Source organism: Pinus tabuliformis, chromosome 8 (assembly GCF_031772625.1).
Source record: "Pinus tabuliformis cultivar Carrire ecotype Pingquan chromosome 8, CPIR1, whole genome shotgun sequence".
Classification (NCBI taxonomy): Eukaryota; Viridiplantae; Streptophyta; class Pinopsida; order Pinales; family Pinaceae; genus Pinus; species Pinus tabuliformis.
The window spans coordinates 643989831-644061919 of record NC_142294.1 but is presented as its reverse complement, the minus strand read 5'-3'; positions in this window follow the sequence as shown (position 1 = coordinate 644061919).

Genomic DNA, 72089 nt, shown 5'->3' with positions numbered 1-72089 from the left:
CGCAGCCTAGATTATAAAAACTAAATCCAGGGTCTTCATTTCTACTTCTCGAAACAGTACGATTCTATCCATGCGAATAAATGTGTTGATGTCGAACATGGTAGAAACCACTTGATTATCAGTCAATGATGTAAACTGTTAACAAGTGTGAGAGAAACCACCAGTGATGTCAATGGCTCTCAAAGTACCCAGTACAATCCTTGAGATGTGAATAAATGTGTTGATGTCGAACATGTCACAGAATCCTTTGATCGAAAGTCAATGATGTAAACTGCCATCAAAGGCGAGAAACCTGCCATTGAGGCATGCAGATCTCAAGGTACTGACGATTCCTAGATCGTCTTTCTAGATAATGAGCTGATGTTGATAGAAAGCGATTCGTCGTAGGCAAGCCCACAACACGAAATCATAGATCAAGTTGAAGAAATTCAGTTGCAAGGACTAACTCAGGGATGGTCAAGATGGATGACAGATATTTTGCAGATGAATGGCTTATTGGTAGTGACCTCTTGAACACATAATGACACGACCGATGGCTTCGTGACAATTGACCCAAAGTTGATATCCAGAAACCGGCTGAAGATTTTCAATGTGGTTTGATCTACTGTTAGGCAAAGGATTTCAATGAAAGTGTCGTGTTCAAGAGTAGTTACAAAGTATGACAAACAGGCTCATTTTTCTCTCTTTTCCCCCACCATTTCTGGCAAGTACCTCTTTATTTTTGACAAGCTTGAGGAGGATAACATTTTCTTGATTATAAGCTCATCCTTTGGATGAGTCCAACTTAGTTTAAATTCGAACCCTAAGAAGTAGTGGTTCATTCCTGTTTGTAATTGAAGAGGTCCTTTACTGTGAAATTTTAACGAGTCCAGTATAGGAGAAACTCGGCGTTTTTCAATTTTAGAGAGTCTGAAAAAACTTAAGAAGACTCCAGGGTTGACCTTTTTCGTAAATTTTTGTCTCCCAAGCCCGAAAAAGTATAAAATAATACTTGAGAGAACCGCTTGATATTTTACGACCAAGGAGTACTTTTCGTTATTAGTGCCCTTGACCTGAAAAAGTAAAAAAGCGATCAATGACACGTCATTTTATAACCAATATCGAATTTGAAACGACAAAAATCCGGTAATCTTTTCATGTTTTTACGGTCGGAAAAGAGTTGTAAGTGGACTGTCTTTTAATTCTGTTTTAACGAGTTTAAAAGAAACACTCGGTAATCTTTTCATGTTTTAGGAGTCAGAAAGAGCTCAAAGATGACTCTACATGTTTTTTCGTTGAAAATGATAGATTTCGCTTGAATAATCCTTTATTCTGCACAAAAACACAAACATTACTCATACCTATTTGAAATGGATAAAAATGTCGCAAAATGCCTTTTCAAAGTGAAACATAAACATGTTAGCTACCTATACCAATAGGTTTCATATTTCATGATTGGCACTGAAAAGGTCCAAATATGCTCTGCTTTGATGATTCAAAGATCACATATTTCCAAGAGAATACAATCTGTGCTTATAGCTTGGTATGGACTTAATTTTGATGGATGGTCCAACAGTCTAATCTGGATCATACCATGTTTTGAATTTTCAGTTGTAGAATAGAGAAAGAAGTCTGTCCAAACTGTTTAAACTTGGCAGACAAGTAGTTTAGGTAGAGAAGAAAAGGCTCCCAACAGCTTAATCTGGGACCTTGGAAGAAATAAGGGTAGAAGTAGATAGGAAAAACAAAAGAAAAAGCCAAAGAAAAGAAAAGGCAAGTAAGGGTCTGCAAGTCAAAGTGCACCCTGCAAGAAGAAATAAAAAATGCTAGGCAAATAGATGGGTAGGCAGTTGGGGTTGCAGAAAGGTCATTTCTTATAAGTTGCATGTGTGCTAACTTTGTTTACCAAAGCAAAATCAATGAATTAAGAAGGTGTTATTCTTCATCAAGTTGCAGCAAGCAAGAAGCATGTCTGACCTCCCTTCTTCCCCTTTTTTCCATTTCATTACTAACACTCCCTCATCAGTGGAGATTCATGGAAGAAATTATGGTTTCATGGTGGTCCTTATTCTTTTAGAAGCCACGTTTCTTGTCTAAAATTCTTTTCATTTTGATCTACTCCCTTGACTAAGTAAGTTTCAAATAAACTTAGTGATTTCCCCCTCATTCACATTTTCCCCCATATTAACTCTAACTCTACTATGTAATTCCCCTATGTTACCCTTCCCCTACTATTATTAACACCATGGTGTATAAACCCTAAATTTTGTATAAATATCCCTCCCCTTGGCATTATAGCCAATAAATCCTCTGTCAAGGATCAAATTGGCATCTGGTCACTTTGATGAACCTAAACCTCACCCCTCTCCCTTCTTTGAAGTCATTCCACCCATTTAGCCTTTGTTTGTAAAGAAAAAACATTATAAAACCCCCCTCCTACCCATAAACCCCTTTCAAATTGTGAAATAACCCAAAAACCCACCTTTTGCCGCTTATCCAAAGTTTCAGCGCATATGTTTGATTTTTCAAAATACATTAAAAAAAAAAAAAAAAAACCTTACAAAAACCCATATCCTAATGTTTTCCATCGGGCGCAGCTTCCAAAACAAATAATAAACTAATCCCGCCCCCCATTCATATTGTTCGATCACATCACCCTTCCATCAACCGTCGGATCTGACCCATGTGATCCGACGGCCCTCGTTGATATCGGAGCGGCCCGGACGTCTGACAGATACCTTCCGATATCTGTCAGAAGGTGACGTCAGGCGCCCACCACGCGCCTTCCCCACAATGCATCGGAGGTACGCCTGACACATTCCGCCTCCGTAGCTATAGCGGTGCGATATAAAACCGCCAACCGTTTCCGGTTTCTGTCAATCCGCTCATCCAACGTCATCCCCACGTCATTGCCACCCCGCCATCGCGTCAACCGTTTTTTCCGCCCCCATGCCAATGTGTCTGCCACCGCATCATCCCCGTGGTCCAATAGCAGCTCGCCACCTCACCCGATGACGTCATGCTGATTTCATCCGACTCTGACCCCACCCGATGACGTCATGCTGACGTCATCCCAAAAACGCGCCAATATTGCCAAAGATCCATTTTTAGGCCAAAATCCCGTGTTTTTTCCACTTTTGGTAAAAAACACTGCTGTTATTTCTGCATGCTGCTCACGTCCAAACCAGCACCAGCCTGCTAAAGTCGATTCCGAGACCGCCAGAGCCTCCATTGCACCTGCATTTGTAACTCTTGCCGACGAATTCACCAGGTATTCTTCAAAATCATCCTATAAACCTGGTTTTATCCATAATTCTGCAAATAAATTGTTAACAGACTTTAAAACTCTGTTTTCACCGTTAAACGCACTATGACCTGCACTTTTATCCAGCCAGTGAAGCCATTAAACTCGTGCAGGGCCGCATTTGACAAATTGAGTTGAAATTCGCGGCTATTTCGCGCAGTCGTGAACTAGGTACCTTAACTGACCAAATTCACCACAGAAAACACTTTGCTCAGTCCTGCTACTGTTTTGTCAGTCCTTTAAGCAGTATTTCAATTGCTGCAACTGTCTCACTCACCCTCTGTTCCATATAATTCACATTTCTCCTTCAAAGAAAACTCTTTGTGTTGCTCTCCATAGCAACTCTATCCATAAATCCTAGGAGAAGTCATGGATCCACCAGTGGCTCCAATAGCATTAAACATTGCTCCATTAAAGACCCCTCAGAGACAATTGGAATGGCAGTCTCTGGTAGACATGGACTATCAGATTCCAGAGGAAATGCTGATGGGTACTAAGTTCCACATTCACCTGCTTAATGAACTGAAGGCTAAGCATGAGGCTGGGACATATGTGCTGGGGATATGGGGCTCATGCCTCCCTATTTTCAAACTCCCTCAAGTCAACCAATTCCCTGATTTGAACCATCTGTGTGCTGAAAATTATGACCCCAATCAGAGGGTAGTTCTTGACCCTTCAGGATCAGCTGTGTTTTATGTCACCCCAGAAGCTATCAAGGATATGCTCTGCTTCAGGACTGAGAAGAAACTGGTCCCTCTATCACTTGTAGACCTGATAAATCGAGGGGCCAGAATGACAGATGATCAGGTTACCAAACTAAACTAGCTATACATTGGCTCTGACTCTGTGAAGTATCCTCCCATCAATCAGGTATACCTCATCCAACTGGGCAGAGATCTGGCTGACATGATTATTCCCTTTTTGGGCTACAACTCCATTGAGTTTGTTGATCAAACTATGCTGGTAATCATGCTCATGTTTTCTCCTGGCAAGTCTCCTATCTGCTATGACTATGCCACCTATATGGCAGACAAAATACATGAGCAACTAATGAACCTGGCAAGAGAAAGAGTGTTCAGGTATACCTCCTACATTTACCACTTCATCTTATATCATCAACATCAGAAATTCTCTTTCCCAATCAAAAGAGAGGATGCCCAAGGCAATCCAAGATCAGTAGTATATTGGTCATCTGTTTTCCACTATAGAGGTGAAACTCCATACACCTATTGTGAGTTCATAGATCAGTTCATTCACACAGCTATGTCAATGATGATGGGCTCACCTCCTCCAAGACGCACAGATGAAATGCAAAGGATCCTGCAGCTATCCAAATCATACAGCATCGGGGACTAGTACTTTTACCAGCACCAGACCGTCATCAGGATGTATGGGTGTGAAATGCCTCCCTACAGACTACCCAGATATGTGCCTATGAGGCTATTTGCCCTAGAATACTTCAGGCAGTTTGGCAACGTTGATGTGCTTCACTTTTCAGGCAAAGGCAAGAAGGCACAGTTGAAAGTCAGAAACCAACAGGGCCACTTTGTCTATAACCAAAGGGAGGAAGTTTGGAAAGAAGCAGACAAGATGCTTGAGTCCCTTGGCCTTCAAACTAGTTTCCTCTGGAAAGCTTATGACCCCAACCACTTCATCACTTTGATAAGGCTCAGATATAGGCTCTCTGGCTATGATCATCTAAAAATCCCTCACATTGAAAAACATGCTAACCAAGCAAAATGGAGGAGAGGAACCCTAGAAGAGCCAGTTACACAAGAAGAGTTGAATCAAAGAGCAGTGAGGAATCTTAAAAAGATGGCTGACCTTGAACTTTGTTCACAGGTGTTTCACTGCCAAGCACACAAGTGGGAGAAGTTGCATCCTCCTCGACTGCAAACCAGCAAGCACCCAAAGCCACTGAAGATATATCTGGCAAGGGAAAGGAAAAAGAAATGGATACTGAATGGCCACAACATGAGAAGGTGCAACAATAGCAGCAACAGGTACAACAACAACAACAACATGAATTGCAGCAAGAAGAAGGGCAGCATAATAAATAGCAGCCCCTACAGCAAGAAGGGGCAGTTGAAGCCAAAATTTCCACAGAACAGCAGGCACAAAATACAGTGCCTACTAGGCAAGAAACATCAGTTGATGCATCAATCCTCCAAACTCCACAAAAGGAGGATACTAGCAGAAAAAGGGACATAGAGACTCCCTTGACCACATCAAAAAGTCAAGGTGAGAAAAGATAGAGAATGAACCCTTTCTCTGATGAGGAAATGCCAACAGGGCAGTCTCTGGGAATGGGCCCATCTAGCAGGGAAGTATCTGCAAGTTCCTTCCACGGGGAACAAAACTGAACTGTGGGAGGAGAAGTCAGCTCCTCTAGCCAGCAGAGGGACGGTGAACTCAGCATCAAACAGCAGTTCATAGACATAAAGAAAAGGAGTGAGCCCATAAAAATACAACTGTATAATCATTTGCTAAAGATGGCTCCCACCAACCAGCAAAGACTGATGTCTGCTTTTGATGTCAGTGAAGGAAAGATGATCATGAGTCATTTCTTACCAGCTGTAGCACAACCCCAAACTCATGCAAATTATATAAGGACCAATCTTGAGGTCCTTGCCAAAGACATCCACCCAATGGATAAAATTGAGTTGCACAAACAAATAGGTGAGATGGTCTATGCCTCCTTGGCAGACAAAACCTTGGACAACTACAGGCTGGAAAATAGCCTTAATAATACAGCTGCCCAACTTGAGTTGGAAAGGGCATCATCACAGGCTAAGGACAATAGAATTAGGTCCTTAGAAGATATAATTATTGAAATTGGGCATGATCCCAAAGATATCAAGGGCATCCAGGAGATATTGAAGTTAAGGGATGGATACATGGTTGCTTTGAAGAAAAAGATTAAAATGACAGCCACAATCCACCCTCAAACAGATGAGGTTGCCCAACAGAGGCATGATAAAGAAGCCACAGATTTGCTGGTGTCTCTCTACAAACAGCTCATCCAGGCACAAGAAAAGCTGGGAGAATCAGAGGTTGCACAGGCAGCATTACAGGCAGCTTTGAGACAAAGAGAAGAAGGACAGACCTCCCAGCCTCCTCCTGAAGTGATAAATCTTGAGGAAACTGCTCCACCTACTGTTCCTCCTCCTCAACAGCCAGAACAAGCAGCAACATCCACCTCAGCAGCACCACCAGCAACAGAGCAGGCCCCAAGCCTGGACATGCAAAAGCTAAGGAATGAGATCCAGGCCCTGGAAGCTCAAATGACAGAACTGAATGAGACCAGGGATAAATTAGCCAAAGTAAATGACAGATATGATAAATCCAAGCAGTCTGTGGCAGAAAAGGGTAGGGAGATAAAAGCCCTCAAAGATAAAATCAAAGAGCTAGAAAATGAGCTCAAATTAGATAAGGTGGTGGCTGAGCTTAAAATAGTGTTGTGGGCTAACATTTGTCAATCTATCAATGAGCAATGGCAATATATTGAAACCATCCATGAGCAATTGGACCTCATTCCGAAAGCACACACTGAAATTCAGAGAGCAAGAGCTGCTCTAAGCAATATGCCTGAGATAGCTACCAGGATGATCAATGTGCTTAACAATAGGACAAGCATTTAGTTGGCTGCCATGGGAATTCCAAACAGAACTGAGCACATTCAGTTGATCAAAAGGGTTCTCACACTCAGAAACTTAGTGCAAACATTGGAAAGAAGAACCCAGGATATGCAGACTGAGGTGAACAGGTTTCTGGAAAAGTTTCAGGTGTTAGAAAACAGAGTGCTCCCTAGCTTACTGAACAACGCAGGGAGATTGTTTACACATGACTAGTATGCCAAAAGGGTCAACACATTTGCCACTAGTCAGATCAATGAGAAGCCTAGCACCTCAGAGGAAACAGGGCTAGCCACAAGACAGACTCTCTATAACAGAGTAGAGAATTTATTTTTTATAATGAATGAAATCAAACACCTGTTTGAGGCCCCTCCCAATTTTTATAAGTATACAGAGGCAGAGGAGACTATAGATGCAATCCTCAGTCATCAATTACCTACACATGACTGGTGGACCAAAGCAATACAAACAATTTTGTAAACAGTGAGCCATTCACCAAATTTTGTTTATAAAAATACGAATTGTTATGCAAATCACAGTTTAATAAAATCAGCATACAAAGGAAAGATGAAAGGCTGAGCCAACTCAGCAGGGCTATTCGGTCACCACAGCAGAAAGCACAGTCACAGGTGGTAGGGCCGAGAAAATACAGCGCAGCAAACGTAAAGGCACATTTTCCAGCATTAAAGCAAAGCGTTCCGACCGACTCAGTGACCTCCAAAGGCCAAAATATCTTCTGACAAGCATAAAGATGCATTTACTATGTATTAAATGATGTAATAACTTTCTGATCTAAATATCTTGAAAATTTGGTGAAGATATTCAATTCTGAGATAACTTAGCAGTCATATATTTTGTAATACGTTTTGTATATATTTGCCCCTCGCATAAGATTGAGGGGTTGTTGTTGATTTCTCCTGGAGAAGTTCTTATGTTGTATCTTTTCAGAAGGTTAATAAAGAAAGTGATGGAATTTCTCAGATTTCTGAAGTGTTAAATGCGTTTTGGTGTCTGTTGAAAACTGTTGGATTCCTGTGTATTACAAAATACAATAAGTCTCTGTAACTCTCTTTGTTATGTATTTTTGATTTGTTAAAATCCATATATGTTTCTAATTTCGAAGTGTTTGACAACAAAGAAAAAGAATAACTTTCAGGACTTATTCAAGGAATACCCTGAGTTCAATCTGTGTTGTTAATGAATGTTTTCTTCAGCTGTAATTTTGATAAGTGTAATTCTTAATTGCTGCACTTTCAGAATACATCTTTCACAGTGACCTTTGTCTCAGGAATTCAAGTTTGCTCCTGTGCAACGTGTTTCACTTTCACATCACCAGCTTAATAGAGAATTCTTAATTGCTTTCTGTTGGCTGACCATGCTTCACCATTTAAGTTAAATTTGTTTGTCTGAGATACACAATAGGCCCTGCAGTTTGAACACCACCACTCCTGCGTTTCAAAGCATTTCACAACTCCAGACTCCATTGCCCAATGATATACTATTCTCTGAACACTACACCTTAAGCCCTGAAAGAAGTCCTTCAACCAAAACATAAACCAAAAACCTGAGCATAATACCTGGCCTAAAAACGCCAACATAACAGAGACAAATCATAAAGAGAGAGCCCTCTCTGATTACAGTTTGGATAGAAACTGTGATCCAAAGATTGGTTAGTGGTTACCCCGGCCTTATTCCCTTGGGAGTCATAGGGAACAACCTGGGTGTTAACATAATTGGCGACTCCGCTGGGGAATCTTGTTATTTTCCAATTTCTATACATCTCTCAAGCTGCAAATCAAGCCTGAAATCAGTCAGGAGGCCTTCAAAACTGTTTCTGTATTACATAAACAGCTTTTAGGGAAGAGCTTTTTCAGTGAGTCTTCATTGCAGCTTTGGAATATATATAGCCATTCCAAAATCTTTATCCAGTCCTTGCAGATATAAAAACTTCCTATAAAATCCTAAAAAACAGTTAGAAGCTGGCTCCCAAGAAAAATCCACGGCATACTAGGGAAAATCCTGACCCTAATCCACCCATCATTGTTGATAATCCAAATACCATCCCTAGAAACATTAAGAGGCAGCAAAGGCAGGAGCAGCCTGCTGATTTAACCTCAGATTCAGATCATCCCAGCCTTATCTCTACCCCATGCAAGGTCCTTTTCCGGTCTACCCCTAGTTCCCCTAGTTCACCATCCCCTAGTTCACCATCCACATCTCAAAGTCCTCCTCTCACATCTTCATCCACTGCGCATATCCCCTTGACCAACACTCTAGGTTCACCCCTACTTATCACCCCAGTGATACCCACTGTTCCTATTATCCCAGCTGCCCCTGTTAATCCTCTAAACCCTGTAAATATGGCTAACATGTATGCACCCTTGCAAATACCAGCTAATGCTGCAGGTCTACCCCAAGATTACCAAACCAAAATCTCATATTTTGACTCCAATGGCCCTCTGACAGCTGTCCAGCATGCTAAGAGGATGCAAGACCATTTTGAGACTTATGAAATAGATGATGACAGTGTCAGAATGAGGATGTTTGTTCAAAGCCTAACTGGGGATGTAAGAACTTGTTTTAGATCCCTGAATGCCAACTCCATCACAACTCCTGATGAACTTTATCAAGCCTTTACTAGCAGATGGGAGAAGAAGAAGGATCCTCTACACATACTTGGGGAATATGATACTATCAAAAGAGGTCCCCAAGAGACTGTTTTGGAGTATTGTGCAAGATTTAACAATGTATATAACACAATCCCACAAAATTTAAGGCCCCCTCCTGATTTAGCTTTGTATAAATTTCCTGATGGTTTTGACCCTGACATGGCCTATCAGTTAAAAGAAAGAGATCCTCAGTCCCTTGCAGAGGCCCAAAGGGTTGTTGTTACAGTGGAAGCCAACCTAATTGCCAAAAGAAATAGGGCAAGGCTGGAAAAGAGGATTGTTTTCAAAGAGGAACCCTCTGCCTTTGATCAAAAGCTGGATGCAATACTCACTGGAATGAAGAGATTAGGTGACAGAGTGGAATCGGTTGAGAGAAAATCATCATGGGAAGCACCACAAAACAACCCTCCTAGGAATCCAAATTTTAGGAGAACTCAAAACCCAAATGTTGGCAAGGCCAGTGCTGATCAAGACATAAGACCCCCTTTCCAAGAAAATTATGCAGAAACTTCCACATCAACAGAGCCCAACGAAGATCCTGAGATTAATTTAATGGGTCTAGATGGTGAAAGTCAAGTTTTCTTAACACAAAAAGATCATGAGGATGATGAAATCAAACTGTTCCAAACTAAATCAGGTGAATCCTTTGACTTTAAACAAGGCTATGACACTGCTGTCTATGAAGTCCATAAACAATACAAGCTAAGGAGCAGAACTGTAAATGTAAATCAACCTGATAAGATAAAGGATAATCAGCAGCCTAAAAGAGCCATAGTCACAGAAACTAATGACAAAACAAATTCACCTGCAGAAGAAATGATCATTGAAGAGATCACTGAACCACTATCCTTAAAACAGCAGCATGTGGCCACTTCACCTTCTCAACCTAATTTAAATTTCACTCCCCAAGAGATGAGTAAAAGAGGCAAGTCCCAAAGTCAAGATAAAAATCAAGAAGAAGATTTAATGAACAAGGAAAGGACTGCTATCCATAACCCCAAGACCCAATCTGAAAAACCTTTTGACCTAGAAACTGAAATTGGCAAACTAAAGATAGCAATTCCCCTCTCAGAACTAGCCAAGCATGACATATATAAACTACAGATCAAAAAGTCCCTTCAACTCACTAGCAACAAAGATGACGTCAATGTGCTGGATGACACCCCAGAATTGCTGTTTGGCCCGGAAGTAGATGGAAAAATGGTAGCCACAAGGGTATTACCTTTTTATGTCAGCTTACACATTCATGATAAAATACTACACAATTCAATTTTTGACTCAGGTGCCTCTCACAATCTCATGCCAAAAGCAGTCATGGAGAGATTGAATCTAGACATAACAAGACCATACAAGGATCTATTTTCCTATGACTCCAGCCAAGTCAAGTGTCTAGGTCTCATAAAAGATTTATGTGTGTCTCTGGTTCAATACCCAAACAAGACAATCCTAATGGATGTGGTAGTTGCTGATATTCCACCTAAGTATGGGATGCTGTTATCAAGATCTTGGGGAGCTAAACTCCAAGGTTCCCTGCAATTAGACATGTCATATGCCACCATCTCTGTTTTTGGGCAACCAAAAAGACTGTACAGAGAAACACTCATGAAATACATGGTCAGCAGTGAAGAAAAGCCTCAAAACTTTCCCATATATGCTGTCCATTCAGACATAGACTCATACATTCTCTTCAATGATAGCACAACTCCCTCAAAAGGTGAGGTTGAAACCAAGATACTCATACAGGAGGAAGACTCTAGTGAAACGACAGTCAATCAAACACTAGATACTGTTGCTGTTCTAAATATCAAGTATACCCAATCAAATGATGAAACTGTCCTAGAAGACAAACCAGATGAAAAACCACAACTTCAACTTACTTTGCCAGCCCATGAACAGATCATTAGATCTCCTTCCCAACAGGATATTCTATGGTTCCTTGAATTTGATGGCTCATTCAACAAGTTAGGGGCAGGAGCTGGAGTTTGGGTACACAATAAAGAAAATAGTCATGTAGAAGGCAGAGCCTATAGACTGAACTTCAGATGTACTAATAACATGGCAGAATATGAAGCTCTTTTACTAGGCCTCAAGTTAGTAAAGTTCTTAAAATATGCCAGGGTTTCAATCATGGGCGATTCAGATTTAGTTATTCAACAAGTGAAGGGAAACTTTGTCACCAATGACAAAAGACTACGGACTTATAGGTCTGCTGTTGCTGAAGTACTAAACTTTTTCTGTGAATTCCAAATCACTAAAATTCCTAGAACCCACAATCTACATGCTCATAGTTTAGCCACATTTGCAAGTACATGCAAGCTGCCTTTTGAGCCCCATCATTGTTTTACAGCTGAGGTAAAACACAGACCCTCCATTCCAAACAATGTTAATGATTGGCAAGTATTTGAGGATGACAAGCAAATAAACCATTTTTTAACTCTGCAGCAAGAATTTGCAGGATTAAATATTGACACTGATACAACAAGTCAATCACAAATACTTGATACATCAAGTCAATCACAAATACTTGCAAGAGCAAGTCCATCACAAATACAGTTTCAACAGATTACTCACCCAATATCACCTAGAACAGCAAAACAAATGCTAAATCCAACTATTTTCAACAAAGACAACATTCAGTAGATTCAATCAATCAATTGTGAGGAAGTGGCCAATGCTGAAACTGACATCATAGAGCTGAAAGACAATTTTCTACCAACAGGCCTAACTCCACTAGAGGACATCTTTGATTCAAATGATATTCCCAGAAAACAAAAAATGCAGCCATTGAAGAATGCAACATAGGTACAATTGACAAACCCAAAATAATTAAATTGTCTGCATCTTTACCTCCTGATCAAAAGCCTAAATACATTGACCTCTTTAAAGAGTTCCAGGATGTTTTTGCATGGAGTTATGAGGACCTAAAGTCCTATGAAACCTCTGTTATCCAGCATACAATCCCTCTCAAGCGTGATCAAAAACCCTTTAAACAAAAATTGAGGAGAATCAATCCTATGCTTCTCCCAGCAATGGAACAAGAGGTACATAAAATGTTCAAGGCTGGCATCATAGCACCAATTAGATTCTCTGAATGGATCTCCAACTTAGTCCCTACAAGAAAGAAAACCGGGGAAATAAGGTTGTGTGTGGATTTAAGAAATCTGAACCAAGTATCCCTCAAAGACAACTATCCATTACCCAAGATGGATCACATTCTCCAAAGAGTGGTAGGGGCCTCAAGGATCTCATTACTGGATGGATTTTCAGGCTTCAATCAAATCCTGGTGCACCCTGATGATCAAGACAAAACAGCATTCACTACCCCATGGGGAACTTTCAAATATGTAAAGATGCCTTTTGGATTAAAAAATGCAGGGGCAACTTTTCAAAGAGCCATGGATATTGCTTTTTCCAAGGAGATTCATGACTTTTTAGTCATTTACCTAGATGACCTTACACCTTTCTCAAAATCAGACCAAGAACATATAAAACATTTGAGACAGATCTTCCTAAAATGCAGAAAATATGGAATTTCCTTGAATCCCAAGAAATCCCTGTTTGGTTTAGAGGAAGGTAAGTTATTGGGCCACATCATTTCTAAAGATGGCATTAGAATTGACCCAGATAGGATACAGGCTATCCTACAAATGCCCCACCCAAGAAATGTCAAAGAGTTGCAAGGATTCTTGGGAAAAATCAATTTCTTAAGAAGGTTTATCCCAAACTTAGCAGAACTAATCAGATTATTAAATAACATGCTAAAGAAAGATTCAAAAGTCAAATGGACTGTTGAAGCCAATCAAGCCTTTGAAGGTATAAAAATGGCCCTTACCCAAACCCCAGTGTTGACCAATCCTCAGTTTGACAGAGAATTTATCATTTTCTCTTTTGCCTCCCAGCATACTATTGCTGCGGTTTTGTTGCAAAAAGATGACCAAGGAAATGAGAAGCCAATTGCTTTCTTTAGCAAAGCTCTTAGAGATGCACCTTTAAAGTATCAAATCATGGAAAAGCAAGCTTATGCTTTGGTCAAAGCCATTAAAGACTTTAGGATTTAGATCCTTTATTTACATGTTATAGCTTATGTACCAAGTCCTATTGTCAAAGACATTCTCACCCAAGAAAATTTAGAGGGCAGAAGAGGAAAGTGGATTGCAAACATCTTGGAATTTGATATTGAGATAAAACCTACAAAACTAATAAAAGGGCAAGGTTTGGCCAAACTAATGACAGAAGCAAATTTCCAAGCCTTAGACATCAACCAGCTGGACAGTGAACAGGAGCTAGCGACTCCAAAGATTAATGCAGCCTTTGAACAATCCCCTTGGTACTCTGATATATGTTATGTATTGCAAAACCTATGTGCTCCCCCAGGATTGTCCAGAACTAAATGTAGATTCCTAAAAATGAAAGCTTCTAAATTCTGTGTTATGGATGGAAATTTATTGTGGAAAAACCATGAAGGAATATTGCTAAATTGCCTAATTGAGAATGAAACTGACAATATCATAAAGGAATTTCATGCAGGTGACTGTGGTGGACACTTGTACTGGAAGTCCACTGTGGATAAAATACTAAGAGCTGGGTACTACTGGCCCACCATGTTCTCTGATGTCAAGAAATTCACGACCTCATGTCATAAATGTCAAGTGTTTGAGGGAAAGAGACAGTTGTTGCCACTTCCCTTAAGGCCTATTGCAACAGAGAGACCTTTTCAACAATGGGGCTTGGATTTTATTGGGGAAATTCATCCCTCATCTTCAGGCCAACATAGATGGATCTTAACAGCCACGGACTACTTCACTAAGTGGATTGAAGCTGTTCCATGCAGAAAAGCAAATGATTCCACTATCATTCAGTTCTTGGAGAACAACATATTGGCTAGATTTGGCTGTCCTGACAAAATTATAATAGACAATGCTGCGGCTTTCAGATCCAAGAAGATGGTGAACTTTTGCCATAAATTTCACATCACCTTGGGCCATTCTACTGCATACTATCCCCAAGGAAATGGCCTTATTGAGTCATCAAATAAAAGTCTGGTAAACATCATAAAGAAAGTGCTAGAAGAGAACAAAAAGAACTGGCATAAGAAGCTTGTGAACGCCCTATGGGCAGATAGACTAACAACCAAAAGATCAATTGGGACCAGCCCATATGAGTTGGTTTATGGATTAGAGGCCAAATTTCCTTCATCACTAGGAGTGCCCGTTATGAAACTTCTTCAAGAAAGCCAAGCTGAACCAAATGATATGCAAAGAAGAATCAATCAAATCATATGTTTACAGCAAACTAGAGACCAAGTTTTCAGCAGAGTTCAAGTTCTACAAGAAAAATTAAAGAAGGCTTTTGATAGAAGAACTAAGGCAGAAGATTTCAGCATTGGAGACAAAGTCCTCAAGTGGGATGCAAGAAGAGAGGATAAAGGAAAACATGGAAAATTTGATTCCCTTTGGAGAGGACCATATGTTGTCCAAGCAGTGCAAGGAAACAATACTTATTTCCTTAAAAGTCTAAATGAAACTGACTTGGATGAAGGTCTTGTGAATGGCAGAATGCTGAAGCACTATTTTGACTACCATCCATAAGTACAACCTGAGTTTCCATTGTACATATCCAAATGTATATATTACTTTCTGTTAAAATGTAAGAATGCAGTTTCTCAAGTTTGATTAACTAACAACACAAGGTGAATAGAATCAGAGGTCTACCAAGAAGTGAAGCACACAATTTTGGCATTCCAAAGCAGCAAACTGCAAGATTGGCAAGAGCAATCAAGGAGCAAGGCAATCTGACCCGTTGTTCTTGGTCTTTCAAATGAAACACCATCCCCATGTGGAGCCACTGTTAGCTACCTATACCAATAGGTTTCATATTTCATGATTGGCACTGAAAAGGTCCAAATATGCTCTGCTTTGATGATTCAAAGATCACATATTTCCAAGAGAATACAATCTGTGCTTATAGCTTGGTATGGACTTAATTTTGATGGATGGTCCAACAGTCTAATCTGGATCATACCATGTTTTGAATTTTCAGTTGTAGAATAGAGAAAGAAGTCTGTCCAAACTGTTTAAACTTGGCAGACAAGTAGTTTAGGTAGAGAAGAAAAGGCTCCCAACAGCTTAATCTGGGACCTTGGAAGAAATAAGGGTAGAAGTAGATAGGAAAAACAAAAAAAAAAGACAAAGAAAAGAAAAGGCAAGTAAGGGTCTGCAAGTCCAAGTGCACCCTCCAAGAAGAAATAAAAAATGCTAGGAAAATAGATGGGTAGGCAGTTGGGGTTGCACAAAGGTCATTTCTTATAAGTTTCATGTGTGCTAACTATGTTTACCAAAGAAAAATCAATGAATCAAGAAGGTGTTATTCTTCATCAAGTTGCAGCAAGAAAGAAGCATGTCTGACCTCCCTTCTTCCCCTTTTTTCCATTTCATTACTAACACTCCCTCATCAGTGGAGATTCATGGAAGAAATTATGGTTTCATGGTGGTCCTTAATCTTTTAGAAGCCACATTTCTTGTCTAAAATTCTTTTCATTTTGATCTACTCCCTTGACTAAGTAAGTTTCAAATAAACTTAGTGATTTCCCCCTCATTCACATTTTCCCCCATATTAACTCTAACTCTACTATGTAATTCCCCTATGTTACCATTCCCCTACTATTATTAACACCATGGTGTATAAACCCTAAATTTTGTATAAATATCCCTCCCCTTGGCATTATAGCCAATAAATCCTCTGTCAGGGATCAAATTGGCATCTGGTCACTTTGATGAACCTAAACCTCACCCCTCTCCCTTCTTTGAAGTCATTCCACCCATTTAGCCTTTGTTTGTAAAGAAAAAACCTTATAAAACCCCCCTCCTACCCATAAACCCCTTTCAAATTGTGAAATAACCCAAAAACCCACCTTTTGCCGCTTATCCAAAGTTTCGACGCATATGTTTGATTTTTCAAAATACATTAAAAAAAAAAAAAAAACGTTACAAAAACCCATAACCTAATGTTTTCCGCCGGGCGCAACTTCCATAACAAATAATAAACTAATCCTGCCCCCCATCCGTATTGTTCGATCACATCACCCTTCTGTAAACCGTCGGATCTGACCCATGTGATCCGACGACCCTCGTTGATATCGGAGTGGCCCCGACGTCCAACAGATACCTTCCGATATTTGTCAGAAGGTGACGTCAGGCGCCCGCCACGCGCCTTCCCCACAATGCATCGGAGGTACGCCTGACACATTCCGCCTCCGTAGCTATAGCGGTGCGATATAAAACCGCCAACCGTTTCCGGTTTCTGTCAATCCGCTCATCCAACATCATCCCCACGTCATTGCCACCCCGCCATCGCGTCAACCTTTTTGTCCGCCCCCGTGCCAATGTGTCTGCCACCGCATCATCCCCGTGGACCAATAGCAGCTCGCCACCTCACCCGATGACGTCATGCTGACGTCATCCAACTCCGACCCCACCCGATGACGTCATGCTGACGTCATCCCAAAAACGCGCCAATATTGCCAAAGATCCATTTTTAGGCCAAAATCCCATGTTTTTTCCACTTTTGGTAAAAAACACTGCTGTTATTTCTGCATGCTGCTCACGTCCAAACCAGCACCAGCCTGCTAAAGTCGATTCCGAGACCGCCAGAGCCTCCATTGCACCTGCATTTGTAACTCTTGCCGATGAATTCACCAGGTATTCTTCAAAATCATCCTATAAACCTGGTTTTATCCATAATCCTATAAATAAACTGTTAACAGACTTTAAAACTCTGTTTTCACCGTTAAACGCACTATGACCTGCACTTTTATCTAGCCAGTGAAGCCATTAAACTCCTGCAGGGCCGCATTTGACAAATTGAGTTGAAATTCGCAGCTAGTTCGCGCAATCATGAACTAGGTACCTTAACTGACCAAATTCACCACAAAAAACACTTTGCTCAGTCCTGCTACTGTTTTGTCAGTCCTTTAAGCAGTATTTCAATTGCTGCAACTGTCTCACTCACCCTCTGTTCCATATAATTCACATTTCTCCTTCAAAGAAAACTCTTTGGGTTGCTCTGCATAGCAACTCTATCCATAAATCCTAGGAGAAGTCATGGATCCACCAATGGCTCCAATAGCATTAAACATTGCTCCATTAAATGCCCCTCAAAGACAATTGGAATGGCAGTCTCTGGTAGACATGGACTATCAGATTTCAGATGAAATGCTGATGGGTACTAAGTTCCACATTCACCTGCTTAATGAACTGAAGGCTAAGCATGAGGCTGGGATAGATGTGCTGGGGATATGGGGTTCATGCCTCCCTATTTTCAAACTCCCTCAAGTCAACCAATTCCCTGATTTGATCCATCTATGTGCTGAAAATTATGACCCCAATAAGAGGGCAGTTCTTGACCCTTCAGGATCAGCTGTGTTTTATGTCACCCCAAAAGCTATCAAGGATATGCTCTGCTTCAGGACTGAGAAGAAACTGGTCCCTCTATCACTTGTAGACCTGATAAATCGAGGGGCCAGAATGACAGATGCTCAGGTTACCAAACTAAACCAGCTATACATTGGCTCTGACTCTATGAAGTATCCTCCCATCAATCAGGTATACCTCAACCAACTGGGCAGAGATCTGGCTGACATGATTAGTCCCATTTTGGGCTACAACTCCATTGAGTTTGTTGATCAAACTGTGCTGGTAATCATGCTCATGTTTGCTCCTGGAAAGTCTCCTATCTGCTATGACTATGCCACCTATATAGCAGACAAAATACATGAGCAACTAATGAACCTGGCAAGAGAAAGAGTGTTCAGGTATACCTCCTACATTTACCACTTGATCTTATATCATCAACATCAGAAATTATCTTTTCCAATCAAAAGAGAGGATGCCCAAGGCAATCCAAGATCAGTAGTATATTGGTCATCTGTTTTCCACTGTAGAGGTGAAACTCCATACACCTATTGTGAGTTCATAGATCAGTTCATTCACCCAGCTATGTCAATGATGATGGGCTCACCTCCTCCGAGACTCATAGATGAAATGCAAAGGATCCTGCAGCTATCCAAATCATACAGCATCGGGGACTGGTACTTTTACCAGCACCACACCATCATCAGGATGTATGGGTGTGAACTGCCTCCCTACAGACTACCCAGATATGTGCCTATGAGGCTATTTGCCCTAGAATACTTCAGGCAGTTTGGCAACGTTGATGTGCTTCACTTTTCAGGCAAAGGCAAGAAGGCACAGTTGAAAGTTAGAAACCAACTGGGCCACTTTGTCTATAACCAAAGGGAGGAAGGTTGGAAAGAAGCAGACAGGATGCTTGAGTCCCTTGGCCTTCAAACTAGTTTCCTCTGGAAACCTTATGACCCCAACCACTTCATCACTTTGAGAAGGCTCAGAAATAGGCTCTCTGGCTATGATCATCTAAAAATCCCTCACATTGAAAAACATGCTAACTAAGCAAAATGGAGGAGAGGAACCCTAGAAGAGCCGGTTACACAAGAAGAGCTGAATCAAAGAGCAGTGAGGAATCTTAAAAAGATGGTTGACCTTGAACTTTGTTCACAGGTGTTTTCACTGCCAAGCACACAAGTGGGAGCAGTTGCATCCTCCTCGACTCCAAACCAGCAAGCACCCAAAGCCACTGAAGATATATCTGGCAAGGGCAAGAAAAAAGAAATGGATACTGAACGGCCACAGCATGCGAAGGTGCAACAACAGCAGCAACAGGTACAACAACAACAACAATAGGAATTGCAGCAAGAAGAAGGGCAGCATAATAAAGAGCAGCCCCTACAGCAAGAAGGGGCAGTTGAAGCCAAAATTTCCACAGAACAGCAAGCACAAAATACAGTGCCTACTAGGCAAGAAACATCAGTTGATGCATCAATCCTCCAAACTCCACAAAAGGAGGATACTAGCAGAAAAAGGGACAGAGAGACTCCCTTGACCACATCAGAAAGTCATGGTGAGAAAAGACAGAGAATGAACCCTTTCTCTGATGAGGAAATGCCAACAGGGCAGTCTCTGGGCATGGGCCCACCTAGCAGGGAAGTATCTGCAAGTTCCTTCCAAGGGGAACATAACAGAACTGTGGGAGGAGAAGTCAGCTCCTCTAGCCAGCAGAGGGAGGGTGAACTCAGCATCAAACAGCAGTTCATAGACATAAAGAAAAGGAGTGAGCCCATAAAAATACAGCTGTATAATCATTTGCTAAAGATGGCTCCCACCAACCAGCAAAGACTGATGTCTGCTTTTGATGTTAGTGAAGGAAAGATGATCATGAGTCATTTCTTACCAGCTGTAGCACAACCCCAAACTCATGCAGATTATATAAGGACCAATCTTGAGGTCCTTGCCAAAGACATCCACCCAATGGATAAAATTGAGTTGCACAAACAAACAGGTGAGATGGTCTATGCCTCCTTGGCAGACAAAACCTTGGACAACTACAGGCTGGAAAATAGCCTTAATAATACAACTGCCCAACTTGAGTTGGACAGGGCATCATCACAGGCTAAGGACAACAGAATTAGGTCCTTAGAAGATATAATTATTGAAATTGGGCATGATCCTAAAGATATCAAGGGCATCCAGGAGATATTGAAGTTAAGGGATGCAGACATGGCTGCTTTGAAGAAAAAGATTAAAATGCCAGCCACAATCCACCCTCAAACAGATGAGGTTGCCCAACAGAGGCATGATAAAGAAGCCACAGATTTGCTGGTGTCTCTCTACAAACAGCTCATCCAGGCACAAGAAAAGCTGGGAGAATCAGAGGCTGCACAGGTAGCATTACAGGCAGTTTTGAGACAAAGAGAAGAAGGACAGACCTCCCAGCCTCCTCCTGAAGTGATAAATCTTGAGGAAACTGCTCCACCTACTATTCCTCCTCCTCAACAGCCAGAACAAGCAGCAACATCCACCTCTGCAGCACCACCAGCAACAGAGCAGGCCCCAAGCCTGGACATGCAAAAGCTAAGGAATGAGATCCAGGCCCTGGAAGCTCAAATGACAAAAATGAATGAGAGCAGGGATAAATTAGCCAAAGTAAATGACAGATATGATAAATCCAAGCAGTCTATGGCAGAAAAGGGTAGGGAGATAAAAGCCCTCAAAGATAAAATCAAAGAGCTAGAAAATGAGCTCAAATTAGATAAGGTGGTGGCTGAGCTTAAAATAGTGTTGTGGGATAACATTGGTCAATCTATCAATGAGCAATGGCAATATATTGAAACCATCCATGAGCAGTTGGACCTCATTCCGAAAGCACACACTGAAATTCAGAGAGCAAGAGCTGCTCTAAGCAATATGCCTGAGATAGCTACCAGGATGATCAATGTGCTTAACAATAGGACAAGCACTCAGTTGGCTGCCATGGGAATTCCAAACAGAACTGAGCACATTCAGTTGATCAAAAGGGTTCTCACACTCAGAAACTTAGTGCAGAAATTGGAAAGAAGAACCCAGGATATGCAGACTGAGGTGAACAGGTTTCTGGAAAAGTTTCAGGTGGTAGAAAATAGAGGGCTCCCTAGCTTACTGAACAGCACATGGAGATTGTTTACACATGACCAGTATGCCAAAAGGGTCAACACATTTTCCACTAGTCAGATCAATGAGAAGCCCAGCACCTCAGAGGAAACAGGGCCAGCCACAAGACAGACTCTCTATAACAGAGTAGAGAATTTATTTTTTATAATGAATGAAATCAAACACCTGTTTGAGGCCCCTCCCAATTTTTATAAGTATACAGAGGCAGAGGAGACTATAGATGCAATCCTCAGGCATCAATTACCTACACATGACTGGTGGACCAAAGCAATACAAACAATTTTGTAAACAGTGAGCCATTCACCAAATTTTGTTTATACAAATACGAATTGTTATGCAAAGCACAGTTTAATAAAATCAGCATACAAAGGAAAGATGAAAGGCTGAGCCAATTCAGTAGGGCTATTCGGTCACCACAGCAGCAAGCACAGTCACAGGTGGCAGGGCCGAGAAAATACAGCATAGCAAACGTAAAGGCACATTTTCCAGCATTAAAGCAAAGCGTTCCGACCGACTCAGTGACCTCCAAAGACCAAAATATCTTCTGACAAGCATAAAGATGCATTTACTATGTATTAAATGATGTAATAACTTTCTGATCTAAATATCTTGAAAAGTTGGTGAATATATTCAATTCTGAGATAACTTAGCAGTCAGATATTTTGTAATACGTTTTGTATATATTTGCCCCTCGCATAAGCTTGAGGGGTTGTTGTTGATTTCTCCTGGAGAAGTTCTTATGCTGTATCCTTTTAGAAGTTTAATAAAGAAAGTGATGGAATTTCTTGGATTTCTGAAGTGTTGAATGCGTTTTGTTGTCTGTTGAAAACTGCTGGATTCCTGTGTATTACACAATACAATAAGTCTCTGTAACTCTCTTTGTTATGTATTTTTAATTTGTTAAAATCCATATATGTTTCTAATTTCGAAGTGTTTGACAACAAAGAAAAAGAATAACTTTCAGGACTTATTCAAGGAATACCCTGAGTTCAATCTGTGTTGTTAATGAATGTTTTCTTCAGTTGTAATTTTGATAAGTGTAATTCTTAATTGTTGCACTTTCAGAATACATCTTTCACATTGACCTTTGTCTCAGGAATTCAAGTTTGCTCCTGTGCAACGTGTTTCACTTTCACATCACCAGCTTAATAGAGAATTCTTAATTGCTTTCGGTTGGCTTACCATTCTTCACCATTTAAGTTAAAATTGTTTGTCTGAGATACACAATAGGTCCTGCAGTTTGAACACCACCAATCCTGCATTTCAAAGCATTTCACAACTCCAGACTCCATTGCCCAATGATATACTATTCTCTGAACACTACACCTTAAGCCCTGAAAGAAGTCCTTCAACCAAAACATAAACCAAAAACCTAAGCATAATACCTGGCCTAAAAACGCGAACATAATAGAGACAAATCATAAAGAGAGAGCCCTCTCTGATTACAGTTTGGCTAGAAACTGTGATCCAAAGATTGGTTAGTGGTTACCCCGGCCGTATTCCCTTGGCAGTCATAGGGAACAACCTGGGTGTTAACAAAACAAATTTTCAATTTATTTACTCAAAAAACTTATAAAAAGGGCCTTTGTCAATTCATTTTTACTGTTTGATTTTGGGTGAGAAAATAGTGCTTTTGCTCAGAAAACTTCCCGTGAAGATTGCGGAAAATCCAACTATCGGAATCGAACGTCGTCTTCTCCAGGTAATCCACATCATCCCACTCTTCATTTTTAACCGTTTAATTTTTTGTTTTAGTCATTTATTTCATTTTTTGGGAGGGTTTTTAGGCGCAAAACCCGCGCGCGTGGGCCCGCGGGTTTACCATTGCAGGGCTGCGGACCCCGACTTTTTCTCCATTGGGGAAAATATCGGGGTCTGCACCTTCCATGTAGACAATGTGTGGTCCCACGTACTGTGTCTAACCTGGAGGGTGCGGTCCCTGCCGCAAGGGTTTTTAACCCAAAAATTCTCAAAAATGGACCACACAAAATATTTTCTAGCATTTTAATTTGTCTTTATACTTGATGCAGAGAGTACATCATGCTAGATTGGCGTGAAAGAGAGCATGAGGACGTGGATGCTACCGTATGCAATCATCAGCCTTCACTTGATGCTTTGAGGGCGTGCAACTTGTATAAATTCTGGGCCATTCCTGGCATGAGGGCTCAGGTGGATTTCTTACAGTGGCTGGTTGACAGATGGAGCATACAGGACCAGTGCTTTTTCATCGGCGGCCACTAGTTCGAAATCGAGCTGGCGGACATATATTTCTTAACTGGCTTGCATAAGAGAGGCGAAGGCTTGACTCTGCACGGGACTAGGCCAGGTGGCCAGTCTGTCGATAGCCTCCGGCTAGAGTACTGCAACAGCCAGGCTAGAGACAAAGGGATAGACATAAAGACCATATCCCGTCCTGAGCTCATGGTGATTGCGTTCACTATCACCAGACTTTACGGAGTTGCCGCATTACATATTGCCACCGGATCCTAGATGCGTATGGCAGTTGATTGCTTTCGAGGCACCATCTTCAACTGGTGTGATGCCGTGTTGGCCAATGTGAAAGGCCAACTGACCAGGGCCAAGAACAGACGACTAAATACCTTTGGTTATGGGGCTTTGGTCGTGAGTTTTTGCCTGGAGAGGGTTCCTATGCTGATCCCACAACACCTCACTGTTGGAGCTGGCTTCCTCGAGAGCCCAAACTGATGCGATGGGTCGCAGTCATGGCCCGACACCCAGACGAGAGGACAGAGGTTGCTTGATTCAAACCTGAGTATTTCCAATGGCTGGAAAACCAGGTCTTTTCTATTCAGGACTTCCCTTACGCTGGGATAGATTTTCGTGGTGACCTAGACAGGGTTCTTCCACCAGGAGAGTAGTGGGACGAGTCATGTAAAATTCTTTTCAACATTTTTTTATTTTAATTTTTTGTTATTTTTTCATCGTCTCAAAACTGATAGTAAAAATTTCAAATGCAGATGTGGGTCCACAGCGACCAGCCGCTCTCCGGCCTTACGAGAGGAGGCAACCAGTTGCACCTGCGCTAGCCCCACAGGATGAATCAACAGAGGTTTTGGCCGAGTTGGAGGGTCATCTCGAGCGCTTGACAGGATATATTCCTGAGAACACTATAGACGACATTCCTCGTTGACTTCAGCGCTATGTGATTGGAGTCCCGGGACCTTTTAGGAGGTTCCTTTGCAAGGTGGCCCGTGTAGTGGTTTCTTATAGAGATCATCACCAGTGATAGGATGATCACCTATTGTGGGCACATGTGACATTTTCGTTTTTTGTACTTATCATTTTTGCCAATCATAAGGTGTTTTTCAACCTATGATCGAGGACAATGTATTTTTGACACACTCCTATATATATATATATATATATATATATATATATATATATATATATCACTATTAACGGCTTATCTTGTAAATCATGTTATGGAATGGTTTTAAATTTACATGTATGATTATTGCAAATGTCTATTTAACATTCGAGAAGCAATTGCATCTACTAATGTATTTAAAGATCCTGGAATATGCTGATATTCAATGTAATCAAATTCATGTTCTAAGAGACGCACTCTAAAAAATAATCTTAATAACGCTGGATTTCTAATGGCATACACTCTATTAAGCTGTAACACAACGAGTTCAAAATCTAACCTCACTATCAAACTCTGAATCCAAAATGAAATAGATTCAGGTAATAACTCAATCACTGCACTATACTCGACAATGTTGTTCGTTGTTTGACTGAGGCTTAACCCATGCATAGATACTAACTCGTCAGAGGGCGAATAGATAACCCAAGTTGCAGAAGAGATGTTTCGTGTATTACGACAAGCACCATCAGCGAAACCAATGTATGTTTGGAGAGGCACCGACATCTGCAATATCAAGATTAAAACCAAGATAAGCAGGAATAATGACGAAAAACACTCTCTAAGCTAAGCACACTATTTAAACTAAAACACACCAGCTAGAAAGAAAAAACTATCCTAACTAAAAATCTCGATACCCATTATTTCAAGCATAATACCTCTTCAAGTAAAGGCCATTTCGGTGTTTACCCAAAGAGTCCCTGTCAAATTCTACCAATTCATAAGCCCCTTTGGCTAGCTTTCGCTTGAAAACATAGGGACCATGCCACATAGGAACGAATTTTCCAGCGCCTAATTTATCATTATCTTGATCATAAACTAAGACTAGATCTCCTTCCGAAAAATTTCGAGGGGTCACATTTCGATCATACTGAGCTTTCATTCGTTTTGCGTGAGTCTCGATCGCCAATGCAGCATCACGTCTATTCTCATCTAATTGAGCCAAGTATAACAAACGCTTTTCCTCTTCGGAAGTGGCTGGATGTAACTTGATGGCCATTTGTAGTGACGAGATTTCGCATTCAATGGGTAACACAGCTTCCAAACCATAGACTAGTTGGAAAGAAGTGAACCCTGTTGATGTTTGTAGGTTTTAACCCTATACAGAAATTACCTGCATACAAATTCTTAAACAAAGAAAATAAACAATGCGAGAGCATAACCCATAAAACACATATGCACAGAGATTTTTTCCCTGGATCCCAAAACTGGGACTACCAGCTTGATTTTTCTTTATGTTCCTTTCAATGTTACAATACATATTTATAAATGCCGAAGCATCCAATACCATGGACCGAAAAACCATCGCGTCCAATACCATGTGCAAAAACCATGCACAAAACCATAGGTAGGTTCGCCCAACCTAATATAGGGTCCAAAAAAAAATTTTCCCGGGGCGCTTCCCCGGACCCCGTAGAGGGGGGATACTACGTGGGTTAGTCGTGGAAAGAATATAACACAACCCAACAATGTTTTTACTGAAGTTCGGTATGCCCAAAGCGCTGAAAATAGCATGTTGTGCCAATTCGACCGATGAATCCCAATGATTCATCGGATCATGATAACTAAAACTTTGTTGTTGGATTCAACCAGACTGTTCGCTTGTGGATAATAAGGGGTTGAACTATCGTGACGTAAACCAAGCTGGCCTGTAAGTTCGGTCATCATAAAGTTTCGAAAATGATGCCCATGATCAGTGATTATCACTTGTGGGACACCAAACCTAGCAATTATATGATTGAACACGAAAATTGCAGCTGTCTTGCCATCTGCCTCGAATGTAGGCATCGCCTCGGCCCACTTAGTAAAATAATCTATCGCAAGGATGATATACGCATGCCCCCTAGCCGAGTGAGGGTTACATGTAATAAAATCGATACCCCATTTGGCAAAAGGACCAACAGAAATTATAGGGTGGAGAGGAGCAGGTGGAGCATGCATCTTACGATAAAAAATTTGGCAATTGTGGCATTTTCGGACTGCCGTAATACAATATTTAAATAAAGACGGCCTGAAGTAGCCAGCGCGCAATATCTTTTGGGCTGTGGCAAACCCAGACATATGACCGCCACATGCTCTAGAGTGACAGTCATTTAGAACCCTTTCAGCTTCCTCGTGAGTTAAGCAACGTCGAATAATAGAATCCGCGCCACGACGATAAAGAGTATCTCCAATAATCCTGAATTGTTGGGATTGGAATCAAATTTTCTGACATTCTGTCCTTGAAATTTCTAGCCGAAAGGATTGGGTTTGGATATAAACGATGATATCCCCATACCACGGATCTAAAGTGCTGATTAGAAACAAGGATTCATCCGCAATGGTCTCATCCGCCATAGTTTCCATGTCAGCACGCGAGAAGTCACACATTAACTCCGCAAAAACTAAAGATTTCTTAGACTTAGATTTCTCAAATTCCAAGTTGAACTCCTATAGGATAACGATCCATTTAGAGTACTTGCCCCCTATCAATTGCTTGGTCAAAATGTAGATCATAGGGTTGCAATCCGAAATTACCGTAGTTTTACATAGTAAAATGTAGTGACGAAAACGCTGGACAGCTTGAACGGCTGCCAATGCCAATTTCTCCACATGTGAGTATTTTAGCTCAGTTGGATTTAAAGTTCGACTAAGGTAATATATCACATGTTCAGTTCCGATTTCATCTTCCTGAACTAATACCATTCCAATGGTGGAATGACAGGCGACAAGATACAAGAAGTAATCCTGGTTGTAGTTGGGAGGATGCAACAACGGTGCATGGGTCAACGCGTGTTTGAGTGCATCAAAAGATTTTTGAGCTATCTCATCCCAATAGAATGGTGTATTTTGCTTCAAAAACCGGGTAAAACCCTTTGTAACCTCGGCGTAGTTAGGAATGAATCGTCGTAAAAATTTTGCTTTCGCCTGCAAACTTTGGAGTTGGCGAAGACTCGAAGGAGGAGGCAATTTGATGATAGCTTCGACCTTCGAGGGATCAACGTGAATGCCGGTTTTTGAAACTACAAATCCCAGTAATCGAACCGTTTCTATACAGAAGACACATTTGTGTGGGTTCAACCGAATCCGATAATGCCTACACCTCATAAAAATTGCTCATAAATGGATGAGGTGATCAACTCGATGTAAGGAATGAGCGGGCAAGTCATCGAGATACGGCTGCACAATGTGTTTGATGTCCTGAAACGCATAAGGCATCGCCCTTTGAAAAGTTGCTCTGGCATTCTTAAGCCCAAAAGGTAATTTGCAATAAGCAAATGTCCCCCATGGACAAATGAAAGTCGTTTTTGGTTGATCGGCAGGTAGGATGTTGATTTGATTGTATCCGGAAAAACCGTCCATAAAGGAAAAAATTTCACTGCCGGCACAATCATCAATGATTTGATCAATATAGGGAGTTGGGTAATTGTGCTTTGGACAGGCTCGATTAATATCCCTATAGTCGATGCATATTCTTATTGTTCCCTACTTTTTGTTAACCGGAACAATATTCGACACCCAATTCCTTAACGGGATCGGATAAATGATACCTGCTTTCAATAATTTTTCAACTTCTGCTTTAATTGCAACAGCTTTTTGTGGGTGAATCTGACGCAAATGTTGCCAGATGGGTTTAGCGTCCGGGTAAGTCTTGATTTCATGAACAGCAATTGCGGGATCAATTCCTGGCATTTCCTCATAGGACCAGGCAAACACGTCATGGAATTCTTGAAATAGGGCCTTATATAATTGAATTTCGTCATCTGTACACGAGGCACCTATATGAATGTTCTCAACAATTCCGGGCTTAACCGAAATGTCAATAGGAATAGTTCGAGAGATGTTTCCCAAATTTAACTCTGAATCGGGATGTTTCATTGGATTCTGAGGTTCCTTGACATATTCAATTGTAAAAATTGATGAGAAATCATTTTCAAAATGATCATCCTCAGGTAAAAACGAAGATCTGTGATGGAGATCTTCCCATTGTAAATCATCTACACATAGGATTTCACGAATTTTCTCATCAGAGTGAACAAGTTCAGAAAACATGATTAAATCCGAGGTTGATGTGAAAAGTGATTCCTCACGGACCACATTCATTAAGTCATTTTTGGTTGAAGATGGGTCGGCAAACGACTGCACGGCTTCATAGGCAAGTTCATATGGACTCAAAGGCATGGCATTACCAAATGAGTCTATCTCAGATTCAGAAGGGACAATCCAAGGATCATCATAAATAATGGTGTCTGATGTAATCATATGAATAGTTTCAAATGAAGATGACGCGTTGATCGGAGGAAAAGGAAAAGTTCCCAGTAAACTGGCATCTTTAACTAATCCTACTCCAACATACTTATATGGGATAGTCGTTTTACCAACATGCTGAATACTCTCCGAAGAGGTTGGGTCGGATGAAAAGTAAGCTAGCTGGTCCATTGTTACGATCTTTCCATTGTATGGAAACTTTATTACTCGAAAGACCAATGAAACGACCGCTGTCATAGCGTAAGACCAACTTTGACCCAAGAGAAGGTTGTAATCTAGAGGGGCATCAACCACCTCCACATCTAGACTAACGGTTTTTCCTTCAACCCCTATAGGCAAATCCTGTAGAATGCCAAAAGGATGAAACCCACGGCCATCAAAGGCCTTTAGAATCGTCGGGGATTGATTTAGCGAAGGAGAACCAAGCGATCTCCAACACTGTATCGACATAATACACGTTGAGGCTCCCTCATCAATTACAGTCTGATGAATAGGCCTGTTTTTGACTATCACTGGAATCTGGAAAGCCATTTGATGAGGAAAATGTGGTGTACTATTTTCTAGATCGAAGATTATTAGGTTCGGGTCCTGAACATCAACAGCTCCTATAGCCGACAAAAGTAATTTACGTTGTGCTGGACATGATTGCAGCACTTCCAAAGCCGACATTGTTGAGGGTGAAACAGCTAAATCCTCAACAATGTTATAATTCTGAGCTGCTCTCGCATGTGGATTGAAAGCTGACTTCCGAAGTATACCCTTGGCGGGCGGTTTGATTACCAAGTCTGGATTAGGCTTCTCGATCTGTAGTGGATCGGAACTAGGAGCTGAGGTCGATGGATTAGAATGAGAAGATTCTGCTTCTTTACCATCAACAGGACTTTTACTACCATAATCTTGCGATCGAGTCGCAATCCTAACATGGGACATCATCAGTATGGGTTCTTCATTGGCATTCAAGGATGAACCTATCATCTTACTGTCTTGAGACGGAAAAGGATCCTTCAAAACAGCAGGAGTTTGGGAACCCTTGACAATCTTCGCAACCTCTGCACGATAAGGGCAGTCTCTTGTAAAATGTTCATCGTCAAAAATGAGACAAGGATAATGAGGTTTGCGATTTTCATCATTGGATTCCGCCTTTTCAGGTTTCTCCTTTGAACTTTTGTCCGTTTTATTCTTCTTCTTTCCTTTCTTCTTCCCATCGGATTTTGATTTGGCTGTAGATGACTCTACAACGTGAATATCGGCGGAAATGTCTACAGAAGAATCTCCTGTTGGGGAATCAGGCAAGGTTATGATAGGGGATGAATTCTTGGAAGAATTCTTCTTACTTTTAGTGTTAACCGTGCCAATCATACCATCGGCGGCATGAGATCCTGAAGGAGCTGCAGTGATTTGATTTTGCTTGGGAAGATCGGGGATTTTTTCGTGTAATGTACCCGACTGAGTATAGAACAATTCAAGGTACTGTGCTTGAGCAATGACTTGCTCCTCAGTAACAACTCCGACTTTAGCAACATCTTCAGTGATCTTTGGCAACAAATATTTTACAAACCACTCAGCCAAGATCTGATCCGGAATAAATACCTTCACTAAACGTCGTCGACGTCACCACTCATGAATATGATCTGAAATGTAAGTGGATATGGATTGTTTTAGCGAAGTTAACAATTCCATGCCATTGTCATATCGGACTGGCAACTGAAAATGAGTTAAAAACGAGGTAGCTAACTGACTAAAATTATAAAAAGTGCCTCGCGGTAACTCAATGTACCACTTGGCCGCGAGACTAATTAGAGTGCACTGGAAAATTCTAAGACGGATTGAATCATCTGTAATGGAGTTAGACGGACACCAGAGGTGATAAGTCATCACATGGTTCGACGGGTCCTCTCCTGATTTACCTTTGAACTTGAGAATGTCACTGGGCAACTTATTCAGCATTAGCGGCCAAAACGGAAGATAATTAATGGGATCGTTCGTTAGGCGCGACAACTCAAGTAAGTCCAAAGTTGTGATAAACGGTAACTGCTGATTAGGATCCCTAAAACTCTGGGTCATGATACCAGACCCAAGAGGAGGATATCCAGGATAAATAGGAATAGGAATGGAGTTCGGGATATTGTATCCTCCCAGAAAACCAGGATTAACCGGACCGTACTGGGGTTGTTGAGGTTGTTGCTAAGTGTACCCAGGGTACGGTTGATACTGATAAAATGGCGACTCCACTAGGGACTTAATTGTTTTCCTTATTTTTACCTTGACATGAGAAACTCTATTTTTGTTTCTGTTTTTGGCTGGTTGTTTCTGTTTTTTGGCTGGTTGTTTTCTGTTTTTGGTTGGTTGGCTGGTTTTTCATAGCTTTGGGAGAGGACCGCACCCTAGCCGTTTGACACAGTGCGTACCTACCCGCAGCTTGGTTTTTAGCATAGAGCGGGACCGCACCTGTGCCATCTGTGGGCCTGCAGACCCTGTCAAAATTTTAAAAACCCTAAGATTTCCTCTGTTAGTCAACTTAGTTTGTGTTTAGAAATTGTTATCCACTGCCCAGACTTTCATATAACTTGTCAGAAGCTTTCCTTGGATTGATTTCGTTAGTGTTAGGGTTTCAGGTGAAATTCCTAGGAGTTTTGCTTGTTGTGTTTGTTTTTTCATTGTGGTTGTGTAGTGGCTCTGAGCTTAGAAGCTGTACGGACTTCAGATCACCTTAGTGTCTACCAGCCTTCTTATGACTCTGACCATTGACAAAATCTCCCCTTGCTTGAGGAATCCACATTGAGTTTTCTCTTTACAAAACTTCGAAAAGCTTGTGTTTAAGAGTTTGGATTTTCATTTTCAAAAAGAAAATGAAATTGGTTGTTCTTGACTGATTTGTGATTCTGCATATATTAGTCCTTAGCTTGCATCTAGCTGAGTAAAACATCCTTAAAAAAGAATTTTAGTAGGCTTTTACTTCAAATAGGTTTTTATAGTTTGTAGATCTCAAAGTTAGTCGTTTGCATTAGTTTTGAGTGTTTTATTAAAAAATATAAAAATCTCTTTTGGAAAAAACTTTGTTTTTGTAGTGATTGAGTGCTTTGAAACGAAAAAGGGAAATTTTTGTGAAATAACTAGTTGTCTCGTTTTTTAGTGCTTTGGAAAGGAAAAGCTCTTCTTTTAATTTGTTTAATTGAGAAAGATTAGTGTTTACAAAGTATTTTCATTCTCAAACTCTTTCTTAGTTTAGAAGTTCATCGAAGAGAAAAATATTGTTTAGATCATCTTAGGTGCATTTTTAGTGATTTTGAGTCGATTCTTCATACCACGAGTTTCATCTCCACACCTTTGGACTTAAACAAAAACCACTAAAATTAATGCTTAAAGTAAAATTCACCTAGTAACATTTTTATTTCTAGGGCTCTGATACACCAACTTAGCTTAGGCTAGTGTCTTGGAGTAGGAGAGTAATTAACTCTACAAGACAGTAAAAACAAACAAGTAGCTGTATCTTGTGGTAGGGAGGAAATCCAATTGTTGCATTTATGCTCTGGGAAAGCTCCTCTTAAAGGAGAAGCACGAGATCGTGTCCGAACCAGTGTGGGAATCAATCCTTCCTCATTGGGAACGATGCCAGATATTCACGTATTAAAAACAGTAAACCTCGGATTAATCATTGTCGAGGAGCCTGGGGTCACTTGTTGGTAAACCTTGGATTATGTCAAGGAGCCTTCAAGGAGATTGAGCTTGATACTCTGCCCTTGCGTGCGTATCGGATCGTAGACTATTCCCCTAGGTATATTTGTCTCAGTTGGTAACCTTAGTGGCCATATTCTTTAGGACTCTTCCTGAGGTGACAGTGGTGGGAAGATCCCACTGTACCTGGAGCAAACATCGGCTAGACTCACTTGGATTTTCTGGGGGGTTCTCTTCACTCGAGACGGTTAAGTGGAGGAACTTGTGCCAGTCTATTCATTAAGCAGGTTACCGGGGTAACTGTTCCAACCGCCATTTTTGTATTGAACTCTACGATGTTGGATTTCATCACCAACTAATGTTTCAATCTGGAAAGTTATTGTTTGTCTGTGTTTGATCTCCTAGATTCTTTAAGTGTGTGATTCAAATTTGTTTGGTTCTTTAGAGACTTTAGGTTCTTTTCATTGAGATTTTACTTTGTTTGCGTGTGAAGTAGTTAAAAGTATTTAACTGTGGCTGAATTACCAAGACAGTCCCGTAGACTTCGGGGCCAGTCTCCTGATTTTGTAAACGTGGCTGAGTTACTAAGGAAGTCCCGTAGACTTCGGGGCCAACCTCCTGAGGAAGTACCGAGCCAGCTTGAAGGCTTGAAAGTCCTCGTAACTCCTAGAGATAGTAGAGTTGGGTCACCTGAGGAAGGAGAATCTTCTTTGATAGTACATCCTGATTTTCAACTGTTAGTAGCAGAGTATAATCCAAAGTTAGTGTCTGTCTCCGAAATCATTGGTAGCTTTTAATCTACTAGTGATATAGGTGAAGAACCCAAAATATCCGAGCCTGAAAGTGAATTTGCTGCTACTCCGACATCGGGGTTTGTTTCTCCAACTTCTAGTGGTCCTGGTTCACCCAGGGTAGAAAGAGTAATCACCCAAGATCTTCCTTCTGGATTTATTGCTATTGAAGAACTTGCTCCGGAAGAAGAAGTAGGCATCCCTATCCCTGAAAATCAACCTATTATTGAACTAAGGGAGCGTGAATCGATTTTTTATAGTCCACCTAGGAGTAGTTCTTGGTATCTTTCTTTGACTAATTTTCTAGAAAACTCAGGGTTAAGTTTTTCACCACCTCGTGCTCCTTATCATCCAACACCTAGAGGTTTTTATACTCCCGTCAATATGGAAGGACAATCATCCATGTTTACTCAATCGCCCGAATCTTTTTTGTACGATGGTCCTTCTATTCCCTCCGGGTATCAGTCACTTTCTGGTACTTTTTTGGGAGCATCTCTTCAACCCATTAAGCAAGGGTTATTAACTGGAAACAATGGTACTAAGCCGATGAGCGTAGAAGACATTCTTATGATTTCAGGTTCTATTCGCAGTCCTCAACCTCAAGGTAGCCAGTTACCGCCTGGGGGGCAGCCTCAATTAACGCCTGGGGGGCAACCTCAAGGTAAACAATTTGTATCTGTGGGGCAACCTCAAGGACAATACATACCTATGGGTCAGTACGTTCTTCAAGGTCAACCCCATACTCAATATTTACCCCAAGGTCAACCCCAGTATCAATTTATACCTCAAGGTCAACCCCAGTATCAGTATGTGCCTCAAGGGTATCAACCCCAAGGTCAGTACTCGAACCAAGGTTTCCAACCACCCCAAGGTCAAACGTATGTTCAAGGAACGGGAAATGTACCTTTCAATTATCAATCCTACCCTCAACCCGGTTATGGTCCTCAGTATTCTCAACCTGTTATGCGTCAGTACCCTGGAATGAATATAGTGTGGGATCCATCGCAAACTCAACAGGTATTGCAGCTAAGTGTACAGTTGTCATCTCAAACTGGACAACCCTTAGTTTCTGGTACATCCCAGCAACCAGTCCAGTCTAACATTCAAACTTCTGTACCTTCGGTAGTTTCTCAGCCTGGGCATAGTACACCTCGTACTCCGCCTCAAACGACTGCTACAACTGCCACAACATCTGTTCAATCTACCCCACCTACTTCTGGAGTATCGACAGCTCCGGTTTCTACTGTTCCTGTATATACTCCTCAGACATCTTTACCACCGTCTGGATCTATGATTCAAACTTCGATTCAGATGCCTGTAGGACAACCTGGTTTAAGTACAGTTGCCACAAGTCAACCACAATTCACCTATCAACCGTACCAGGGATAGTACCAATTCGGTTCTGCTGTGCAGTAGCCAGTTTATCAGTATCAACCGTACCCTGGGTACACTTATCAACAACCTCAACAACCCCAGTACGGTCCAGTTAATCCTGGTTTTCCGGGAGGATACAATATCCCGAACGCCATTCCTATTCCTCATTATCCTAGATATCCTCCTCCTGGGGTTGGTCTCATGACCCAGAGTTTTAGGGATCCTAATCAGCAATTACCGTTTATCGCAACTTTGGACTTACCTGACTTGTCGTGCCTAACGAACGATCCCATTAATTATCTTCCGTTTTGACCGCCAATGACGAATAAGTTGCCCAGTGACATTCCCAAGTTCGAAGGTAAATCAGGAGAGGACCAGTCGAACCATGTGATGACTTATCACCTCTGGTGTGCTTCTAACTCCATTACAGATGACTCAATCCGTCTTAGACTTTTCCAGCACACTCTAATAGGTCTCGCAGCCAAGTGGTACATTGAGTTACCGCGAGGCACTTTTTATAATTTTAGTCAGTTAGCTACCTCGTTTTTAACTCATTTTCAGTTTCCAGTCCGATATGACAATGGCACGGAATTGTTAACTTCGCTAAAACAATCGACATCTACTTACATTTCAGATCATATTCATGAGTGGAGACGTCGACGACGTTTAGTGAAGGTATTTATTCCGAATCAGATCTTGGCTGAGTGGTTTGTAAAATCTTTGTTGCCAAAGATCACTGAAGATGTTGCTAAAGCCAGAGTTGTTTCTGAGGAGCAAGTCATTGCTCAAGCACAGTACCTTGACTTGGTCTATACTCAGTCAGGTACGTTACAGGATAGGTTGATCGCCTATTGTGGGCACATGTGACATTTTTGTTTTTTGTACTTATCATTTTTGTTGATCATAAGGTGTTTTTCAACATATGATCGAGGACGATGTATTTTTGACACACTCCTATATATATATATCAAGTCCCCAGCGGAGTTTCCATTTTGTCACACGGAATAAGTCGATCTTGCGAACAAGATAGACCTTCCTAGAATCTAAAGAAGACCTAATGACAAGCAAACCAACCAAACACTATCTTTCTCTAAATATGCTTTGATAAACAATAGCAAACAAGTGTTTTTAGGGCCTACCTTAGGTCCAACGCAAGCTTGTGGATGCCCTCGCTCCTTTGATCCAAATGAGCTCCTTTTCGCGAATCTGCAAACACAAACAAGGCAAACAAATTAAATAGCACATGAAAAGCCAATTGCATAAAACATATTTAACATGAAAGTCAAGGAGTCCATGAAACAAATAACATGAGATACTTGTTGAGAAAAATGAGTTTGATTGTATTAATTCAAAAGAATAAGAACTTTACAACCTTTGCTTTGACGATGTACAAGCTCCTCCCAGGGTCCAGCAAGAAGTCTCCTCTACTTTGACAAGTTTCACTCACTCCCCAATTAAGCCAAAAATATGTGTGATCTCTCCTCTTAAGCTCAACTAGGAAGTCTTGATTTCACCATCATTTACCCTCAAAAATGTTCAGCTTCTAACCTCCCCTGCAACCAGCCCAATGCCTGTATTTATAGTGCAATGGAGGGAGGTTACTAGGTCCTCCTTCAAAGGGATAAAAGCCCTCCTTCAAAGGGATAGCTCCTCTCATCAAGGGATTAGCTCCTTCTCTTTTGGGATGCATGAACGACCTTAGAGCAAACAATCCACGTCAAAATTCCTTCTAGAAACCTATAGAATTAACCCAAAGTGAGTTTTTTAAGATAAAACTTGTGCCTTTTGACTTTCACAGGGGTCCGCACCTACACTGTTAGGGACAGAGCGGGAAGGTCCACAGTTTTTGTACACAGAAGGTGTGGGACCTCAGGTGACCATGAGAGAAAGTGTGGAACTAGAGTTACATTGGTTTTTAATGTCTTTCTCTCATTTCCAAAGCTTGATTTGAAGAGTTGAGGTCTGAGATTTGCTTAGGGGGACAGTACAAGTGATGATAGACCCATACTGACTGCAAATAATCATGGTGACGATATTTTTGTGTAACACACATCAATCCTATCCTCCTATGGAATATTTTTTACCCTTATGTTCAATTTTTGGAACTCCTTAATGTGCTCCATTATTGAACCCTTTTGTTTGAGACTTATTAATTGGCTAAAAAGGTGCTGCTTTTTGTATCCTCATAATGTGTTGTCAATTCTTCCGTAAAAATTTCCCAAGTGATAATTTGTTTACGAGAGCAAAGCCATTGATACCATACAAACTGATTTGGTTCCAAATATAAAGTTGCAATATGTACCTTTTGTGTGTTTTGCACATTATTGAAATTGAAAAATTGCTCCATCTGTAATATCCATGTTGCGGGATCCTTGCCGTCAAACTTCCTCATATCGATTTTTGGAATATGATGGGTCTTAGATCCCACATTAGAGTCTATGAAATCATGATTAGCATTTCTTTTGTTCGCGTCATGAGATTCCTTTACTACCTTTTCACCATTAGTAAGTATTTCTTGTAGAAAATTTGTCAAATCTGTCTTCAAATCTGCCATGTATGCCTTCAAATCTATCTTCAAATCTGCCATGTTTCTCTTCAAATCTATCTTCAAATCATCCATTGTAGCTTCCATGCCATTTATCTTAGATTCCATGCCATTTATCATAGCTTGTGTTAGCTTTTGTGAGAGTGACATTTGTTGCACTTGTTCTTGTAATTTTGATGTATCATGTAGCATTTATTCCTCTTCTTCATGAGTCATGCTAGATCTTTCAGGTTGCTTACTAGGTGTTTTCATTTTCTTTCCTCAGGGCATCAGTTACTGATAATAATGCTCTACTATGCCCATTGAATTCCTTCAAAATAAATTTTCAAACCAATCTTAAGAAAAAATTTAAAAGAATCTACACACCTTTTTTCACTTTATAGGAGCTCGATATTGCCTCTAATGTCTCTCTGTACTTTCAGATCATCCAATTCTAAAATTGTGACCTATAGTAGCCCTCTATGTCCTCTTTCTAATGCCACTAGTCTCATCCAAATTGGATTCTCCAAGGAAGAGCTATGTGAAATCTCCCACAGTGACCTGATTATAGACTAGTTCAGTAGAGCGAACTTGTATGACATGCCACGAGTCATTGTTTCGATATTTGGCTTTGAGAAATATATACAAGAAACTACTATCCGTTCTCTTTCTATAACTTCTTACAAAATCTCAATCTGATGCTTAGAGAGAAAGTTATGATGATTTTTCCTAGGTCACCTGTTTGGAATGTAATTCAGGAGTCTGCAAAAAGACCAACTTCCTTAGATCATATCTCCGCAAATATAGCGCGAAAAGCTCTAAAATTCAGATCCGAGCTTCAGCGCGCTTTCTTCTCAATTGGGTTTTTCTTTTAGCTTCTAAAACGTTGCAAAAAAAAAATTATGGTGAAAATTACACAATGACCTATTTGGAGCAGCGAAACCTAGAATCCAAAGCTCTGATACCAAATGTTATGAAACCAGCTCAAGAAAATATAGAAAAGATAGATCAACGCCTTAGAATTAGCCTCTTCGAGGGGGCATCCTCCTTTACATTACATAAATGAACAATTCTTTGATGATTCAAATGAAAAAACCTCCTTTCTATATATATGAGTCTAAGGAGTCACAATATAACCCAGCCGACCTAACAATAATAATATAAAGCCACAAAAATAACAATAGAGAAATCCTATGGGGCACAATAATAACAATATGGGGATAATAAGGGCACAAAAATATTAATAAGGGATGAAAATATGATAGTAATGAGGTAATCACTAGTATTATAGGGACCCAACATTGCAGGGCGCTAAGAAAATGGGGATTTCTCTGCCTAGGACTGCACCGTGTCACCAACTTTATCTATCTATGAAGGCTGATGGATATGGGCGGTTGGGTTTTCATGCATTTCTTACTATCACTCAGAGGCTTGGAAACCATTCTTTACCCGCCATTCCACTCTTAATATGGCATTGTGACTATCATGCCATGCACTTTAAAATGGAGGGTTCCCATAGCCCTTGCTCCATCCAATGTCTCCATTATTTTCTGTAGGAATTTACAGGGTAAGTTCCTCATACATAACACCAAAGGACACTACTCACAAACAAATCATAGATCAATACACCAGTATTGTTGATGTGGTTAAAACCCTCAAAGAGGGAAAACAGTCCACGGCCTGAGCCAAGGTGGCCACTTCAAGCAATTTATTAATAAAACAATGAAAATTTACATAATCTTCTCTCGTGAACGGTTACCCTACAAATGACCCTCCATTCTCTTTAAATAAAGATCATGGACCAATCGGGTTCTAAGCCACAGGTCAAGTGTCATTAATACCGAGGAGAGAATGAACCGTCAGATCACTACATATCATGACCGTCAGATTGTAAGTTACAAAAGTACATAGTAAAGAAACGCAGTTTAACTAACTCTACACTAGACCAAATCATACTTAACTATTTCCTATGTGTCGTAATATCCTAACACCCCCCCTTAAGAACAACTTGGGATAGGATTGAAGGATGTACAAATATGACACATTAGGAGAAGGAAGGAGGCATTAGAGCCTATCCCCCCTTAGTGACAACTTGCTGAACTCCAACCATAAATTGAAGTTTAGTAAACTTCACCTTTGTGAGAGCCATTGTAAAGATGTCTGCAACTTGATCATGTGCTGAACAATATTGCACTTCAAGAACATGGTCGTGAATGAGCTTTCTGATGAAGTGCATGTGCAATTCAATGTGTTGGCTGCATTGATGTTGGAGTCGATCTTTGCATAGTAGAATGGCACTTTGATTATCACACCAAAGTGTAGTCAGATGCTCCTGCTGAAAGCCAAAATATGACAACATCTGACAAAGCCATTGGGCTTCCTTACTAGCTTCTACGACACCACGATACTCTACTTCTACTGAAGAAAGAGAAATTGCACGACAAGGGTAATATTTACACAATATGGCCAAAACTGAAATTATGACTATTTGTTGCATGTTGAGGTATGGAACCTAAACTAACATTAGGGTTTTATTTCTTAATTATACTTCTTTCTCAAATCTTATTGATCTTTTGTTCTTTGCTAAAACCCTAGGAGATGACATTGACAAAATTTTCCCTTTGTGGCCCATCACTCTATTTTTGGTTTATTTTAGGGAATTCTAAACTGGATTTCTTATATCATTATTAACATACATTTTCTATAAATTAGAAGGATATAGATCTCATTTAGTTGTGTATTTTCTATGAATATTCACCTCTATTTTTCATTTCACGGGCATAGTCGCTGATTAGAGACCTCGGGATGCATGGTTGCTCTTAGAATTATTTGTGGTGTTATATTTGTGTGAAATAAAAGAGGCCTCATTCCATTTTGAAATGTCATTCTGGTCAAGAAAACCATAGTGAGAATTATGGAATTGGGGCTAGAGGAGCTCACAAGTTAGCCAAGGTTTCATTGGAATTTTGGGAACAAATGAGGTTTCCATTGAAACTAAATGTATTTTCCTATGTTTTATTTCATCTAGTGAGTGTAGAAATGTATCCCTACAAACATTGTCAATTGTTAGGCTTTTGTAATCAACAACTGAATAGAGTGGTAGTATAGGGTGTGCTCTACTCCTACTAGTTTTTGTCTCAACAATTCTTTCTGAGAGTGCTTTAAGAAATCTACCCTAAAAGTTGTATTGCATAGAGAAAACTGTGTAGAAACAAGTTGCCTGACTTCATCGCCTGTCTTGGATAGTAATTCTTTCAAATCTTGATAATGTCAGCAGATGTGGCTCTCACGTCAACCAATCAATGAAATGAAATGTAATGCCTAGTTTCTTATATTAAAGATAGAACATGAAACATCCAAATGGCAATAGGAATACAACAAACTAATGAAAGCATTTCCCTTAGAATGAACTATTACTGATCGGAAGTAATTTTAAAAATTAGGAGGCATTTGTAATAGAAAGGGCTGGGGGATGCCTTTATATACACAATGGGTACGATTGGAGATGTTTCTTGCATTGGTAATTTACGCAGTAAAAAATGTGTCTATGTTTGTTTCGCACATGTTCATACTGCTATTGATGTAATAATCAAACAAATATTCTAGTAATATAGAATAGAGTTGACCAGTTCAAGGTCTCAAACGAACCATTCCTAAATCCTCTATCCTAGGAGAAAGGTACCCTGTCACAAAGATGTTGTCATCTAAGGGCACCAATCGTATTTCTTTGCTTCCCTCACCTCTATAAACCATAGACAATGTGTTGCATCGGGTTATCAGGGATAATTTAATACTGTGCTAACATCGTAAGGATAATGAAAGCTCAAGACTAACAGGGTATGATCTACCAACAAGTCTAGTAAAAAACTTCTAAGTTAAAATAGTCTTGTTGTTCACAATGGGATGATATATTTGTTAAATCTAAGTAAGCTTGTTGAAGAGTGTTTTAATTTGGATTTTGTTATATGTTCTATATGTTCATCGAAAGTGTTTTGTTATATGTTGATCGGTTTTGCATAATCACTTTTTAAATGACACCAAAAATAGTTTTTTTACCCATTTCATGTGGTGAACAAAATACAACCAAATTTTAGTAATGTTAAATTTCATACCCAAAAGCATGTGAATTTTTCGAAGCAACATTTTATGATTCATATATGATATCCCTTTTGTAGGGTCTCCTGGGAATGCGAGGAGGTCATATGAAAGGAAACCATGTTTCTATATGAAGACTTCAAGTGAGTGGATTGTCATATGAAAGGCAACCATGTTTATTCAATATACAAATTATATGTTCTTTGAAATCCTTGTGACCTTATGATGGGTAAATGTAGATTTCTTCCTTTATGATAAGGTATTTTTTATTCATTTGATAAAAAAATTGATCATTACCTTATTATTGTTAATATCATGTAAATTGTTCTCATTTTGTGTAGTAGGAATAAAGGTGTAATCAAGAAATTCTTTTTAGCCAAAACCCTTTGCTACATAGCTTACTTTGTTTCTATCAATTATTTTGAATGCCTTTTACTTGACTTGATAACACCATTTTCCTATAATGGGTTTCTTTTCTATTGATAGCTTTATGAAGGTTTCACATTCAAGTTTCATAGATTAATTTCATTGTAGTCTTCCCTTGACTTGTCAATAACCCTCTATTCCATATTCTTATTGAATGTTAGCTATAAAATCATACTTCATTATAGGATATGGCTTACCTATTTTTTATCTCCCTTGTCTCTTATATCAAGTGTCTCATCTAGCTACCATAATAGGTATTTTGATACCGTTTTGGTTTTTTCGTGTCTTCTTCAATTAAAAATTGTTTAGTTGATTTGGGCTATTTCTAACCTCCTCTTTATTTATGCCCACGTGTGTTGCGTGTCTATTTTGTCATCCATGTTTAGTGGATGAAGATAAATGCATAACAGATCTAGATCTCCACCCCATTTCCTATATTCTCATATCGTAATCACATGCCAAACTTCTTATCTCATTATACTATCTCCTAACATACATAATCAACACTAAATTTCCTCCCTAACAATCCATATATGAGGACTTAAAAAATATGAGATGCACCCAAAATTATGTACCCTAGAACATATACATTCATATTGTTTATTTTAACTTTATCAATAAATATGGAAGGTGACTAGGGTTTTGAACAGGGAGCGACAGGAGCGAGCTGGTAACTATGGGGGAGCATGGAGGGGGCAGCTCCACTCCCTCCTACCATAACGTGGTTTCAAACAAAATAAAGGAGGCAAGTTTGAACAATTTCCAGAAACCAACGAAGGCAGAGAGAAAGACAACTGGCACTCAAAAGACGGAAAGCAGCAAATCTCTTGAAAAGGAAGGGATACCCGAGGAAGTTTGGAGGGAAACGAAATGAGGAGACAACCGTCAGAGAACTGAGAACATATCTACGACAGGACGCTGCAAGCCAAAGGCAAACATTAAACCCTGGGTGGTCTTAAATGATCCTGCACTTTAGGTGCATAGAGATCACATGGCGACTTATGCGGTCATACGTAAGTTTATGGGTATATGGCCCCCGGAGAAAGTGTTGTATGCATGGATAAGAAAAAATTGGAAACCAAAGGGAGAAATAAATCTACATATTGGGTCCAAGGGTTTTTTCACAATGGTTTTCACTAACATAGAGGACAAAGACAGAGTATTCCAAGGAGGACCCTACTTCTATGTTGTCGCAGGCCTTTACATGCGACCTTGGGTGATGAACTTTGTCCCAGAGTGAGAAATGTTCACATCGGTCTCGATATGGATTAGATTATACTTCTTACATTTAGGTTATTGGCTACCTAAATCCTTAAAAGCTATAGGCAATAAATTAGGTCATTTTATAAAGATATCAGAGGCGACTCTGCGAGGTAAATATACCTCCTTCGCCCACATATGTGTAGAAATGGACTTATCGGGAGCACTCCCTGATGAAGTCATCCTGGAAGTATATGATGAGGAATGGGTACAGGCAGTCGACTATGAACACATCCCATTTAGATGCTGTAAATTTCATGAACATGGGCACCTCTTCAGAGATTTCCCACTCAACAAAAGGGAGGACAACCTGAAAACCAACATAGGAAAAGACCATGAAGGTTTCACCAAAGTGGGAGGCAGAGGGAAAGAAAGGGGAAAAAGTACCAAAAGAAACCTAGCAAGAACAAGCTACCAAGTCATAACAGTTTCGAGATTTTAGAAGAATAAGGGGGAAAGAATGGAACGAACAAGGAACTGGAGGACAATCATGTAGAGAAGGAAAAAGAGGATAGCATGGAAATCATACAGGAAAACAATGAACAAAAGGAGGACCTACCAAACACTATGGAACTTGGCAGGGACCGTGAGATGACCCCAAGTGAAGGCGGTATGGAGGACCACAACCTACAAGAGATTCTTGAGAGGAAGAATCTAGATCTAGAAAATTTTCTAGAGCAGGGAACCAACAAAGGGATTGACTATCTACCACAAGAGGAGTTTGACAAAGTACAACAGCTATTCCTCTGAATGTCTCAAACAAAGGCTTCAGGAGTCAAACGGAACCATGACATCCAGGAGAACAAAGGGGTTAAATCAATGGAGATAACACTAGGACACTCCACCAAAAACCCAAGCAAGAAAAGAGGAAGGAAGAGACAGAATGAACTGCTGACAGAGTGTGGGAAAGTCATGATTAATTCAGGTAAGATGAAATATCTCACCAGTTACTCTTTTACAAACCCATCATTATGAAGCTTACAACCTGGAACATTAGAGGGCTAGGAAGTAAAATAAAACAAAGAAAACTCAGTAACAAAATAAAAGATGAAAAACCAGATATGGTGTTTATACAGGAAACAAAATGATCTGTAGAAAAAATCAGAGAAAATCATAGCAAATGGCTTATAAAATATGAGTACCTAGAAGTCAAAGAAAATGATACAGCAGGAGGAATTCTCACTCTATGGAATCCTCAGAAATTTGGAATCCTAGATGTTGAGGCATCTAGAAACCACCTTTCAATGGTTATCCAACCTTTGGGGGACAAGGAATGTTACATGATCAAAAATGTCTATGGTCCTCAACATCTTGAAGACAAACTCAGGCTCCTCACCTCACTAGAGGAGCTAAGAGAGAGACACCCAGTAATGCCCTGGATTCTGGGAGGGGACTTCAACATGATCAGATCTCTCACAGAGAAAAAAGGAGGGACCAGAACACTTGGAAGAGACTCAATTGCCTTCCAGAACTTCCTAAACAACATGAGACTAGTGGATATGGAAACAATAAATGGTACCTTCACATGGAATAACAAGAGAGGAGGAGCTTCTCAAGTTGCCTCGAAACTAGATAGATTCATAATCTCAGAGGACCTCCTTCTCACTGGCCATATCATGACAGCTTTGATCCTCCCTTTCAGAGGCTCGGACCACTGGCCCATTCAGCTAGAAGCTTCATTCATTGGCACTCCGAGGAACAGACCTTTCAGGTTTGAAAATGTCTGGCTCACTCACCCTGACTTCATCACTAATATTGGAAAATGGTGGGTGGAAGACATGCCCACTCAAGGCACAAAAATGTTCCTCCTGCAACAGAGACTCAAACACATCAAGCTAAGGCTTAAAGAATGGAATAAAAATGAGTTTGGCAATATTTTTAAAGCCAAAAGAGAAGTGGAAAAAGAAATTACAGGAAACCAACCAAATTCTCATCACAGAAGGCTTCACAGAGGAAAGAAATATGCAAGCGGACTCTCTTCAACAAGAATGGGACAATAGATGCTAGTAGGAGGAAATCTTCTGGAGAAAGAAATCAAGAGTGCAATGGATTAAAGAAGGGGAAAGAAATACCAGGTTCTTTCACAAGTCTACCATGGAACACAGGGCACATAATCAGATCACAAAACTCAGAGATCCTCAAGGGAAAGAGCTAAATACTCAGAAGGAAATGGAATCTATTCTGGTACAACATTTTTAAAGCATAGCAGAGGAGACCATTATCGATAGATCTCAATTTATTAAAAGCTTCACTCTACATATTCCAAAACTGGTAACCAAGGAATATAATTATAATCTCAACAGACCATTGACGGAAGAAGTGGACAAAGAAGTAATCAAAGAGATGCACAATGGGAAGGCTCCAAGCCCAGATGGCTTCAATGTAGACTTCTTCAAAACATGCTGGGAAATAGTCAAACATGATATTCTTGATGTGGTGGAAGATTCAAGAAAATCAAGAATAGTTCTAAAAGTGCTTAATTCTTCCTTCATAGCCTTAATCCCTAAACAAGAAAAAGCCATGACACCAGATAGATTTAGACCCATAGCTTTGTGCATTATGGTGTATAAAATCATTTCCAAAGTTATTGCTAACAGATTCAAACCCCTTCTCCCAACACTCATGTCAGAGGAGTAGACTGGATATGTGGAAGGTAGACAAATTCTCAACAATATCATTCAAGCTCACAAAGTGGTTCATTCCATAAAAAATAATAAGCAAGCAGGTATGATAATACAGCTTGACATAGAAAAAGCTTATGATAAGATAAGCTAGTCATACATCAGGGAAGTTCTCAAAGCGTATGGCTTTGACCACAACTGGATAAGATGGGTCATGGCCCTGGTTACCTCAGCCAGTTGTTCAATCCTTCTTAATGGCTCTCCATCTAGCACCTTCAGGCCATCGAGAGGTCTCAAGCAAGGTGATCTGCTCTCCCCCTTCCTCTTCATTCTCATGATGGAAGGATTGGGCAACACAATCAATTCAACCAAGGTGGAAGGAAGAATCTGAGGACTCAAACTTAATCAGAATGGGGACACATTGACTCATCAACAATTTGTGGATGAGACTATGTTGCAGGGTACACCCATAGTCAAGGAAGCCAAAGCTTTCAAACAAATCCTGCATGATTTCGTAATAGTGGTTGGCACAGAGGTAAGCCTCACAACATCAAAAGTTTTCTTTTTCAATACTGATATTTCTATTCAAAGAAATCTCTCCAGAATTCTTGGCTTTCAAAGAGGTCATCTTCCCTCCAAATATCTAGGAATAGCTCTCACTAAAAAACCTCTGAGCAAAGAAGTTTGGGAGCCAGTAACTAATAAACGAAAGGACAAAGTCAGTAATTCGACAAGAAGATATTTGAATGTAGCAGGCAGGCTAGTTCTTATAAAGGCAGTCCTACAAACCATTCCAATTTTCATGTTTTCAACTCTTTCTATCACAAAGTGAGTTTCAAAAAAAATCAAGAATATCTAAAGAGATTTTCTTTGGGGTAAAGGCGAAGAGAAAAAGAAATGGGCTTTGGTAGTTTGGGACAAGCTATGCAAACCCAAAACCCATGGTGATATGGATCTCCATGACCCAGACACTATAAGAAAAGTTTTGGGAGAAACAATTTGGTGGAGATGACTAAAGGAAACGAGAAACCCCTAGGCTAAGCTCTAGAAACAAAAATATGCAATGGACTAGGAAGAAAGGGACCACATTCGAATGACAGGACACATCAGGGGTTCCCATCTATGGAATAATGCTTGGGAGAACAGAGCCTTAGTTCAGAAACATAGTTTCTGTGAGATCAGAAATGGGAATCTTGCCTGGTTTTGGGAGGACAACTCGCGGCAAGAACCTAACCTATCCAAAGAAGGACTAGACATTATAAAAAATGATACCATCAATAAAGGAATGAAAAGAGTAAGTGACTTTTGGGATCAAACAAGGGAGTTAAATGGAGAAGATGGAAGGTACTAATTTATAGTGAAGAGACCCCTGTGAAGGACCAAGTTGAAGTTCTTGAAGCGATTATGGAAAAGAGAAAAATTTTGACTTCAACCTTGAATGACCAACTAAGATGGGGGAGGAACAATGAGGGCATCTTCAACCTTAAAGAAGCCAAAAGAATAGCCATTGGACTTAACTATCCAAGCCCTGATAAGATATGGAGGGACCTATGGCACAACCCACACTAGATGAAGATCAAGCTATTCATGTGGCTGGCACAACATAAAAATATTCTGACTTGGGAAAATCTTAGAAAGACAGGTTTTGCTGGTCCATCAAGATGCTAGTTATGTGGTCTACAGGAAGAAACTATGGATCACCTTCTCAACCTCTGCTCACTCACCTCCACCTTATGGAACTGGGTGGTAGCAATCTTCAATCAAATGGATAGGAACGAAAATGAAATCACTGAAACTTTAAAGAATTGGAGGAAAGACTTCTCAGATAATGAAATAGTCAACATAGCCTGGACTCTGATTCCAGGATTTTTGATCTGGGATGTTTGGAAAGAACGCAACAACAGGATTTTCAAGGAAAAATCTGGCTCAACCCAAAGCATCATGGCTCAGATCTTAAAACAGCTCAAAGAAACTGTTAATGCCCTTCTGAAGCAACCCCCTGAGAAACCCCCTTGTCACCAGGATGCTCACATTCTATGACTGTTGGGGCTCCAGCTGCCTGTCCCTCAGGGCATAAACAAGATCGCAAGGCACATATCAGAAGGAAAGGCTTTCTGGCAACCCCCTCCCCATGGATTTTTGAAATTCAATATAGATGGAGCCTCAAAAGGAAACCCTGGGGATGTTGGTTATGGAGGAGTCATAAGAGATGAAGAGGGCAATATAAAATTCATATTTCATAGTCATTTGGGGAATGCCACTAAAAATATGGCAGAACTCATGGCCATTGAGAAATGCTTAGAAATTCTGATTGAATACAATTTACATAATACAATTATAGAGGCTGACTCGGAATTAACAATTAATTCGATCAAAAATATTGGCACTAGTATTGCACCAGACAAAGTTTCGAACCATTGGAGACTTTTGTAGGTCTATCACCGAATTCAATCTCACCTAAGATTACTAAGAACACTTAGATTTGTTCATGTGCGTAGAAATGCCAACAGAGTGGCTTACCCACTAGCTAATGAAGGGGTGCTCTGTATAAGAGACAACAAGATTTGGCCATGGGAGTCGGTACCCACAGGGAAACTGCGTGAGGACTGCCACGCTCTAGTTCGTGTAGACAAGGAGCATTATCAGTGCATGAAGGAGAAGCAGCCAGTTGAAAATCACACAGATGGATGATAAGGGTTCGACAAACAGAGGACCAAAGAACTAGCACATTTGGATCTCGCAGTGGGAAGGATGGCAGAGGGGGAAAAGCATGAAGCTAAACTGCGGCACCAAGAGTTTGGATACAGTTCAAGGAAGTTTTGCTACAGTTAAAGTGGTTTTTGGGTACCCTCAAGATCCTAAGTGGTATAATATGAAAGCTCTTGATGCCACTAACCGTTCAACACGTGGCTCAAGGAGGAGAGAGAATACCGCCTTCATCAGGCAGGTATTCCTCGCTCTTCTATCTGGCCTGATATTCTTTACAGCCGTTGGATCTAGGATTAGCAGATCTACGGCTAAGGTTCGCTGTGCAAGTTGATGGGACAGGGTTATCTTCCTTGCACGTTTCTCCTCAGGGTCAGGATCGAGGATTTTCAGGTGGAATACTTGCTCAAGGGTTATCACCCTAGCGGACCCAAAATCTTTTCACCACGGTCTCTATTTCCTCTTCGGGTCTACTTAAAGACTTATTGAGTTTTCTTGTTTTCGTTCAGATTTAGATCCTCGTCCATTAGACAGATCGAATGATTTAGGAGGTTGTTTTGTTTTGTGGGCCCTCGGCTAGGAGCTCGAGCAGTTGGCTCTTGGTTTCTTGTATTTTATGTAACCTATTTTTTAGCTACAAGTGAATAGAAGGTCCGAAAAAAAAAAAAAACTTTATCAATAAATATAAATAGATATTCTTCTTTTAAGTTCTACGACATTGCCCTATGTTACCCTTGATTAATTTTCTTTTCCCTAACTAAACTATTTCTTGTAAACTCCAAATATCCTAACTTTCCACACTATTGGCATTCAAATTTATCTAGATTACCTTAAACATTGTCATTGTCATGTTAATTCCCTCTCAGTTTGTCCCTTCATTTCTCTTAGAAACGTGTATTTTCCCTTGAAATTCTCACTACCAGAACTATTGTTTAACTTTCATTCCCATTTCAACTACCAAATTATTATTCCACTGATTATTGCAACTTTAAGTCAATATAGTAGAATCTAATATTAAAAGTTTCAATAAAAGGAGTGTCAATGTATCTTCTTCTTTCATCGTCAAACCTGTCCCTGGTTTAGATGTTTTATATTATTAAGCTTTGTAATGATTCACTTTCACCCATGTCGGTAGAAAATTGTAAATGTGTAAGAAAATAAAGCTTTATCTTTATCTTAGGTTTCATGTGAACTCTTTTAGCTACTGCCAAATGCCTTCCACATTACTACAAGTTTGTTCTAGAAATGTTCTTAGGCTAATAATGCAAACAATTAATACTTACAATACATGGTTGGAACAAAGTATTCATAAAAATGTGCTTCTCATTTAAGACAAACGGCTTTCGTGAACATTTACAATGCTACCTGCTATAAAATATGCTCTAATGCTTAAGAAATATAGGATCCTGCATTATAAAATTCCAAGGAATGAAGTATAAAAATTCATTGCTAGATTGATCTTTAAGCTTTTATTAGTTTATCAACATTTGTTGCATGATGTCTTAATCACTATTAGAATTTTAGATGAACAATATATAAAGAGTATATGCCAATTTCTATCCAAAACACCTAGCTAGAGCTACACTGACATACTCTACAACTTCTTCATTGATTACATACTACAATAATAGTGCATGGATCTATGGAATGAGGTCCAGATTAGGAAGTTATTAGAGTATTTATATGTGCTAATAGGAAGCATTTTTGTTAAGCACTATGCTAATGATGACAACACAACAAGACCATTGTTACTAGTGACAACATCAGTGGACAAGCCAATCCATGTAGACATTGAATTGGAGGTTTCAAATTTTATTACTTGGGTTGGTCAATCATCTCTTGAGATTCAAATGATGATATATCAACCACCTGAAGGAGAAAATAAAACAAGGGACTCTTTTGGTCAAAATACAAGCTTTATGTTTGTTGCACAAGACTCAAAAACAAGAGTGCCATTTGATCCATTGAATCCTAGAAATTCGACAAAGCATAACCTAGTAGTATGACTATTTATGTTGGGTTTGCATACATGCCCTGACTATCTCAGTAAAATTCTTGAATATAAGAAAGCCTACAACTTGGAATAATTTGCAGAATAGTGGAATGAAGTAGGTAGGTAATACACTTACGTCTATATGGGCCATAAATGCAGGCTTTACATTGATGAGACAGGGTCAAAAAGGCATTGACAGATGAACTCTTTATTGGTAATTGAATTTTAAACATGTACACAATGGGCAGTAGATATATTGCATTCATTACTTCTTTTGTAGATCTTTGGTACACTAGGCATTGAATATTGTGTTATCACTTTCATGACTGATTCTATAGATATTCTATATTAGGACCTAGATAGAGTTAGGATGGGAGCTACAGGTTTGTCTATTATTTTTCCACAGATGTAGTAATCTTAAGATTCGTAGTGGAGGTTTTCTAGGCTAGATATGCAATCTTGCTCTCAGAATGGACATCAATGGGGTTGAATCTAGAAGGCCAAGTACTCTTTTCATGAATGCAAACATTGAATGATAGCGTTGGATCAACACTAAGTACATGGAATCTTGAATCCTGGAGACCAAAATATCTGAATGGAGTGGCATCTCATGTTCTTTCGAAGACTTTGTTACTAGTATCTTTCTGGATTCCATAGAACTCTTAGGTAAAGTTCCTCCATAGTTTGCAACTCTTAAATCTCTCTAGTCACTTGTAATGTCTATGACCAACATCACTGGTACACTTCCAAGAGATATTGGAGATTACAACAACTTAGTGTTGTTAGATCTATGTAGAAATAGACTAATAGGAAGTATACCCTTTGAAATGGGTAACCTCAAGAATCTCCACACCCTTATTCTCAACCACAATGAACTTGAAGGAACCCTCCCTCCAAATCTTGGTAATCTCTCCAGTTGGGTCGATTTAATTATATATTATATTTGATAACCAACTAAGTGGCGAGAGTCAAGATACCACCAGAGATTGTTTGGATATAGACCTTGAAATTTCTTTGTGAAGGTGGGTATCGAAACATTGAAGGTGAACTTCCTCTTGAACTTGGCAACTGTAAGAATATTACTATTTTGTGGCTTGCATAAACGAGGATTTCTAGAACAATCCCTCCTTCATTTGGATCATTAAGAAAAATGAAATCACTTGCACTTTACACAAATATACTATTAGGATCAATCCACTTGAGCTGAGCATTCTTCTAAACTTGTATATCTATATCTTTATGGAAATAGTCTGCCAGGTTTTCTACCTAAGGAGCTGGGTATGCTGCAAAACATGGAAAATCTTCTTCTATGGAAAAATAATTTAGTAGGAATTATACCATCAGAGCTTGGAAACTGCACAAGCTTGGATGTGATAGACCAATCACTGAACGATTTTTCTAAAATCATTCATCTCATAGTTAAGAATATTACTGGTTCAATACCTTCTTCCCTTGTTAATTTCACTGTTATATGAAACCATGTGAAACAAGATTGAATCAATTTTCATTGAGAAACTAATGTTATGAACATAATTAGGTGTTTTAAAAATGAATAAATCCTTGTTTGATCCTTGTCATCCTTTTATAGACACCTATCTTGGAATCTAGTGAAATTTGCATGAAAAAAAGTGATGTCAAATTTCACTTTCAATAATGGCAAGGTCGATAAATGAATACATTTCTAGAATAATAGGTGAATAGGTTCAGGGATCGATAAGTGATAATCGTGGAATCAATAATCTGTAAGGAATACTAGTAAAATATGGTACCACTAAAGTTTGTAACTTCTACAACGCTAATGAGTCCAAATGACTTGGGAAAAAGGACTTCTACAGAGTATAAGATGGAACAAAACGAATTCTACAAAGTAGAAGATTGTTCCATTTCCCTAACCACTTTCCAATGAAAAGCTCTATACTTATAAGTATGTAAGACATCATACCCTTCCTAAGAGAATGATAAGAATCTAAATTTTATACCCATGATCTAGTCTACATCCTCTAGTGTAGGTGTCATCTTTCTTAGCAGGAACACAAATGTGTGTCTACTAAGATTCCAATATGACATTACCTATACTAACCACATATGAGATGTATAGATAGTTTGTACTTTTATGGCCCTTTCCTAGCCTATATTTTGTCTCATCTATCACAGTGTGATCCTAATCAATTTTCTCCCTAAGCTCCATATATTCTCTATATTTAGCCACTAGCCAAGATGGCATTACCTCTCTACCTAGTTTCTCTAATATCAATGGAAAAAGAGGTAATGTCTCTGTGAACTCTCTTTTTCTCTCAATTGTATCCTTTACTGGCTTGTCCTCCTATCTTCCGACCTCATCATCACCTCTCAAACTATCAATTGTAGGTATATCCCTCTCCATTACCATGTCCCATAGCCAATCCAAAGAGACTAATATTATCAAACTTGCTAACTCACCCCTAGTAAACACTTCTGTTGCACATGAATTTTGTTTGCCATACCAGACACCCTACCTTCTTTACCTTCACCTCAACGGTAGGCATCAAAATTCAACTATCTCTATATCCCCCGAGATATGTTTGAAGACTGAAATTGAAAGGGAATAGATGGCCAATATGCCATATGTTGAGGTTTTAGGGTTTCTTATGTAGGCCTGAAATTACACATTTAATGGGAGTTGTTAGTCTATTTATGTCTAATCTAAGGAAGGAGCATTGGGTCACTGTGAAAAATATTTTTCAGTATTTGAAGGATACTAAGGACTATGTTTTATGTCAGAAGAAAAATGAAAATGAATAATTATATTTATGATATTTTATAGATCTTGATTAGGCTAGAGATGTAGATAGCAGAAAGTCTATAGGTTTATTTGATGTTTTTTGGTGGAGCCATCAAGTAGATGGCTAAGAAGTAGTCTATCATTTCTTTACCAATTACAGGGGATGAAGACATTTCTACTACCAGGGTTACCAAGGAAGCTATAAAGAATATTATGTGAACATTTTTTGCTACAGTCAAAGTGCCATTACATTTAGTAGATCATCAACATATCATACAAGGACTAAACATATTATAGTTTAGCTTCCTTCTCTGAGAGACATGATTGAGCTTGGTTTGGTGTAGCTGGTAAAGTGTGAGATTAAATAAAATGTGATAGATTCTATCATAAATGTTTTCAAAGCTATGCAATTCTAGTTTTGTCGCTAGACCATCCAATTACATGAATGTGACTGTAATAGCCTTGGTCCCATTTCCATGTTATCATAAACATTGAAAAAGAAAATTTAACTAAACAAAACAAGTTGAGTTAGAGACCGAGGTTCCTAGGCTGAGGTTGATCTGAAATGATCATAGTCTAAAAATGATTTAGAATTGATTGTTAATTGAAAGTGCGGAAATCGAGGAAAACTGCTTGAGAAGAAGACTTTACAACAACTGATTAAACACAAGAAAGATGCATAACAAAAGTGAAAACAGTAAAAAAACAATGATACCAGACAAAAAAGTTGATTACGGAGTTTGCCCCTGATGGAATACGTCTCAGGGTCTGCTTTCAAGATGGGCAACCACTTTATTAGGATTGAAACAATAGAGGTTGATTACACAGAGATTTGATCATACTGAATGTGCACGCAGGAACTTTTGATCACTGTCAAAAGAAAGCTCTCTAAACCAGCTTTCAAACGTTTGTCACGGTTCCCAATTTCGACTCTGAATGCTCCTATTACACTGAAAACAAAACTGCCTATGACCCATAGAATTTTCAAACAAAAACCAAAACCACTCTCTTCTCTTTCAATGAAGAAAAACTGCCTTTTAAAGGTCTGCAGGTACATCAAAACCTCTTTGGATGAATTACAGATAAATTTGATTTCTTCTGGATAGTTTTAGAGCCTCGGTATAGTTGAGAATTGACACATAGGCTACGTTCTAAGGTCTTTGCATTAGTTGTTTTAACAAACTGCAAAAAAAACCCAAAAATACATTGGATAAGGACAAGAACTATTTGCGGTCTGCTAACCGGGTGGAGGAGGAACAGTTACATGTGACTGGCGGCTGCCTAACCACCAAATGCCACCTCCGCGGTCTTCCTAGCAATTTTCGCGATGGTTTCGCTGACAATTCACATGCGGTGTTACTTCGCATGGTTTCAAGACTGACGGTTATGGCTAACCTCGATGGTCTTTACACAACACCACTCACATGCTGGCTACCACAACCATCTCTGATGTGGTTTACTCTGGTGGTGAACTCCAAACCTGTCACATGTTATTCCACTCACATGTCCTCGCTCCGGTCAGGCTGCCCACGTGGTCAAACTGGCGGTTAAGGTCTATTTGTTTAATTTATATTGTAATGTTTTGTATTTAAACATAGGACGAGAGTTAACAAAATGGTTTTATGTATTTTTTAGAGTTAGGTTTGCAATGTATTGTAGTTCGATAGGTTTGGGGTTTAGAACATAGGATTAGCATAGGTTTTATGTATTTGATTACGTGGCAAAAGGTTTAGACATTAAGTTTTTTAATACATATTTCAATGCATTAAGGTTTAGGACTTAGGGACTGTTTTGGTTTTAGATTTAGGATTAGGGTTTAGGTTTTACATTAGGTTTAAAACACCCTTTTACAACCAATGTGACACAACAACAATTAGAAACATTTGTCACATGATGACAATAAACCACTTTCCTATCGTTGACACAAGTGACATTTGCGACGACAACCCTTTTTCAATACCCAAATCTTGTGAAGGAAAATGACAAACACATGTCATCGACCAATCCTAGAGAAACTGTAGATGAAAACAAGTCGACATCCATGTTCTAAACCATCTCAAATGAACACCATGAAAAACCATATTACCTTAACAACTTGAATCATAATCCACACTGTCGAAACTGACCTAAATGCTGACGACGACACTGAACACTCACGATGACCTGTTCAACTAATATGACAAGATCCTCTTGAATCAATCCTCTCCACTTGAAAGCTTTTGGACCACCAAAGTTTGACTAAACAAATAGTTGATGAGGGTAGAACTCCCTCTCTTTCCAACTTGACCTAATGATGTACCAATACATTCGATCAATCACCTACAAGTGATGACCCTGATGATGCTGACCATGGCACTTTTTGAGTCGGTGACTTGCTCCATCCATTTGTAGTATGAACAACTTGCGATGATGGGAAAACAACCTGTTATGAACATGGCAATTTATTTCTTTCCATGAAGAACCATGAGTTAGTGATTCATAATCATCTTTGAAAATAGTCTCTACAGGATATTGTTCAATACCATCAACATGTATTAACAATCTATTTTGCAGAATGACTGAGACAATCAAAGATATTCTTGACATCAAACTAGCTACTTGATTTGACATACTTTCTTGCTTCCTGATTACTAAGTGAACTTGCTGCCATAAACACATCAAATCGTAAGGTGAAAATTGCTACAACTTAATTTGTCTTTGAATGTATTGAATTAGTTTTTGATTTGTTTGAATCACTTTTTCTTCATTATTAAATGATGTTTTGATTGATTAGCACTTCCCCTGATGCATAAGTTTCCCTTAGACACTTTGACACTTCTTTAGCAAAGGCTTTGATATGAAAACAAAGAGGTTTCCTCTCCACTTGAAAAGAGGTTCCAAACTGTTTGAAACATGAAATGGCAACACAATACAAGAGGAATTGAACACTGATTTTCCACAATATTGACCTGTATCCCTATATTTGTTAATTTCCAAACTTGAACTAAACTGATTCATTCTGACATTAGGAAGAGGAGCTTTAGGCACAAACTGTAATTCATGTTGTATCCCCTGCTTATGAGTAAGATGTTTGGTTTTACATAGAAATGGAATAGTTTCTATCTGTTTAATTAAACCATCTTTAAGTTGAGTCTCATAACTTAAACAAGCATCATGTTGATTATTATGTTTCTCCTTTACACACATGATTACCAATATTTTATTTGAACTTATTAATCACTTCATCGGATTAACATTAACTAAATTCAAGTGATTTTTGTTTTGATGTGCCTTGACAATAAATTCAACCCCATATTTCTTAAGGTGATATTTATGTTCTCTCCTATAAAATATTGAATCACGATCATAAAGATAAGGACTTCCTAAGACAACTCCACATATGTCTACTGGAACCACATCTAATTCCACTTCATCAATGTAATTAGTTGTAATGGAAAATCTTAATCGACACTGTTTGGTGACTTTTATCTGAGTTGATTTATTTAGCCATCCTAATGGTTAAAGTCTTGGATGATTCTGTGTTTCCAAACCCAAAATTTTAACTATATATTCAGATATTAAATTTGTCTATGATCCACTATCAAACATTGTACCTATCTTTTTATGCTTAGAATTTATCCTTATGTTCAACAATTCAACTCTTTTATCCTCATTTGAAGGATTTATGTTTGATGAAGATGCAATAGTTTTCAAACTTGAATTAGTGTCAGAAGTTTTAGCTATCGTAACCATGGTGGTTATCCTCCTTTCATCACCTGAATCTGAACCAAGACCTTGCTGGACTGCTGCAATTTCCTTCTTTTCAGCCTTCTCCTTAAGGAAATTTTTGGGCTTAAGTTTTGGATGAAGTTTCCAACACTTAGATTCATCATGACCGATTCTATGGCAATGAGAACAAGTAGGTCTTTCCTTTTGAACGATAACCTATTTCTTTCTCTTCTAAATGTTCTTCCCCTTACTGTCACTGGAATATTTGATTTCCAACTCTTTGGATGACTGTGATGAAAACTTGAATGGTCTGCCACCTGATTCAATATGTATGGCCTAAACACACACTTCATCAAAATCATCAGGATTGAACATCAATAATGTATGCTGCAAATATGAATGTAAATTGTCGATTTATTTTGACAAAGTTTCACGTGTATCCAATGAATACCAAGCACCAATGCTTTCTTTCTAAACTCATAAGTAAACTCCTAAACACTCTGCCCTTTACCTTACCGCAGATGCTGCCAATTAATAACAATTTTTTGCATGTATCCTAAAGGATAGAATTGTTTCCGAAGAGCTTTTAAAAATTTAGACCATGAAGAGATGAATTTTCCTTTATGCTTTACATCTATCTGAGTTTTACTTTCCCACTAGATTAAAGTTGTTCCCCCCATTCTAAGTGTAGCTAACTGAATTTTCATTTTATCGTTAGAAATATTCTAAATGCGACAATACACTTCTAATTTCTTAATCCAGTTATTTAGCTTTTTAGGATTCATTTCGCCATCATAAATAGGTAACTCAAATTTTACATCAAGTTTCAAAATAGATGTTTTCTTAGGTTTCTTATCTGTTTCAGATTCTACACTGGAAGAAGAAGAAGATGATGATGATGATGGAGATGATGGAGGTGAAGGTGTTTTATCAGCCTTGCCGTTATCTTTCTCCTTCTTAGGGAAAATTTTAAAGATGGAAATTTATCTTAAAGTTTAGAAACCTTGGCGAATCCCACTAGTCCATAATATGAAATCTATAAAATGTTTGGAGATATTTTTGTAAAAATATTCAAATTTATAATATTTTTATATAGTCTATATATAATTTTTTGGCGATTTTTAGGGTAAAATAATCTCATTCTATAAAATTTGGGCGAATCATTTAAAAAAAATGGAAATTAGCAAATCTTTTTTTTGGAAAAAGTATAGAAAATTATCCCATGGGCGAATATTAGCCGCTAAAATTTTCCCTGGTCCTTCTTCAATATCTTTGAAGCAGAAGCTGCATCTCTCACCTTCTTGTCTTCGTACAATTCTCCCAACATCTGCTACATAGTCAAGAATGATTGCTGAAACTGTTTATCACTCATCTTAGTTTTAGTGTTTTCACCTGCATCAGATCCTGACATGGTCGATTTATCAATGAACTGTCGCTTTCCAATCTCTAGATCGATCTGCTCAAGGATTCCTTCTCCTCATTGAGACTTTAACCTTGTTAACATTCAATGGAAAATTCTACAAACGAAACCTACTTTGATACCAAATTATATGATACGAAATGATCATAGTCTAAAACTGATTAGCCATTATTGAATTTATTGTTAATTGAAAGTGCAGAAATCGAGGAAAACTGGTTGAGAAGAAGACTTTATGACAGCTAATTAAACATAAGAAAGATGCTTAACATAAGTGAAAATAGTAAAAAAATAGCGATACCAAACAAAAATGTTGATTACGGAGTTCGTCCCTGATGGACTATGTCTCCGGGTCCGCTTTCAAGATGGGCGACTGCTTTATTAGGATTGAAACAATAGAGGTCGATTACACAAAGATTTGATCAAACTAAATGTACATGCAGGCACTTCTGATCACTCTCAAAAGTAATCCCTCTGAACCAATTTTCCAACGCCTATCACAATTCCCAATTTGGACTCCAGATGCTCCTGTGACACTGAAAACAAAACTACATATGACCTCCAGAATTTGCAAACAAAAACCAAAACCACTCTCTTCTCTTTAAATGAAGGAAAAGTGCTTTTTAAAGTTCTACAGGTACATCAAAACCTCTTTGGCTGAATTGTAGACAAATTTGGTTTCTTCTGGATAGTTTTAGAGCCTCGGTCTAGTTGCCAATTGACACATAGGCTAGGTTCTAAGGTCTTCGCATAAGTTGTTTTAACAAACTGCAAAAAAACCCAAAAATACATTGGATAAGGACAAGAACCATTTGCGGTCAGCTAACTGGGTGGAGGAGGAACCGTTATATGTGACTAATGGTGGCCTAGCCATCAGTTGCCACCTCCACAGTCTTCCCAGTGGTTCTAGCGACAGTTTCACTAAAGGTTCACATGTGGTGTTACTCTGCGTAGTTTGAAGACTAACGGCTATTGCTAGCCCTGACGGTTGTTACACATCACCGCTCACATGCTGACTGCCACAACCATCTCCGACATGGTTTACTCTGGCATTGAACTCCAAACCTATCACATGTTATTCTGCTCACATGTCCTCGCCGCGGTTAGGCTGCCGATGCAGTCAAACTGGAGATTAAGGTCTATTTGTTTAATTTATATTGTAATGTTTTGTATTTAAACATAGGCCAAGAGTTAACAAAAGGGTTTTATGTATTGTTTAGAGCTAGGTTTGCAATCTATTGTAGTTTGATAGGTTTGGGGTTTAGAACTTAGTATTAGCATAGGTTTTATGTATTTAATTACATGGAAAAAGGTTTAGACATTAGGTTTTTTAATACATATTTCAATGCTTTAAGGTTTAGGACTTAGGGATTGTTTTGGTTTTAGATTTAGGATTAGGGTTTAGGTTTTACATTAGGTGTAAAACACCCCATTTCCAACCAATGTCACAGAGTGACATTTAGAAATGTTTGTCAGATGACAACAATAAACCACATGCCTATCGTCGACACAAGTGACATTTGCGACGACAACCCTTTGTCGACACCCAATCCTGCAAAGGCGAACGACAAACAAATGTCATTGACCAATCCTGGTGGAACTGTCAATGAACACAAGTTGACAGCTAGGTGCTAAACCATCTCAACTGAACACCATGAAAAACCATATTACCTGAAAAACCTAAACCATAATGAACATTGTCGAAATTGTCGAAACTAAACTGAATGCTGACGATGACACTGAACACTGACAATGACCTATGCAACTAGTCTGACTAGATCCTCCTGGATCAGAGGTGGGCATGCTATATGGGATAGGTGGCAAGCCAATGGGTCAAGGAAAAAATATGATGAAGATCATTGGTCAACAATAATGGATAGTAATGATTGAACCTACCACCATAAAAAAATCAAAGGATTAAGGACATCTCATAAGTTTTGGTGGGTCTTTAAATTGTGGACCAAACAAGGCCTAAACCACTAACATAGTGGTCTTTTCTTAAGGGGCCACCCATTTTTATTAATTTCACTAACTCATGAAGCCTTAAGTCCAATTTTGAATACATTGGAGGGACCTCAACCATCATGATGTAAAGATGATCCATATGAAATACTCAAGGTGGGGATCTACATAATTTAGGGCATAGTGCACAGCTAGTATGCATAACGAATCTCTACCATGGATAAAGGAACATAATATAGAGATCTATGGAGAAGGGAAAGGAATACCAAGACCTAATAAACCAAGGGATGCTCGCAGAGGAAATCCACACGCAGCCAAGGATTCCTCAAGAACTCGCACCTGGATTTTTTTTAGGGTTTTGGCACATGGTGGAAGGAACTCTCTTGTCACCTTTCCAGATTCTAGAAAAAACCATGGGGAGAGGCCAAATGGGAGGAAACATGGTAGCAAAAGGAAATGAGTTGCCAACAGCAAGCCAGGAAGGCTAGGGGCCTTCGGGGATTGGGCCAGAGAGGTAAGGCCTAACCAACCAGAAGGAGGATGTGAGCAGTAGAAAAGGGGGAGATTGTGACCAACAAGGGACAGGGAAAGCATGAGAGGAAGTGAGTGGGAGAAGGGGAAAGAGAGAAAGAAGGAGAAGAAGCTGGGAAAGAAAGAACCGATAGGTAGTGGGCGCAGTTTAGTTAGGGAATTGTGGCAAGGAAAGAGAAGACACAACTCAACATTGTGTGGTTGACACCATAAGGGCAATATGGGGACCTGTAGTGAAAAACGTTATTTATTATGAACTTGCCAAGGCTGAGTGTAATAATTTTGTTATTCCACTCATTGTTTCAGACTATGTTTGTCAAATGAAAACTGTGTTAAAAAGGTTATGTATGGCAATAGAAGAATACACTAGAATAATAACTTAGTCCCTTACTGAGGTGTCCAACCCTGATGACCTTGTCAAATCTTCCCTGGATCACAGGGCACTCATGCTTACTGCACTAATAATCACTGCCAATAAAAGGGGTTAGGAATAGTCTGTGGATTGAAAACAATCAAACCTTGTGATGACAATCTCCTAATTTCTTCCCAGCTAGTTAATGGAAAAACACATGGGTCATCTTCCAAGCCTTTAGTTATGGTGTTTAGGGTATTGTAGCTCTCTGAAGTTCCTGAAGGCTGGAGAGGATTCCTGAAACTCTTAAGCCAGTGAGGGTGGAGAAATGTTGTCTCTGGATTCCCTCAACAATGATTAGGTGGGGGAGATTTCCTCTGGAATAGGGGTAAAGTCTTAAAGAGTGGTATAGGGTGGAGGCATTATGAACCTCTAGAATCCCTAGTTTGGTCCCAATCTCCGGGTGGAAGCTGCATTAACGACAAACTGTCAAAGGATAGGAGGATAACTAGGGACATTATGCTCACATAACCAAAAACCGTAAGATCAGGGTCATGTTAAGAAGATATATGGTGACCTGGTAATGGTAATAATATGTGTTTCTTTTAGAATACTATGCAATAGAAACCCTACCTACTTATAGTGGGCTCTTGATGAATGGACTTCTATAATTACTTTGAATTTCCTTGCATACAGACAATGAAACAACATGTGAATATTGTTGTCTTAAAAATTTTGAAGCCCACCACCTGTAACACACACTCCCAATGAACTATAGATATAATTTGTTGAAGAATAACTATTTTAATAATAATTTTACATGAGGTTCTACCACATCTCCTATATCCATAGTCTCTACGCATAGTTGTTACCTACTGCTATGAAAGTGGTTGATGAACAAATGCTACTCGTAAACTATATGTAGAACTGCCAATAAGGGTTGCGTTCAATTCCTGTGGTAGTTGCATAATAGACCACCATGCTTGGCTATGCAATTTGCCTAAGTTTTCCCTTATACAGTGACAGAGCTTAAGATAATGACTTTTGTACTGGTCCCTAGTGTCACTTGGGGGGTGAAATTTGAAGTGTATAGTATGTGCGGTAAACATGCTATAGTTGTACGTGAGGGATATATTGTCATTACTTTCATAGGAATTCCAGCGTGGGTACGTTGGCTCGATAAATCTATATATTATGGAGGTCATTGCATTCAATAATTTAACCTCCTTGGGCATCAATTATACCTAGTTTATAGATGATGAAAGTTTTCCCACATGGGGGTGACTCCTTCTTGTTGAGCTAGTGTAGTAAGCAATGTAAACGATGAGTCCAAGAAATACCTATTGGGTTTTTGACACATTCATTGCATGATTTGGAAATCCATTAATCATTACATTCACTATAGAGTTGCTTATAAGACCTTATACTCTCATAAATACCAAATCTTGTCACTCTAATAATTGTTCCTAAGAATGAGACCATATGAATAAGATAGAGAATACATAATATTGCTTACACTACTTCAAGAATTTTTGCCAATAATACATTAACCCTAGTGGGAAAATATCTTTAACATGTCAAGATAATACAGGTATTAGAGTTCCTTCTATCTTAACCAATTAATGAGACCCAATGGGACTAGAAGAGTGCATAGTTGGACTACTAACTCACTATGGCCAATACAAGGTTAATAAAATGTTTAGGTCACCATGATGCTTACCTACACATAATGTGTTATCAGAATTGTGAGAATAAGTGAAAATGCAATGGGATGGGAAATACACTATGGACTCTATCCAATAAGGCATCAATAACCCAAGTATCCATGAAAAAAAAAATATTATTGTTTATTTGATGTTATAGATTGGTCTTCTACTTCTATCATCCTAGATTAGAATCCCTATCAATATCACGGTCAATTATCATAGACTATAACAAAGGCCACCGGATCTAAAAACAATTTTGCTTCTTGTCTCAGTATTTGTACACCATTCTCTCGATCAATATCCCATCGAGTCACTAGTTCTTGTAAAATTTCATGTGTCTTCCTATGGTGAAGGTGTAAGGCACTATCTGTTACAATGAGCTACATATATTTACATATTAGGATACTTTACTAAAAAGTATGACACAACAACTTAATTTCACTCATTAGATATAAATTTTATAGTAAACAATATGTAAATATGCATATTTAATTACATACAATGAAAAAATGTACATTGAAAAGAACTATTACAGATCCTGTTGTGATAGTTCATGTACATATATCTACATAGTAGGCTATGAGATACATTTCAAACACGTCATTCTTTCTATATTTTTTTGATATACTAGATTCTTAATAGAAATTTCTTCTAAAATTTATCCAATGATGTTGCTGCTTCAGAAATAAGTAATAATACTAAGAATAATCATGAACTGGCCTCACTTCAGGTACTTTAATGTTGCATCAGGCACATAAAACACCATCACTAAATTGTTTAGTGCAAAGAGAGTCAATGAACTTAGTAATCAATCATATGAAACTTAATGACAGTGAAATAAGAGTTTCAAGCTCTTTTTGAATTGCTGGTCTATTCTAATAATCTACCTTAAATATCCAATCCTAATCTTTTGTCATATTGACCCAATCTTTAACAAGTGATATTTTTTATGAATGAATTATTATCCACACAACTATCTTTTCATAGATGTATAAAGTGGAGACAACAATTTTACCCAGAAAAGATGTTGAAATGTCCCCACAACTAGGACTTCACATGTATGTTGTTTGTATTTATCAAATATAGTATTTACAAGCATCCTTTGCCTAAAAAGATCACGCGGAGATAATACTTTTAGTAATAAAATCAATTTGAGTGACCACACAACTAGGATGTATCATGTTTTCTGTTTTTACTTTTCAAATACAGTATTCATAAGTGTCCTGGGGAGTTGGTTCAAGGCTCTCTCAGAAGAAACTTCACATCCACCCCCAAAGTGATCATTGGATTAGGGACCACCTTCACCCTAGAGAATCAGTAATCTCCTTGGAAGTGGTCATTATTATGCTCACTCCCTTGTGGGATATTGGAAACATCAAGAATTAGACTGAATGAACAGTGAATATGAACCTACATTGAAGTGCTTAAAAGTGATTTTGACAGAACAGATTCCCTTTAAGTGGTCCATGAATTGTGATGAAAAATATTACCTAGTGATGAAGAAAATATAATCAAAAGGTTACCTAGTGCTTTGGAGGACTTTAGAGAGTGTTATACATTTGACCATTGATATTTTTATACAATCTCCACAGAATTTTCAAACTGTGGTGAAAATATGAGTACTTAATCTCTTTTTGAACCTAGTTTAAAAGGAAAGTCTGCTAATTCTTAAAATCTCTTTCATACAAAACTAATCTCTCAACAGACTTATGACATAATGATTAATATTCAGTGAAATAGAGTAGGGCTTTGAGAGGATTGGATAGAGAAGGGCCTCACTGAGGTATTGCAATTCACCTTCCCAGTAAGGGCAGAGGGAAGTAGTTTGCATGGACTTCATAACTTCGTGTGTCTATATATATAGAAGGAGATTAGTCCTGTAATTAGCCATGGAATCTCTAGTATAGTGCTCGAAATAATAAAGCATGGTTGGTCTCTATACAAACCACACCATAGGATGGTGATGGTGTCTGAATCTAGACAAAATGAATCAGGATAAGAAGAATGCCCGCTATTTTATGAGTAGAATCCAACAACAAGATTCTCTGCTGAGTTTCACACATTAACAACACCAAAATATACATACACAAAGTAAAATCAGAGAGATAACCTCACACCGATGCAGTTTGGCCATTAAAAATATCTGAGAATAACAAGGTTGTGTTGGTATGTTGGATGCTTTTCAGAGTTGTGTCAAACTTTCTATCATCATCCATTAGCCTCTCAGTTCCTACTTGTATCTATGCTGTCAAAACTTAATTTTTTTCCTGTGATTGATTCAAGGCCTTTTGGAATCTTCTGAAAGCTATAACAATCGCCCTGTTCTGGGTTGTCTCTTCTTGCAGTCTTATTCTAAGACTTTGTCCCAATAGCAAGCTCATCTACTTGACTAAATGTTCCCTCTCCTGTTCAAGGGAATTCTTATCCCTTTCTAAGTGGTGTGCTTTCTCTTCTATAACTTTCAAATTTAGAGCTCGAGATGATAACTCATCTTTAAGCTTGCTATTTTCCTCTTGTGCAAGAGCCAGTCTTACCTGAAAATCCCAAGACCTATTTTCAAAAGTCTGATAAAGATTGAGGACATATTGATATCGAAGAATTATTTCCTCTTATTCTGCATGTGACTTTGAAAGATCTTTCTGAGTTTCATTTTCTCCTTTTCCCAAGTTCTGAGTCCCCGTCCAAACTTTCCCATATTGCATAGTTACTATTTTATCATCTTTAGGTTTATATTTGGGACTCACATCTTCATACTGGATTCCTTTTCCAAGGCTCCCCCCAACTTCTACAATTCTTCTTCCAAATTTTAATTTTTTGTTTCAAGTTTTTGATGCTCCTTTAGTTCAACTTGCAATAGTAATTTCAGTCTCAATACATGTTCTTATTGATCAATTTCTTCATTCTTATTCTTCAAGGAGAATACTCACTCCTTTAACTCACTGATTCATTCAACTTGAGATGATGACTCTTTTTTCATCTTTTGGCCTTCTTCTTCCACACAATTCATCTCCTCTTGCAACTGTGATGCCTTTTTCTGAGTGGTTCTGTATTCTATAATTATTTCATTCACCTGATATGAACCCTGCAATTTTGTAGCTTCCCCTCCATCCTATGCCTCTTCAAAATATAGTCTAGCCCTATTACACATCTGGTTTTGTGATTGCTTTTGTCGGTCATAAATTTTGTTTATAATTTTATTAGAATCAAGATGAATCAATCATTTATGTTGTTGAATTTGGTTTGGAAATGCATCTACCATGGTATAATGCATTTGGAACAGTTCCCCAGAGATGTGGTCCCATCATTCTGCTAAAGCTCGATATGATCTATAAAACTTTTCGACCAAATGTACAAGCTATGGTTGCTTTTTAGAGAACATATCTACACATTTGGAAAATGAATTTGCATCCTCTTGAATTAGCTTCAACATGGATTGGATCTTGATATCCATATCTATCAAGTTTTCTTATAGCCATTTTCAATATTTATGGCTCACATGGCTATCCCACCGCCAAGAGTAAGGACAACGAGATTCTGATTGCAACATAGCTAGTTTTATCAGGCCACATTATACAATATGTTGAGCTTGTAAAATTGTTTCTCGATGAGGCCACTTCAATTTAACGTTTTCTGGGATAAGAAAAGCACCAGGCCTTGCGGCTACAAGACTGCTAATACTTTTACCTGTTTTAGCTCCCACAAGTTGTTGCAATATTCCACTCATTTAGAAAACAAAAGGAACCTTGAGGAGACATAGCTAAATCCATTGATTCTTCATCCACCATCGTCAATTTACAAGTAAATCACAGTCATGCTCACTTGTAATAATGCTGACTCAAGATTTCCAAAAGCTCTAGGTATTCTCTTTCATATTAAACTCACTCAATTACTCCACACACAAATTTCATATGCACTAAACTTCTTCTCATATGCATCATCATTATCATTTGATGAGTTCCTCTCTCACATTCTCCAAGATTTCCTCACATGCAAAACCCTTTATTCGAGTTCTCATCTTGAAACATAGATTCTTACTTTGCCCACAATAGAGTTTCTCCCCTCTCTTAATTCTCTAATTTTTTTTACAGGATTCACCTTTTTCATAAGCCATATTCATTCTGAACAACCATTGATTCTGATACACACACACAAACTGGAACTTATGAATTACATATACCCAGAGACAATATCAAATAACATGAAATTTTTCACATACTCATTCTGTTGAATACCTGTTTGAATTTATGAACGTGCCTGAATTCATGTGTTTGAGACAAGATGTTTAAAGCTGACTTGAGAAGACATATAGTTGTTATTTTTATTTGTTTACGTATTATTATTGTTTATTTGAAATATGTTTTGAGATTCCAAAGAAGGTAGTAGCTGAAAAGTTCATGTATGTGGGTATGCTACAACCCTTAGTGAGAGAGTTATAATGAATTTCTAGTTTTGCTAGCCCTACCATAGGAATGGTGGGTTAGCCTTAGCCTTACTTTCCAAACATGGGAATGGTGTTGATTTGTGATCTTCTCAAATAATGATGTATTATTGTAGTGATGCTCCTAGTCTCTAGTCATTTGAGAGCAATTTAGTTACTGATTTTTACTCCGAAGATATAAAAGACACCTTTGTGACTATGATATTTAGAGTGCTGACTCACGAGAATTTAGATAGAGGCACTTGCCTGAATTTAGTTCTAATCAAGTGATTGAACTCCTGCCCCTGATGATGCTAGATAAATTGCTTTGATTAGATGCTTTCATGTAATAAATTTTGATTATTGAATTTTGCATACTTGGGTGGTTGGTGGACATTGATTCCCAACTCAATTTGGTAAATTGGAAGATTGTAGTTGCTTTATTGGTCATATTTTTATTGAATTCGTTGATGAGTGAATTTTATATCTTTTCATTAGTGGACATTTACTTTTGTACGCATTTACAAAATTTATGAGGGAAAGAACTTTATTTGAAGTATTAATGAATTATTAGGAACTCCAGTCCAATGTTCTAGACCTATTGTCAATATTTGTTTGGAGACAACTGCAATATTGTTCAAAGTATTTTTTTGTGATTTATGGAGTTGTTTCAGCATGAATTACACTATCTTGTTTCACTGTGTAACATTTAGGTTTTTCAGGTTCTTCAAGCTAATGTGGGCCAATTAGCATCATGAGATCTTGCAGAAAAAATGAAATGATTACATTATGCAACTGCCCATGTCAATTGCCACTTATTCAATGTTGGGTGCTTCAAAACAATGATCATTTGAGGTTTTTTTAGCTGATATCAAGGAAGAGGGACACTCTTATTTTCAACAAACATATTGTAACAGCCTTGGTGAAAATTCCATGTAATAAATGTTAAAAACAATAACCACGGATGGATGGGACACTTATTCCAAGTTGAATGTTTGGCAAGACATCCTAGGGGGTGTTCATTTGGTTGTTTATGGCTAAGGAAATTGGAAAAGGCAATAGCTAAGGCATTAAAGAGGAAAAATGGCATTTTTGGCACATTTATTTACGAAAATAATGGAAATTAGGAGAAAGGGAAGGTGAAAGATCAAATTTTGCATGTGAGGAGGAAATTGAAGGAAAATAATGGAAAATGAATAAAACAGAGGCCTCATTAATAAAAAGGCTTATGAGGATCAGTGGGCAAGACTTGGTTAGTTTAGCTTTGGAGCTCTTTCATTATTCTTCTTTCTCTCTCATACCTTGGAGACTTAGAGTTTTCTTGGAACACTCTTGGAGGGTGTGGCATACTTGGATTCTTGGAGCAAGAAGGCAAAGGAAGAATAGTAAAGCACAAGAAGGCATCGACATCAACGACTACATCAGATTTGCTTGTAGGTTATCGAGTTGCATGTATGATTTATTCACTAGTTTTGGCATTCATGGCCCATGCATGTGGTTTCTTGGTTGTGATTTGTCATTGGCATGGAGGATTTCCTAGATCGATAATGGATTGCTTAGCCTTGCCATTTCTTGGATAGCCATGGTGATTGTAGGTTTACTTTCATTGAATTGTTTTGGTTGGTTCTCATTTTTCCATAGTTTGGGTTGTGTTACTAGTCGTGGAATCCCTGGTTGAACAAATGCTCTGGAAGCCCTATAACAACTTGGGTTGAGTTACTAGTCCTAGAAGCCTTGGTTGGACAAAATCTCTGGAAGCCCTTGGCGGGTTGAGTTACTAGTCATGGAAGCCTTGGTTGGACAAACGTTCTGGAAGCCCTGTATAAGCTGTGGGTTGAGTTACTAGTTTTGGAAGCATTGTTTGGACACATGCTCTGGAAGCCCTAGAAGGCATGGATGGCGACCAATACGATGATGGTTTTTGTTGATGTCTGACTGTGAGGTGGAATCATTGTTTAATGGGTTGAGGTGGGTGGCCTCTGGAAGCCTTGGATGAGTTTTGATTGATGTGTTCTATGAGATCCCACATCCATTTTTGGAATATGGAATAGGGGTGATTGGCTGAAGAGAGACTTGGCTCAACCAATATATGGTTGGGTGGAATGTGGTAGTCACATCTACGGTTGATTCATTGCATTTATTAATGGAAAAAAAATCATTCCCTTGATTTTCATGTGCAAATGTACTGATGTATATATGGATTCTGATGGTTGATATGTTTATTGTATTTCTGTTCATATTATATTGTTTATATGCACATTTACCCTGGAGGTTGTTAGAGAGTGGTATCAAAGCATGGTTCAAACACTTGGACTAGATGGGCTCTATCATAGGTAAAATGAAGAACAAAGGTTAAATTTTAGACCTTTTTGTCATATATGTTATAAATTTTCTTTTGTGGAATATTAGAAGTCGAAACTTTCTCCATAATGAAGGTAAATCCCACTGATAATGTGGTAAAAATTTCAGATATTGGTTGACAATACTTTACGAATTATGATCTAAGGAAGATGACCTTCCTAAATGCACCTTTAAACAGGTCACGTTGGAATTTCTACAATAACTCTTCTTCTGTAGGCTTTCAGATGCTGAAAGATCGTCCACATTGCGGGGAAATACCAATTATTATGTGGTAGAAATTTCAGATATTGGGTCGCAATATTTTAGGATATATGAGTAGAGGGAGTCGAGCCTTCTGAATGCTCCTAAAATCAGGTCTCAAACAAGTCATGCTGACATTTTTCTTATAACTTTTATTCTGGGCACTCTCAAGAGCTGAAATGTTTTCCACAATGAGAGGAAATCCCGCTTATATTATGATAAAAATTTCAAACATTTATTCACTATATTTTAAGAGATATGAACATTTTAAATCGAGATTTCTGGATACTCCTTGAATTGTGCACCAAATAGGATTGTGTTGGTATTTTGTTATAACTTTTCATCTATGAAATCTCAGAAGTTAAAACTTGAACCATAGTGAGGGAAAATACCACTGATCATATGGTTCAATTTCCATAACTTTTACTACTAAATTTTAGGATATATGCATTGAATCATTCGCTACGTCAGTTTGCACGCAAAGTGTTTGATGAATTTCTTAAATGGTTCAATGATTAATTGCATACAAACTATTTGATAAAATGCCCCATTGAGTAGTTGTTTGTGGTTGGGGATAGTATTGATGTGTAATAGTATTGTTGTAGTTGATATATGCTTACTTGTATGAAAATAGCTTGCTATATTAGTTTGGATGGAAGGTGTTTGAAGAAATGCTTACATGCAAATGTAATAGTATAGTAGTTGTTTGGAGAAAATGTAAAAGTATTGTAATTGTTTGAAGAAAATGTTATTTTTTTAGATGGGATAGTATTGTAGTATGATAATATGGATGTAGCTGATCTATGCTTATTTTCATGCAAAGAATTTAAAGAGTTGCATGTAGGGAATTTGAAAGGTTGCATGCAAGGAATTTGACAAGTTGCATGTAAGGAAATGGAAAAGTGGCATGTTTTTAGTTATTATGTTACAAGTGGAATAAGGGCAATGTTTTTGACTTAGTCTCATACAAATGTATGAGAAATAAAAATCAATTTATTTTCAAGTGTGGTTAAATTTAGTAGAGCTTTGGAGATCCCATTTCCATAATTGGACATTGGAGATCAGGACATTATAGTAGCTTCCTCCTTCTACCTTAGTGTGGATCATGGATGGTAAGGGGGTATGCTTATAGGTTGTTATATTGGTGAATTCTGATTTCAAATTAATAGACACGATGTCTTCATTTTTAGAGCATGTGACTGACTGTGTATGAACTATATGTCACTTACATGTTGATTTCATGATACCTATTTACATCCTTGTATGTTAGGTTACATTTTTGAATATTTTGATTACATGCATCAGTATTGTAGGTTGATTACAAGAACTAATCGATTATGTTCGACTACATGAAGTTATGCATATTGGTAGTTGGTTTGGCATTGCTTATGCATATTGTTGGTTGCATGTGGCAATGTGTAAAATGGAGTAATGGTTGTTGTCATGCATGAGGTCATGGTTTGTGTACTTGATATGGTCATGCATTGATGACTGGAATCTAGATGGAATGGTGTGTATATGGTTTTTCACTCATGTGTTATATATGTCTATATGTAGTTGTTATGCATGTATGGTCTTGGTTATAGTTTGAATAGTAGGTCAAACATGCCTTGTGAAGTCATTGTATGAAATTTAGGTCGTCATGGTGTTATTGGTTGTTTTGATGCTAATGTGTTGGCCGAGATAGAGCAGGAGATGTAGATTATCATAATGAGGTTGCAGCATTGGACATTGGAGTAAGAGCATATCATCATACACATATTGTATGTTCGACATGAAGGTATGTAAGTTAAGGATTTTTATATGCATTAGGTTTATATACATTAGGTTTATGTACATGTCTTTTGATGTTATGGTTACATTCATGATAGATGTTGGTTGATTAGTGTAGCTATATGCACATGTGTCAGATAGTCAAGAATGATAGTAACTTGTAGTTGTATGCATTGCTTTTGTTGTTTTATATTAGATAACCTGATGATTATGCTATATGTTGTTGATGAGTATGTTATAGGTTAACTTGTTGATTGTTATATGGAAGTTAGCTTGATGATTCGGTTTTATGTTGTTGATGAGCATGATATATAACTTATTGTTTTTATATGCTATTAACTTGACGATTATGGTTATTTCATTGAGATATTGATTTTATAATTTGGATTGGTCATATGCGTGATGGTTATGTTCATTGCCTTGAATATCTTGATGTTATATATTGTGTTAACCTAGTTTTACCTATGCAGATGGTTATGGTTGTGATATTCAGGTTTGAGCCAACATATTTGTGATATGGTGTCCTACTAATCTAGATTAATCATACATATGTGATTTTTATGAATGAACGGAAAATGCTTATGACCTTATGATGTGAACATGTTTGTTAGTTACTGT